Genomic DNA, 72089 nt, shown 5'->3' with positions numbered 1-72089 from the left:
TTTATGCATGACGATTTTAATACTCTGATTTCGCATTATGGTTTACGATGTTTAAACAAGTGTTTTTCTTAGGCAAACTGTATTTGTGATCTATTTTATTGTCAATATTTTGGATGAGCAGTTTATTGATGATCGAAATTTGAAAGTTTATTTTGTATCTAAAACATTTTTATTTTTCCGCAAATTTTAAATAGTTTAAAGGTACGGTACGTTTCACTAAACACCTACTATAACACGTACGATATCGTTTATTTCTTCAACTTTATACAATAATAAACCATAAATCATGTGAACACACTGAAAAATTTGAGAAAGAAACAAGAAATATAAAATTTGGTATATATCCGATCCATAATGTTATGAAATTTTTTACGGATGGTTAGGAACTTTAATCAGATTACATCGAAAATATTTAATTTTTTTTCATTACGTCATTTTTGCAAAAACATTGACTGCATTTCCCAAAATTTCTATATATATTTTTTCACTATAGAAAATGCTAATAACATACATCAATTTGTGCTTTTTAAAGCCTCGTTCATTACGTCATTTCTGCAAAAACATTGACTGCATTTCCCAAAATTTCTATATATATTTTTTCACTATAGAAAATGCTAATAATATACATCAATTTGTGCATTTTTAATAAATGTTCACATCAACAAAATGCATTTTTATTCAACAAAAAGAATAAAAAAATCAGCGAGAGTGCAGAAAACTCACCATATAGTGTTTAAAAAAAATCAACTAGCACATTAGAAAACTCAGCCACTGAACTACACATGTATGCTGATTTGGGACATCTAACATATGCTTGGGAAAAAAACGTAGAAGGAATCACTCTTTCCCACTGCATGATCCGCCAATAATTAAATCATGTATGATATCGCTTTCGAGAGATGTCCGAGTTAGTGAAGTAGGTAACACTTAACCAATAGCGAGGAGTTCAATTTTTCCCACCAACAATTTCATGGGAGAGCCTGTCGCATACGATTTATCAAGTGCAATTTAGCTTGCTAGGTTGGTTTGCAGACTTTTGCATTAGTCCAGATATTTTATCTAGCGTGCACCGAAGAAGAACGACCGCAGACATTGTCATTAAAAAAAGGGTATGATATCTTTAGGAAATGCGCATATTTGAATTACAAAATTTTGAGATAAGTTGATTTGGTCCATTCTCGAGTCAAAAATAATATTTTAAGTATAAAAAATAATATTTTCTCATTAGTCGAGTAAAATAGGAGATCTGCTTGACACAATTGATCCATTTCAATTTTTTTAAAAAAACAATCAATAATCAGTTTTATTTTTTAAAATGTTTATTGATGGTTTATATATAGCAACGGTATTTGTGGAAATTCATCATCTCGGACTTCACCTTGGCGACAAAAACTTGTGTGAGACGGTCTCACGGGTCGTATTTGTGAGCGTGCGTTGTGTGCTGCGGAAAAGAAATTTGCGAGCTGTGAGAAGTCATTTTTGTTGTAGTGGAGACGGATATCTTTTTTGGGTAATCAATGAAAAATTATTATTTTTTATGCTAACAATATTACTTTTTATTGTGAATATGGGTAGAGTTGACTCGTCTCACAAATTAAGATCCGTGAGACGGTCTCACATGAGACCCACTCTGGCAGTTATAAAACAAATTATAGTTTTATTGAAATGTTGGCTTCGTTTAGATATATTCTTATAACATTTTTATATAAAAAATTTATAAAATGTTTTAAAAATTATTTTAAAATTAAATAGTTATTTGAACAATTATTTTATAAAAACGTTTCTAAAGTTGAAAAAAATATTGTTAAAAGTAAGTAATAAGTGTTTAAACAACTATTCTATATGTTTTTTTTTCAAAAATTATTGTTAAAATTAATTAAGAAGCTGATCGGACAATTATTGTATAACAACTTTTTTATTCTCGTTTAACCCGTGTTTTCCTAACATAAAAAAAAAAAAAAAAAAAACTTCTTAATTGTTCTTTAAAAATTCTACTTAGAGAAAACTTTTTTTAAAATATTTTTGAAAAACATTATACAAATATCTTATCCAAACATATATTTAAGTTTTTTTTTTCATTTATAAACAATAAAAACGTTTTTAAAACAATTATCCAAACGGAGCCGTAATATTTGGCACCAATATATTTTTTCCAAACAAGCCAATTATGCGTCATTACATAATTCAGAAACAAGGCAAAAACTTGTGAGACGGTCTCACGGGTCGTATTTGTGAGACGATCTCTTATTTGGGTTATCCATGAAAAAGTATTACTTTTTATGCTAAGAGTATTACTTTTTATTGTGAATATGGGTAGGGTTGATCCGTCTCACAAATTAAGATTCGTGAGACGGTCTCACATAAGACTCACTCCAGAAAAAATATTTAAATGATGTATTTTTTATAACAATATGAAATATATTTTTTTGAAGGGAACGATATTTTTTTCGATACACAAAATATTTATTATATATTTGATTGTTAGTGTAGCATGATCACGCGCGTAGTGCAGGATTGGGTAAGAGTGTGGTAGCAAACTGATCTTCATCCCAACTTGCAAGTGGCAATAACCTTTTCAAAAAATTCTTTTTAGCATTAAATAGTTTAAACCTTCCACGCAAGTACCTTTCAAAATTTGTATATATCAAGATATTCGAAGCTACAATAATTTATTAAGCGATGTATTTATTAATCCACGGGATTCCTCTTGCAGGAGAACGTGAAAATTCATTTTAAAACAAAATCATTTTGCAAACATCACTTGTCAAGTAAATAAATACTTTGCTAATTTTTTTTACCTCAGACTCTCATTGCAATACACACACACACAGATATATATATACATATACATATATATACCAAATAAAAAAGTAGGTCACGAATTTTATTGAACATATTTATCTAAATAGCGTTACCATATTAATGTATAATAAAGTACAAAAGTAACGTTTCGGATAGGGATAAACTTTATAACAAACTTATCATGAAATATGTGAAATTTTCATCTGCATGGACGATTCCCTTGTTCATACTTATGTGGATCCATGTCAAAAGGTTGGCATCTATTTTTGGAATTTTGGAAATTTCTTCACATCTTACACGCAACAGTGAGCCAAAGTTTCTGTGGAGCGAAAGTAATATTTCTTCCTCTCCTTTATAATCTGCCAAAAAAATCTATCGACTCATGATCTTTAAACATTTTTTTTATCCTCAATGTTATATGGTCACAAAAAATTAACAGAAGCATGCTCTTGCGCTGTACGTAAGTGTCCAATTTTCTCAAAAGTTGGGCTTTTTTTTTTAAGCCGGAAAAGTTACATTTTTAGTCTTTAATTTGTTCACATTACTAGATATCCTTTTCTGTTAATTTTTAATGACGATATAATGATAGAGAACGTAAAAAAATGGAAATTATATGCATCTGTGCTAGATGTGTACAAAATGAAGCTATATATATATATAGTTATTTTTTTTTAATTACAAAGAAAATGAAAGGGAATTTGAAATCAAAAAGTTCTATCGAGTGTCATGTTGAAACATCGTATTCTCGCACCCAAGACGCAGCAGAAGCTTAAATTTTTTTGCTAGGACGTCGTGTGTTCAAAACCATTCATAGGGCGTTTAGAATTATACATTTGCGTTCTGTTAGACCTATTTTATTGTGGTGATGAGAATTAAAACCTGTAGGAATAACACCAACCAGAAGATAATGCAAAGCAGTAGCTCTTGACTCGCAAGTAGTACTTTAGTTAGTGTTCAACGGCTTAATATAACATTAGCAGAACTTAGTCTTACTGGATCAGTACTTAACGGCATTTCACTCAAATCGTCTCTATTTTAAAAAAGGCAGTCCCACTCTCCTTCCTTATTTAGCAATCATTCTAACTTCCATTTCTTCCATCCTATGGAATCAGCTCATAAACTCCTTTATAAGCTTCCAGTTTGATCTCCATCAAACTATAGTCGCCAAATTCCAACTCCTTGAAATTTGACTATCTCAACGGGAACACAGAATCTAATACTTTTGTGACCCTCAATGGTTCAGGGATACAGCTAGCCGTGGGTTCACATCTCCATGTGATTCAGAATAACATTTATTCTTATTCGGGTTTACCCTAATTAAACTCATTCTTATCATCAACTCTTTGATCAAGAATGTCAGAACTCATTTATGATTGCACCCATCAGATCATTGTAAGGGCATCTAGTAGCATTGCCTCGTGATCCTTAGGTATCATTGATAGTGCCTGCAAGAACCAGTCTATTATGATTAACGTACAGTACGGTCCCTTCATCTCATATATCTCGATCGAATCTGCAACTATTGGTTCATCGAGGGTTGCATATTAATTCGATAGCTATGTTATACATATAATAATGGCATCGCATGTACCATTGGAGAACTCCTTCTCCAATGTACATCTCATACTTTGGCCAGATATTCCACGCACTATTATTTCATCAGATCACATAGGATATCCACACCCGTAGGTGAGCGGTGAATCCCCGACTACAATGCACTGGCTCCTAAATGTGTTGCAATTGTATCCAACCTCGCCACCTGATGAGCCCTAGCATATAGAGCCTCAGTGTTGTCCCGGGTCTTAAGGACTAATGGTGTACAATCATAATCACAGACTTATCCTCTCGATGAATGATAACCACTTGGAAAGTCCGAGGAAGGGTAGTTCGGTATAATCATCATATGACTACCCATCTACATGTTTAGACATCTATATGCCCTAGCAAGAAACGCAGTACACAACATCACAGATGCTAGTCTCGAGCTCAAGAGACCTTTATCCATGTTTTAGGCGGCTGAATCGACTAGGAACAAATTTAGATTATATAATGTTTACAAATGAATTTCAACATCGAATTACGATTCAATTGTATTAAAGTATAATCAAGGACTTTCTCTATGCTGATTGCATGTGTATACAGATAGTATAATGCCATAATCGTTTTATAAAACCGTAAAATATTATTAAAATAAAGATTGTTTTACATTAGAGTCAATAAAGCCCGAGCCATAAGTTGGCTTGCCGGACACCTACTCTAACAATCTCGCACTTGCCCTATAGCCAACTACCCATAGATCTTAGACCCATTGCTTCGCGACGCTTCTCAAACAATGGTCGTGGCAGGGGCTTCGTTAGTGGATCAGCAACGTTATCTGCGGAGACGACTCTCTCTACCTAAATGTCTTTTCTTCCCACTATCTCTCGGATTACGTGGAACTTCCTCATTATATGTTTGGATCGCTTATGAGACCTCATTTCCTTTGCTTGCACAACGGCACCGGAGTTGTCACAGTAGACCGGGACTGGATCAAATGTTTGAGGAATGACACCCAACTCTTGGAAAATTCCTCATCCAAATTCCCTCTTTTGCTGTAGCCGATCCAGCTATGTATTCGGCCTCAGTGGTTGAATCCGCTGTGGTTTCTTGCTTGGAACTCTTACGAGAGGCAGAACCACCATTGAGCTTGAATACAAATCCAGAGGTTGATTTCGAATCATTCACATTTGATTGGAAGCTAGAATCAGTGTAGCCTTCCAATTTTGGTTCTCCACTCTCGTATACTTATAAGAACAAATTCTTAGTTCTTTTCAAGTACTTAAGAATGTCCTTTACTACTTTCCAATGCAGTAGACCGAGAAACGACTTATACCAGCTTGCAACACTCAATGCATATGCAATATCAGGTCGATTAGATATCATACTATACATAATACTACCTATGGCAGACACATATGATATGAGGCTCATGGTTTCTATCTCTTCATCAGTCTTAGGGCACATAGATTTTGATAGATTCACACCATGAGACATTGGGAGATATCCTCTCATGAACTCCTCCATAGAGAATCTCCTCAGTATGATATCGATATATGTGGATTGGGTGAGCCCTAGCATCCTCTTTGATCTATCCCTATAGATATCTGTATTCCTAATACATATGATGCTTCACCCATATCCTTCATGGATAACTTACCAGCTAACCACACTTTAGCTGTAATGACCCGATTTAATTATATGTTATTTGGCGATAATTAAGATTAATTATTTTAAATTGAGGAATTTAAAATAATTAAGCCAAATAATTAAATTGTGTGTTTATGCATATTTAAATGTTATAGCACACGAAAGTTGAAATAAAATAGACCGGGTCAAGTTCGAATCGAAAAGATAAAAGATAAACACACATATAATATGTATATATATATATGTATGTAATATGAAATAATAATAAGAATAACAATAATACTCATCTTCCTTGGAAACCGTGCGCGCCTTCACCATTTTCCCGTAGCTACTGTTCTTCACAATTTCACCAATTTCGTCCGCTTCGATCGATCATAGCTCCATCACCGGTCGCCGAAAAATTAAACTAAATATATGGTTGGAAAGCTCTCGACGTAAGCTTTCCGTTGATACCACTTTCGATAGGAAAAATCGAGATTTTCGAAAACCCGTCGTCGGCTTCGTCGCTTGAATCGTCGTCTTCCGCCGCTCAAAACTAAAAATTGATTGAGGGGTTTTGTTCCTTGTGGTGTAAGCTTTCTTTTGATACCACTTTTGTAAATTTTCGAGAACGACCCATCGGCTTCGTTTTTCTGTGTGATTCCGGTCATCTTCTCCGGCGAGTTGCGGCCTGTTGCCGGTGAGCTTCGGTTTAAGCTCGATTTTAGCCACTTTCATTGGAAGTACAAGTTGTACCGGTGCGAATTGTGTGAATTTAATTTAATTTCGACTCAAGTTGTAGGTTCCGGAATTGTACAAGTTGGTGGTATAATCTGGTGAACCTAGAATTTATCGCAGTCGCTTGAATATTAGTTTGGCGTTATTTAAAGCTAAAAAGAATAATTGCGACGATAAAATAGAAATGATTGGTTTTAGGCATTTTAGTTGCATATTGGAATTTTAAGAATTTAAAATGCCTAAATTGTTGAAATTTGATTTTAAGTGAATTTAAATGGTTTTGGAATTTTTATATGATAATAAGACCATTTAAATTAATATTCAGATGATTTGTCTGAGTTGGTATTTCCAGGAATTTCTTGAGAATTTAAGTTACTGGTAAATTAGTTGAGGTACGTAGAGATCAGTTATTTTTCACGATATCTGACAGAGGCATCTGATGATCCTGTGTATGATTTATTTGCTATTTGATGATTTATGTGATATTATATGCTGACTCGCATGTTATCAGTTGGTAATTGATGTGCAAAATAAAATAAAATATTTCTTTGGTTCACACACATTTTATTTTGGTTAGACACATCAATACCACTGAACATATCATATTGAGCCTATCTATTATTGAGATCCAGTTATATTTCGGTTGAGATCCGTTATATATATGATATGATATGGTGTCCTGGAGATGTTTGGCTACCTTGATTCGGTCCGGCTTAGGTAGTTGCTGGCTTCGAGGCTGGGCCATATCCCAGGCACGGTCCACTGAGTCATGGACCAGCTCGAGCATATATGTATGATTGTTGATATCGATCATTTGACTCCTGATATCCTGATATCTTGCACCTATTCAAGCATTGCATTCATGCATGGCATCATTGCATTTCTATGTCATATATCGTGGTTTTTGATGTCTCGTACTGGGGTTGCTGACCCCCGAGAAGGGGCTGTCGTGTCTTTTGTGTGTGGACATGACAGGTGGTACAGGTGGTTCGACCTCAGGCGCTCGAGAGGAAGCCTCAGTGTGGGGACCCGGGCTCTAACTCAATTCTTTTGGGATTTATTGGATCTTTGCTCGAAAATGTGGGTCAAAATTTTGCATATAACATTAATTCAAATGTATAATTAAAACATAATCTATCTCTATAATAATTAACCAACATAATGTACATACAAATCTGTTTAGTACAAACATTCACTAGTATTCAAATACCAACTACACACATAAGTAGTACAAGTCTAGTAGGAAAACACTAGAAATCTTCAACGCCCGAGATCTCCACGCTATCATCAATCTCTCATCTAGCTCGAGACCCAGATCCTGCCCCACCTGTTGCCATGCACACATACAGACACGACAACAGCCGGATAACTCCGGTGAGAACAAATCCCAGTATAAAACATGTATGCATGCAATGTAATAATCATGTACAAAAGCATAGCATATATCAAGTAACATGAATTAAAATCTAAACATGTAAAGGAATAAAAATCTGTATTCAAAATCAAATTCTTGACTCGATTCGTTTCTAATCTAGGGATCCCGGTGTAAATAAGACGGTCTGTCACCTACCCAACCACTCGTGGTGACGGTACGTCTTATTCCTAGACTTCGGTCAACTCTGTATCGAGGGTCTACACATAGAGAAAATCTACTACTATGCGTCGATACACCGAAACGTCTAGTTTTGGCCGATCTGCTAATATCTCCTATCTCAGGACTTGAATATAAATCAATAAACAAGACATTACATAATCAAATGTAATAACAATCTAGTATGTGATTTAGGGAAACTCGTATCAAATCTGAATCGAGTTGTGCAATCCCGTGACCACATGAATTATACCTTTCTTGTCGAATAGTCGGTGTCGTAGTCAAAGTCTCGAGTTCACAATAGCCAATACAAATCTGAAATGGCATAATCAATGTGCACTCTATCAATATACCTCTCAAGCAATTCAATATACAATGCTGAAATCGGTTTCAATACACTTCAACGGCGTGACGGCGTAATTCTTTGATACCGGTCAATTCACAACTCAACATATATCAATCATTCATATTCCTCAACTCATACTCAAGATCACACACTTATCAATTCTGAAATTCTGCATAATTCTCAAATAATACATGCTGGAAAAATCTTGAACATCTATACGGTATCCGAAATTCAATCCGATTGCATTTCTACGATACCCAATATACCAAGAACACATATTTCTAACAAAATCATAACTTCTCCAACATATGAATTTCGAAACATGCTGGAATTGAACAATACTTACATCCTTAGCTAGCTCTTGTTGCAAGGATCACAAATCCGGGCTCGAAATTAAAATCGGATCTCCAAATCTTGCGCAATATAATTTCTAAAGGATGAAAAACTTGAAGCTATTCCATGGAAGCTCTCGGTTCTGCTGATGAATATTTGAAGAATGAAGTGTCATTTCAAAGTATATATATAACATGCCAAGTGTCATCACGAAAAGCAAAGGTGGCATTTTCGCATGCAGCACCGCGGGTGCGCTCATGCCTCGGCAGCCCCATCATTTTCCAAAATCATCGACCGCGGGTGCGGTCCTAGTTGCACCGTGGGTGCGGTCTCAAAATGTCAAAAACATACCCCCTACTGGACATGCACCGAGGGTGCGGTATTTCCTAGCACCGCGGGTGCGGTGTGGTTTCGGCCATGCTTCAATCAAAATTTCATAATTCAAGAATTATTTGATACTCTCATCTTATGACATGCATTCTCATATTCTCCAAGTCGTAATTCAATAAAGATTGATAATCTCGAGCCTTACATTTCTTCCCCTCTTAGAGAAAAGTTCGTCCTCGAACTCGTTAACCAGTAATCATGCAAGTGTATACAAAAGCAGTATACATAAAACTGAAATAAGGACTCACATCATATGAATAACTCGGGATGTCTCTGTCTCATCTCAGACTCTATTTCCCACGTTGCTTCCTCGATGCCATGACGACTCCATTGAACCTTCACCAGCGGAATAGTTTTGGTCCTAAGCTGTTTCTCTTTCCGATCAATAATCTGTATCGGTCTTTCAACATAGCTCAGAGTCTGATCTAACTCGGCTTCGTCAGGCTGAATGACACGAGAAGCATTTGGCATATATCGGCGCAACATCGATACATGAAATACGTCATGTATCCCCGACAAAGAAGGAGGAAAAGCAAGTCTGTAAGCTCGATCGCCAATCTTCTCAAGAATCTCATACGGACCGACGTATCTAGGAGACAATTTTCCACGCTTGCCAAATCTGACAACGCCTCTGAAAGGTGAAATCTTCAAAAATACTGTCTCCCTGTTCAAATACCAACGGTCTGCGTCTGACATTGGCGTATTTCGCTTGCCTATCCTGTGCCGTCTTCATTCGCTTCAGGTGTAAAGTCGTACCCAAAGCCTGCTGTAAGCTGTGCCAAAAGCGAGAAGTAAATCGTGGATCACGATCTGATACGATCGACTTTGGCACACCGTGCAATCTGACGACCTCTCTGACATACAACTCTGCCATCTGATCGTGTCGATATGTCATTCTGTACGGGATAAAACAGGCAGATTTGGTCAGTCTGTCAATGATGACCCAAATCGAGTCACAGCCCCGCGAAGATCGAGGTAACTTCGTTACGAAATCCATGGAAATGTGATCCCATTTCCATTCAGGAATAGACAAACTCTGAAGTAAACCTCCGGGCTTCTTTCTTTCTGCCTTCACCTGCTGGCAATTCAAACATTTAGACACAAATTCTGCAATATCTGTCTTCATCTGTTTCCACCAGAATTGTGTCTTCAGATCATTGTACATCTTCCTGCCACCAGGATGAATGCTGAACCGACTACAGTGTGCCTCTAACATTATCTGTCGTCTAAAATTTGAAACATCTGGCACTACTAAGCGGTTATTCACATACAGAACAGAATCTCTAACCTGATACTCTGATATATGACCAGCTCTGACCATATCGATCGATTTCTGAACACTCGGATCAGTTCTCTGTGCTTCTTTGACTCTCAAAATCAGATCTGGCTCAATCTGAATCGCAGCAAGTCGCAACGGTCTACTCTCTGTATCAAATATCAATCCAGACAAACAACAATCCTCTACTAAATTCGATACACCTACTGTCGACAAGGAAAGAGCACATACCTTTCGACTCAAGGCGTCTGCCACTGCATTCGACTTCCCTGGATAGTACTTGATCTCGCAATCAAAATCTTTCAGCAGATCAAGCCATCGTCGCTGCCTCATGTTCAACTCTGACTGAGAAAAGAGGTACTTCAGGCTCTTATGATCGGAATAGATCTCAAATTTCTCGCCATACAGATAATGACGCCAGATCTTGAGTGCAAAGACAATCGCCGCCAATTCAAGATCATGAATCGGGTAACGGGTCTCGTGCGGCTTCAGCTGTCTAGAGGCGTACGCTATCACGTGCCCTCGCTGCATAAGAACACATCCTAACCCTCTGTTATATGCGTCACAATATACAACAAACTCACCTGTACCTGAAGGAATTGTCAAGACAGGCGCACTAGTCAGCCTCTTCTTCAACTCTACAAAACTGGCTTCACAATCTTCGGACCACACAAATGGCATGTTCTTCTGTGTCAACTGGGTGATTGGTTTCGCTATACTGGAGAAATATCTAATAAAACGACGATAATACCCTGCCAGACCCATGAAACTACGTATCTCAGGCACAGAAGTCGGTCTCGGCCAACTGATAACAGCCTCAACTTTATTCAGATCTACTGCAATACCATCTCCAGATATAATGTGACCCAAGAATACAACCTGTTTCAGCCAGAATTCGCACTTGGACCGTTTGGCATACAACTGCTCTTTCCTCAAAGTCTGCAATACAATCCTCAGATGATCTGCATGCTCAGTCAGACTCTTCGAATATACCAAAATATCATCAATAAACACAATTACAAACTCATCTAAATATCTCTGAAAGATGCGGTTCATCAAACTCATAAATACCGCTGGTGCATTCGTTAGACCGAAAGGCATAACAATAAACTCGTAGTGCCCATACCTGGTTCGGAATGCAGTCTTCGGAATATCAACGTCTCTAACTCTGAGCTGATGATACCCTGATCTCAAATCAATCTTCGAGTAAACCGAAGATCCTTGAAGCTGATCAAATAAGTCATCGATGCGAGGCAAAGGATACTTGTTCTTTACTGTTTCCTTGTTCAACTGTCTGTAATCAATACATAACCGCATCGAACCATCTTTCTTTCGAACAAATAGCACCGGAGCACCCCAAGGTGATACACTCGGTCTGATGTATCCCTTGGACAGAAGGTCTTCTAACTGTGCTTTCAACTCTTTCAGCTCTATTGGTGCCATCCTATACGGAGCTCTCGAAATAGGAAAAGAACCGGGCATAAGATCTATGCTGAAATCAACCTCTCGGGCTGGAAGTAACCCCGGTATCTCATCTGGAAAAACATCTGCAAACTCGCAAACCACTGGCAGATCTGCCAATGCTGGGCTCGACTTCAGTAGATCTACTGAATATACGAGAAAGCCCTCTGCTCCTCTCTGAAGCAATCTACTCATAGTCAGAGCAGATACTAAGGGAATCCGAGATCTGGAACCCTTTCTGTAGAATTTCCACTCATCTGTCATGTCGGGTCTGAATCTGACAATCTTGTGGAAACAATCTACAGTGGCCCTGTACTTGGTTAACATATCTATGCCAACTATACAGTCAAAATCAGCTAAACCAAGTACTACACAATCTAGTTCAATCTCATGCCCCTCAAACTGAAGCATACAGTGTCTAACAGTAGTCACAGATATCAAACCACTTCCCAACGGAGATGTGATAGACACTACAGTCGACAGAGACTCAACAGGCAATGAATATCTCAATGCAAAATGCTCAGATATGAATGTATGTGATGCACCTGTGTCAATCAACACATATGCAGGATAACCGCAAAGAAAACAGTTACCTGCTATCACGTCATCGGGCGCATCCTGAGCCTGATCCTCTGTCAAGGCAAAGACACGGGCCTGCTGTCTGGGAGGTTGGCTCACAGCCTGACTACCTCCTGGTCTCTGCTGGGTCTGTGCAGATGGTGGCTGGAAAGAGTGTATAGAGGATGCCTGTCTCTCAATCTGTGGCACTGGTGCTGATGACCCTGCACTCTGGAATCGTTGTGCACCTCTTTGGGGACAAACTCTGGCGAAGTGTCCCGGCTGCCTACAGATGTTGCAGCGTCCCATAACTCCTTGACACTGCTCCGTGGCATGTCGCCCTCCGCACGAACTACAATACGCGCCAATATAATCTGAACCCTGACCTCTCTGTCGAGATCCACTTGAGCTCGATGACCTACTCCCGGATTTCTTAAACTGCTTGCCCTTAGCCTTCAAAAATTCCTTCTTGCCACTACCACTAGATCCACCGTCAAATCGAGGAGGAGGTGGTGGAAACTGAACGGCGGTAGGCTGTGGCTGTCTCTGCCCCTGAACACTGTAAGAATCTCTTCGCTGCCTGATCAAGCCAGCCTCTGCTCCTTTCGCTCGGTTCAGTGCCTCTGAAAAAGTATTGGGTCTCCCGGTGTTCACCAAGGTGAAGACATCTGGGTTCACCCCGTTGATGAACTGATCGGCCACTGCCTCATCGTTCCCTGCCACATGCGGTGCAAATCGAAGCAATGCAGAAAATTTAGCAACATACTCCTCGATGTTCCACTGTCCCTGCCTCAGATTCACGAATTCAGCTCCTTTATCTTTTCGGTAGGAGACGGGGAAGAAGCGCTGATAGAACTCATCCTTGAAGACTTTCCACGTAATGTCAATGCCTCGGTGCTCCAAGGCTCTTTTCGCAGTCAACCACCAGCTCTTTGCAACCTCTTGCAGCTGATGCCCTATCAATTTCACACGTCGCTCATCAGTATATGCCAAAGACTCAAACGACATCTCGATATCATCAAGCCAGCTCTCGCACTCTACTGCACTCTCTGTGCCCTTCAGTGTAGGAGGATGGAAAGACTGAAATCTCTTCAGTAAAGTCTCCATCGGCATAGCGGTGACATCCATCTGTGCACCGGATGTGCTACCCTGCTCTGGTTGTGGTATACGTCTAGGCGGCATAAATCTGATTATCAAAGTGATTAGTACACAATCAATATCATCTGTCTCAGCCCTCCTCTGATCATATACCTCTGATCGAGAATCGGTTCTGATTCAGGCTTGACAAGTATATGCTGTAAATCAATTCAGATAATGCAACAATATACAATAGGGAAAGCAATAAATCATGCTAGCACATCAAAAGCAAGGAAGATGACTCGATCTACCCCGCTCGTTCTATTCTATCTCAGTCTACAGAACCTACAGCTCTGATACCACCTGTTGTGGGGACCCGGGCTCTGACTCAATTCTTTTGGGATTTATTGGATCTTTGCTCGAAAATGTGGGTCAAAATTTTGCATATAACATTAATTCAAATGTATAATTAAAACATAATCTATCTCTATAATAATTAACCAACATAATGTACATACAAATCTGTTTAGTACAAACATTCACTAGTATTCAAATACCAACTACACACATAAGTAGTACAAGTCTAGTAGGAAAACACTAGAAATCTTCAACGCCCGAGATCTCCACGCTATCATCAATCTCTCATCTAGCTCGAGACCCAGATCCTGCCCCACCTGTTGCCATGCACACATACAGACACGACAACAACCGGATAACTCCGGTGAGAACAAATCCCAGTATAAAACATGTATGCATGCAATGTAATAATCATGTACAAAAGCATAGCATATATCAAGTAACATGAATTAAAATCTAAACATGTAAAGGAATAAAAATCTGTATTCAACATCAAATTCTTGACTCGATTCGTTTCTAATCTAGGGATCCCGGTGTGAATAAGACAGTCTGTCACCTACCCAACCACTCGTGGTGACGGTACGTCTTATTCCTAGACTTCGGTCAACTCTGTATCGAGGGTCTACACATAGAGAAAATCTACTACTATGCGTCGATACACCGAAACGTCTAGTTTTGGCCGATCTGCCAATATCTCCTATCTCAGGACTTGAATATAAATCAATAAACAAGACATTACATAATCAAATGTAATAACAATCTAGTATGTGATTTAGGGAAACTCGTATCAAATCTGAATCGAGTTGTGCAATCCCGTGACCACATGAATTATACCTTTCTTGTCGAATAGTCGGTGTCGTAGTCGAAGTCTCGAGTTCACAATAGCCAATACAAATCTGAAATGGCATAATCAATGTGCACTCTATCAATATACCTCTCAAGCAATTCAATATACAATGCTTAAATCGGTTTCAATACACTTCAACGGCGTGACGGCGTAATTCTTTGATACCGGTCAATTCACAACTCAACATATATCAATCATTCATATTCCTCAACTCATACTCAAGATCACACACTTATCAATTCTGAAATTCTGCATAATTCTCAAATAATACATGCTGGAAAAATCTTGAACATCTATACGGTATCCGAAATTCAATCCGATTGCATTTCTACGATACCCAATATACCAAGAACACATATTTCTAATAAAATCATAACTTCTCCAACATATGAATTTCGAAACATGCTGGAATTGAACAATACTTACATCCTTAGCTAGCTCTTGTTGCAAGGATCACAAATCCGGGCTCGAAATTAAAATCGGATCTCCAAATCTTGCGCAATATAATTTCTAAAGGATGAAAAACTTGAAGCTATTCCATGGAAGCTCTCGGTTCTGCTGATGAATATTTGAAGAATGAAGTGTCATTTCAAAGTATATATATAACATGCCAAGTGTCATCACGAAAAGCAAAGGTGGCATTTTCGCATGCAGCACCGCGGGTGCGCTCATGCCTCGGCAGCCCCATCATTTTCCAAAATCATCGACCGCGGGTGCGGTCCTAGTTGCACCGCGGGTGCGGTCTCAAAATGTCAAAAACATACCCCCTACTGGACATGCACCGCGGGTGTGGTATCTCCTAGAACCACGGGTGCGGTGTGGTTTCGGCCATGCTTCAGTCAAAATTTCATAATTCAAGAATTATTTGATACTCTCATCTTATGACATGCATTCTCATATTCTCCAAGTCGTACTTCAATAAAGATTGATAATCTCGAGCCTTACACTCAGGAAGTACCAGAGCTCCTCGAGAGTAGGCTCAGTTGTATTTAGGTACTGCGTGGTGATGTCTCCCAGATACTATATGTATATATTTGGAGGATTGTATTATGATATTATCGAGCCTTGTCGGCTCTATGATATTTTGGGTTTGTATATGTCATGATTGTGTCTGGCTGGCACATGTTTATGTTGTTGTGTTTACTGAGGGCATATGTTGTGTATTTTGAGTATTTGATTTTCTGGTATGTCCTATTTATGCGAAGGTCATGCCGAAATTTTTATAAGCCCTAAACGCAAATTTTTAACTCACTTTTCCGCTGTTCACTGATTAATCAAGATTGCATGTTAATAAATCGTGATTAGGATAATGAGCCCTCACAGTTGGTATCATAGTGTAGACTGGGATACACCCGTACTAGAATTAGTACACTCGAGTTTAGGCACAAGAAATTTGTGCGCATGTGTTTGATTATTTGAAATTACTTGCTCTTGTTTGGCATGAATTATATGTTAGTATCTCAGAGATATGACATGTAGATTATACATTTGAGTTTTATTTCAGTGTTTTGGATTACATTGTGGTTATTGAATATTTTGGGAGTTTAACCTTAAATCTTGTAGAATGGCAACTAGAGGAAATAAAGGGAAAGGAAAAGAAGTGGCTCAGGAGTCTGGGGCACAGAATATCGGAGGAAATGACAAAGTTCCTCGAGGTAGGCGTGGGCGTCCTGCTGCAGAGATAGCCGCTAAAGCTGATGCAGAGGTAGAACAGTTAGTGCACCGAGTTGATGAAATGGAATTGGCTGTAGCTCGATTTTAGAATATGCATCCTGCGAAATTCTTTGGAAATGAAGGCAGTGATCGAGCAGAAGGATGGTTGAAACACATGTTCAACACAGTACATTATGATGCTGATAGAAGGTTAACTATGGCAGTCCTCCAACTACAGGAATCGTGCACAGCATTGGTGGGAGGCTTCTCCAAATGTACTGCAGCAAACAGGTAGTCAGATTTCTTGGGAGGTGTTTCGTACTAAATTTCTCCAAGAATATGCTCCACCATCCTACTATTCAGCTAGAGAATCGGAATTTCATCGACTCGTTCAGGACAATATGTCTGTTGAAGAATATGTTCGACAACTTTCTGCTCTTCTCACTTATGTACCACATGTGGCCGTGAGTGAAAAAGGGAAAATTTCAAAATTTTTGGAAGGACTGGACTACCAAATACATGCTATGGTTATGGCTGGGTCGCCTGCAACTTATGCCGAAGCTGTTGACAAGGCGATTGGAATTGAAGCTGGATTGAAAAGGGGTAGACAACCACAGGCTCCACAAATGCCTAGTGGTGGTTCATTTTTTTCAGCAGGTACACCATCTTTTCCATCCTAGCAGTCATACCAACAGCAAAATTATCTATACGGTGAGCAGTTTATTATCTACTCAGATCATAAGAGTTTGAAATATCTGTTTATGATCTTGATCTTGAATCCCGATATCCAGTTCATGATCTTGAACTAGCAGCCATTGTTTTTGCTTTAAAAATTTGGCGAAATTATCTATACGGTGAGCAGTTTATTATCTACTCAGATCATAAGAGTTTGAAATATCTGTTTACTCAATCAGAACTGAATATGAGGCAGAGACGATGGTTATATTTATTGAAAGATTTTGACTGTGAAATACAGTATCGGCCAGGAAAAATGAATCAAGTTGCAGATGCTTTAGCCGGAAGTATCAGGATGTTATGATAGCATCTATCCATGTCTGGCAGAATTATGATGATTTATGTACTTCTGGTTTGACTTTTCAGCCGAAAGGCAATCATTTTATTGTTTCTGCTTTACAATTTGAGCCAAAGATTATTTCGAAAATCAAGAAAGCTCAAAAGAATGATTCACAGGTTCAGAAATCGAAAGATCTGGTTTTATCTGGTAACCCAGATAAATACAATATCTCATCAGATGGTTGTTTACGAATGAATAACAGATTGGTGGTACCAAATGTCACAGGATTGAGAGAAGCATTGCTTCAAGAGGCACATTGTAGCCGTCATAGTGTCCATCCTGGTACTCATAGAATGTACCACATACTGAAGCCATATTTCTGGTGGGATGCGATGAAAAGAGATATTTCTGAATTTGTAGCGAAATGTTTGACATGCCAGCAAGTTAAAGCCGAGAGAATGAAACTTGAAGGTATTTTACAGAGTTTAGAAATACCACAATGGAATTGGGAACATATTGCAATGGATTTCGTGACTCACCTGCCCAGGTCAAACAGAGGTTGTGATGCTATCTGGCTGATAGTTGACAGATTGTCCAAATCAGCACTCTTTATTCCATACGATCTTACTTATGCTTATAATAAAATGACGCGATTATATGTGGATAATATTATTCGATTGCATGGAGTTCCAGTATCTATTGTATCTGACCGAGATCCTAGATTTGCTTCCAAGTTTTGGAGTAGTCTTCAAAATGCTTTGGGTACTAAGTTGGCAATGAGTACAGCTTATCATCCCCAAACAGATGGTCAGACAGAGAGGAATATACAGACTTTGGAAGATATGTTACGATCCGTGGTCATGGATTTTGGTGGAAACTGGCAAGAATCTTTACCATTGGTTGAAATCTCCTATAATAATATTTTTCAAACAACTATTGGGATGGCACCATTCGAAGCTTTGTATGGTAGAAGGTGTCGATCTCCCGTATGTTGGAATGAAGTTGGAGAAAAACCATTGGAACAACCTGAGTTCGTTGAGGAAATGAATGAAAAGATAAATTTGATTAGAAAAAGAATGAAAGCATCTCAGGATCGTCAAGCTAGCTACGTAAATAAATGACGTAGACCTTTAGAATTTCAGGTTGGCGATCAAGTTTTCTTGAAAGTGTCACCATATTGTGGAACGATGAGATTTGTGCGAAAAGGGAAGCTAGCTCCACTTTATATTGGACTGTATACTTTTGTTGAGAGGACCAGTTTATTAGCTTATAGATTGGACTTGCCGCAGAGTTTTTCTGCTATACATGATGTGTTTCATGTATTGATAGGACTCGTTTTTACGTGTTTTTAGTGTTGGTTTTAAGTCGCATTCATGCATCATATTAGTTTGTTTTAGTTTAATTTAGCAATTATTTAGCATTATTTAGCATATGTCTGATCTCGTGTTTGTGGTTGTTTTGTAGGAATTGGACCAAAAAGTGGGATTTTATATGTCAAAGCAGCGAAGAGGTCTCGCTCGGGCGGTCAAAAGTGACCGCCGCAGCGAGCATTTTAATTTGGTCGAGTAGTTATTGCGCGAGTGTCTCGCTCGGGCGGTCAAAAGTGACCGCCCCAGCGAGAATGTTGGTCTAGCCGAGGAGTTTTTGTGCGAACCTCTCGCTAGGGCGGTCAAAAGTGACCTGCCCCAGCGAGACCAGAGACATGGCCGAGGATTTTTATTTGAGAACCACTCGCCCCAGCGGTCAAAAGTGACCGCCCTAGCGAGCGACGAGATCCAAGAAGATTTGTTTCCAAGTTTTGTGGACTCTATCTTACACCATAGACCTAATACACGAGGGGGGCGCCGTTTTTCAGTCTGAGACCATAATTTTCATCACTTTTCTTGGGAGGAAGGCTAGGAGCAAGGGAGATTTCGAAGACCTCGAGATTTCCACGCGTCGTGGCTGTCATCCGTCGTCATCTTTAGTATTTTCATTATTCAGTTTTTAATTCTTAGATTGTTGTTGGTTTTATTATGAATTTTAGTAGCTAAACTCTAGATTTTTGGGATTTGAGGGGATCGTACCCCGTACTCGTTGTTTAAGCATTATTTATCGACGGTTTTATTCGTGATTTGTTTATGCTATTGTTTTTTGTTTAAATCGAAGCCTAGCTAACTTCCTTTGATTATTTCATGTTGTTAATGATTTCGATAGAATAATTAACAATAGGATCGAATAGTATAGACCACGGATTTACAATTTTAGTAGATATACGGAATTGGATACGTGTCGATAGCGATAATTCACCCGGATGAAAGCTAGTGGACTCCATAGAACGTAATGCAATCTTGAACTGTTAAATAATTGAGGATACTTGATTACTGCATGTTTATGATTAGTATTAATATAGTTCGACAGAGTATATTAATTAGTCTAGGGAATTCCGTCGAATGCACGAGTAAGAGTCGAGTGTAATTATTTAAACACGAGTGGTAGGTGAACTGAAAATTCCCAACAGATTCGTTTCTCATTTGATTTTTAATCCAAATTAATCATTGCTCTTTTGAACACATTTTCTTTGCATTTTAATTATTTGAATTGTTTAATCTACATTAGTTTAATCATCAACTCAATTTATTGTTGCTAAAGAGATTTTACCTGAAAATAAAAAGAGTGTGACGCAGTCCTCGTGGATCGATACTCGTATTCACTTACGTTTATTATAACTTGACTATCGTGCACTTGCGATATTTAAATCGAGCTTTCATTTATAAAATAAATTTCATGAGCATGAGTGGGTCGGCTATGCGTCTGCAAGAAATTTTCTGTGACAAATGTGGGGGTGAGCATGACGTGCAAGATTGCCAAGATGGCAATCCATTCTATGTGCCCGAGGGAGCACCGGTAAAACAAGTGGGATTCCAGAACCGTCCTAGAAATGACCCTTATTCGAATACATATAATCCGGGATGGAGGAATCACCCAAACTTTTCATGGGGAGGTCAAAACAACCAAAATCGCCAACAAAGAGGTCCACCATATGGGATGCACCAAGGATTCAAGCCAGAACCGCCTCGGGAGGAGAAATCCAATTTAGAGCAAATGATGACTAAATTTATTTCTGCCACCGAGACGAGATTTCAGAACCAAGATGCATCCATAAAGGGATTAGAGAATCAAATTGGACAATTGGCTAAGTTGATTGCTAATAGGGAGCAAGGAGCTTTGCCAAACAACACGGAAGTTAACCCAAGAGAACATGTGAAGGCTGTGGAATTGCGTAGTGGGGAAGCACTCGAGTCTAATGAGGAAAAGACCAAGCACGGTGAGGATGAGGTGGAAACTCGAGGAGGTAAGTCTTCTAACTCTACACCTACACCTATTGCACAAAATAAAATTGTTATCCCCCCACCTTTTCCTGCAGCAATGAAGAAAGCTAAATTAGATGCACAATTTGGTAAATTTCTTGAGATGTTTAAAAAATTGCATATTAACATTCATTTTGCTGATGCTTTATTGAATATGCCAAGTTATGCAAAATTCTTGAAAGATATCTTAGCAAATAAGCGGAGGCTAGAAGATCACATGACTGTGAATTTGACTGAAAATTGTTCCGCTTTAGTTCAAAACAAGATGCCTCCTAAGCAAAAAGATCCAGGGAGTTTCTCTATGCCTTGCATTATTGGTGACATTAATTTTCATAAAGCTCTATGTGATTTTGGCGCAAGTATTAATCTGATGCCTTTGTCTGTGTTCAGGAGACTAGGATTAGGTGAACCCAAGCCAACTAGGATGTCGTTGCAGCTGGCTGACAGATCTGTCAAATATCCACGTGGGATTATCGAAGATGTTTTGGTGAAAGTGGATAAGTTTATTTTTCCTACAGATTTTGTGATACTTGACATTGAGGAAGATGTAGAGATGCCTTTGATTCTAGGGAGACCGTTTTTGGCTACAGGGAAAGCACTGATTGATGTCGAAGAAGGGAAATTGAGACTGAGAGTTGGAGAAGAAGAAATTGTTTTTGATGTCTTTAATACTCTCAAACACACAATGCACAATGATAGTTGTTTTCGTATTGATGTCTTAGATTCTCTCATTTGTGATTTTGTGTAGGACGGATTGAAGGAACCATTAGAGGTCACTCTCACTACTGAAAAGCAGGAGGACGAGCTAGACGAGGAAGAGATGGAGATGGTAGCTCACTTGAATGCCATTCCACCTTGGAGAAAGCAAGTGAGGCTTAGACTAGAGGAATTGGGAGACAGAAAAGATTTAATGCCTCAAAAATCAAGCCTAGAGGAGCCACCTACTTTGGAGCTCAAACCACTACCTCCACATCTCAAGTACGTATATTTAGGAGAAGATAATAAATTGCCTGTTATTATTTCCTCTTCTTTGACAGATGATATGGAGAGTAAGCTCTTGAGAGTCCTTAAGGAGCACAAAGGAGCATTCACTTGGAAGGTTTCAGACATAAAAGGGATAAGTCCTTCGATCTGCATGCACAAAATTCTCATGGAAGATAAATACTCACCTCTAGCACAACCACAAAGGAGACTCAATCCAAAGATGCAAGAGGTAGTAAAAGCTGAAACAATCAAACTTCTGGATGCAGGTATTATCTATCCTATCTCTGATAGTGCGTGGGTAAGTCCTGTACAATGTGTGCCTAAAAAGGATGGGATCACTGTTATTACTAATGAAAAAAATGAGTTGATTCCCACTCGAACTATTACGGGTTGGCGTGTGTGCATAGATTATAGGAAGTTTAATGATGCAACCCGTAAAGATCACTTCCCTTTGCCATTTATCGATCAAATGATTGAACGATTAGCAGGTCATGAATTTTATTGCTTTTTAGATGGATATTCGGGATACAATCAAATCACAATTGCACCTGAAGACCAAGAGAAAACTACTTTCACTTGCCCTTATGGTACTTTTGCGTTTAGGCGTATGCCCTTTGGTTTGTGCAATGCACCTGCAACATTTCAAAGATGCATGACCGCTATCTTTCATGACATGAAATCTTTATGGATGACTTCTCTATTTTTGGCTCCTCATTTAATGAATGTTTAGAGAATTTGAACTTGGTGTTAGTTAGATGCGAGGAGAGCAATTTGGTGTTGAATTGGGAGAAGTGTCATTTTATGGTTCAAGAGGGGATTGTATTAGGACACAAGGTATCGGAGAATGGAATTGAGGTTGACAAAGCCAAGGTGGAAGTAATCAAAAACTTACCCCCACCTTCATCAATAAAAGGAGTTAGAAGTTTCCTAGGGCATGCTGGTTTTTATAGGCGTTTCATTAAAGATTTTTCCAAAATCGCTAAACCTTTATCCTCTCTGTTGATGAAAGATGCTGAATTTAATTTTGATTCTACTTGTCTGCATGCGTTCGAGATACTCAAGGAAAGCTTGGTGACAGCACCTGTTCTGACTGTCCCTGATTGGGAGTTACCGTTTGAGGTGATGTGCGATGCTAGTGATACAGCTGTTGGTGCGGTGCTGGGTCCAAGGAAGAACAAGGTATTTCATACCATCTACTATGCAAGTAAGACTCTAAATGATGCTCAATTGAATTACGCTACTACTGAAAAGGAGTTACTTGCTATAGTATTTGCATTCGACAAATTTCATTCATACCTTGTTCTGTCTAAAGTAACTGTGTATACAGACCATTCTGCCCTCAAATACTTGCTTGCTAAGAAAGATGCGAAACCTAGGTTAATTAGGTGGATTTTATTATTGCAAGAATTTGATCTCGAGATTCGAGATAAAAAGGGTGTGGAAAATGTAGTTGCTGATCATCTGTCTAGGCTTGAGCATGTTAGAATTAAGGGGGTTGATGATGATATAGATGACTGGTTTCCTGATGAACAATTGCTTGAGGTAAATGCGTGCCCTTGGTATCCCAATTTTGAAAATTTTCTTGTCACTGGCACACCTCCACATAATCTATTGTTTCACCAAAGAAAGAAATTCTTTTCAGACGTGAAATATTATTTTTGGGAGGAACCGTTTCTGTTTAAGATATGCGCAGATTCCATGATACGAAGATGTGTGGCAGAGGAGGAAACCAATCAAATTCTTAACCATTGTCATGACCGTGAGGTAGGTGGTCACTTTGGACCCATACGGACGGCATCTAAGGTACTTGAATGTGGCTTCTATTGGCCAACCCTTTTTAAGGATGCTCGTTTGTATGTTCTCAATTGTGATAGATGCCAACGCACAGGTAATATTTCCAACCGTCATGAGATGCCCTTAAATAATATTGTTGAGTGTGAGATATTTGATGTGTGGGGGATTGATTTTATGGGTCCTTTTCCTGCATCATTTACAAAGAAATTTATTTTGGTGGCCGTTGAGTATGTATCGAAATGGGTGGAGGCGGAAGCTTGTGCCACTAATGATGCACAAGTGGTGTTAAAATTTTTGAAGAAACATATTTTTAATCGATTTGGTGCACCACGTGCAATCATCAGTGATGGTGGCACCCATTTTTGCAACAAAATTTTTGATAAACTGTTGGGCAAATATGGTGTCACCCACAAGGTTTCCACTCCATACCATCCCCAAACTAGTGGACAAGTTGAAGTGTCCAATCAAGAGATTAAGAGGATTCTAGAGAAGACGGTCAATGTGAATAGGAAGGACTGGTCCATTCGGTTAGATGATGCTTTGTGGGCTTATCGTACTGCTTTTAAAACACCTATAGGCACTACACCATATAGGTTACTTTTTGGTAAAGCATGTAATCTACCAGTAGAATTAGAGCATAGAGCATATTGGGCAACCAAAGCACTAAACTTTGATTTTGCTCTTGCAGGTGAGAAACGATGTCTGCAGTTGAATCAGGTGGATGAGTTTCGAGGACACGCTTATGATCTGGCACTATCTTACAAGGAACGCACCAAACGAGCCCATGATAAACGCATCATAAGAAGGGAATTCAAAGTGGGTGAAGCGGTGTTGTTATACAATTCTCGCTTACGACTCTTTCCGGGCAAGCTCAAGTCAAGGTGGTCAGGACCTTTCACTATAGCCAAGGTGTTCCCATCAGGTGCAGTGGTGTTGCATGATGGCAAGGAAGGGACGTTCACTGTGAACGCTCAACGATTGAAGCACTATATCGGTGGCGCAGTTGAGCCACAAATTGGGGTCACTCGGCTCCATGACAGTCATTGAGGACATGGGTGAAAAGTCGAGCTCTAGACTATAAATTGAGAACTACTTCTACTCCCTATGTTGAGTTTATCTTTTTCCTTTATTCCTTAATCGCATCATTTGCATTTAGGTAATTGCATGACATGGGCGAGCCCTCGTCTTTTTTCAAAAACATAGCCACCGAAAACCACTCGCTAGGGCGGTCACTTTTGACCGCCCCAGCGAGCGAATTTTTTTAAATTTGGTTTTACTGGCGAGAACCACTCGCTAGGGCGGTCAAAACTGACCGCCCCAGCGAGCCCTCATATTTTTCAAACAGTCTGTCACCGAAAACCACTCGCTAGGGCGGACACTTTTGACCGCCCTAGCGAGTCGCGCAGATATAAAAACCTTTCCCCTTCTCCTTTCTTCCCCACTTCGATCCCTACCCCTTTCCTCTCAAATAATCGGCGCCCCCTCCATCTTTTGTGCTTAATCCTTCTTCTTTATTGATTTTTCAGGGCAAAGACTCCATCTTGGTCCATACTTTCCACAAAGAAGCACTTAGATTACAAGATTTTCTGCTCCGGTCATCTTCCACAAATTCCGGCGAGCTTCTCCGGCGACCTTCAACAATTTTCCGGCGGTTGACTACTTGGTGCACTCCACTCCCTACATGGCACCCAAAAGATCTAAGGTAACTCATGGTGCTTCTAGCTCTCGGTCCGCTCCGTCTATGTTTGTGAATGATAATGCTAGGGACAGATTTGAGCATGCTAGACTACATAGGAAACCAATCCCTGAGCGAGGCTTTAGCTCGTTTATTATCAATAATTTGCCGGAGTCCCGAATAGCAGGAAGAGGGTGGACGACCTTTGTCGCACAACCGAATGCAGCAGTGGTTCCGGTTGTGCGTGAATTTTATGCCAATGCTCCGGAAGGGAATGAGCACAAGGCATTTGTGAGGGGACATCTAGTCCCGTACGATTCCCAAACGATCAATGATATGTTGGGTTTATTGCCAGTGGATGATTCGGTCTTTCAGGCGTGGGTGCTTAACCCGGATTAGGATTTGATTCTTCACACACTATGTTATCCGGGCACCACGTGGAAACAACTGGGGACGTATACGGTTTTTCTTGAAAAATATTTGAAAGTGGACGCGGCATTGTGGTACGCGTTTTTGTCTAAGAGGTTGATGCCGGTCGGTCATACGTGTGACGTGCAACGTGAGCGGGCGGTTGTTCTGTATGCCATCTATACTGGGATGGCGATTGATGTGGGCAAGCTCATTTTCGGACAGCTCAACATGTGTATAAACAGCAGCAATTTGGCGTTTTACTTTCCGACGATCGTGACTGAGCTATGTGCCCGAGCGGGGGTGATATTTGCCGATGATGATGAGTGGCTACTGCCGATGAGAGCCATTGATGAGGCTCTTTATCGATCCAAGAGGGAGAAAAGACAGGCTGAGCTGCCCGAGGAGGTATTTTTCGATTATGGGAGAGCAGCTCAACCACCTCCGGCCTTAGGATATGCACCACCACCTCCGCAGCCACGCCGCCGTGCCATGCGAGATCGCATCAACGAGTTGGGCGCTTCGGCCACATATCAGACTGAGTACCAGGCCGTCAATCAAGCCCACGTGCAGAACATCGAGTACTTGGTGCAGGGGATCTCAACCCATTTGGGCATCGACACTTCCGGACGGCCACCAGCACCCGCATACCCGCCACCCTTCCAGTTTCAATATCATTATCCTATGCCCCCACCAGCTGACGAGGGAGTCCCACCGCCTGAGCATGACGAGGAGGATGATTTCTGACCAGGGGAGTTTACTGTTTCCCCTTTCTTTTTATTTATTCTATCATTGCATTTGCATTCATGAGTTTTTTTTGGTTTTTAGTGTTTGTTTCGTTTTGTGCACTGAGGGCAGTGCACAACTCTAGTATGAGGGGGGGTAGATTGTTTTGGTTGTTTAGTTAATTGGTTTAGTTTCGTTGCATTTCTTTTGTTTGGTGTCGTTTATGGTGAGAAAACATAGTTTATGAGCCAATGATGATTTGAATTGATAGTTTACAAAAGTATTGATTGGGTCACTTCGTGAATGGTACTCTTGATTGTTAAAGCATGAATTTTGGTAAAAAATTTGAACTTTTTGAGCACACATGTGTGGGGACTAGAATTTTGTAGGAATAATGGTGAAATTTGAAATTTTTGTGTGGTTAACTTGAAAGGCACCATTTATGAGTTGATTTAGCATGTAAACCCGTGAAAATAAGTCGCTAATTGGGACCTTGAATGAGAAAATTTGATTTGCCTTGAACTTTACATTTACCTCCTTTCCAATGCACTGAATTAAAAGGTCATACTCCTAACCAGCTGTAATCCAAAGTATTATATTCTTAGCCTAGGGAGTACATGTGTGAAAATTGTGCATTTAAAAAAAAAAAGAGAAAAAGAGAAGAAAGAAGGAGATGTAAGGTGAGGGGGAGCCGAAATAAAAAGAATGAAATTCTATTCCTAGGCCAAAAGTTGGAGATGTAAGGAGACGAGGAAAGTCAGACGAAAAGTCTTGACGATTGCACAATGAAAATGATCGGTGTACTCCCAATTTTTAGCCACTTGAGCTTATTTTCCTTCTTTTCGACACCCTTATCTGCACTTAGAAGTTGAATAAAGTTCAATTTATGGCTAGTGATAAATGGACACGGGGATTCATGCTAGTGAGACTGGTATTGAAGTGTTAATTGAGTGACTCGCATGATTTGATAATTGATTTATTTGAAGTACGAATGACTAGACCCATCATGACACACACACACGTTCAAATTAGTGTCGAGATTTATGTGTAGATAAGAATGAGTATTCGGTTGCGATTTGACTTGATTGGTAGTGGGAAAGTAAACTGAGGCATGAACATAAACATTGTTAACTCACCATTGACATTTACTCGTGTTAGTTATTTTTTGTTTGAGTAATTTTGTGGTTGTTGAGTTTGTTTAGTATCTCGTGCTTTAACCTATTTTACTCGAGGGCGAGCAAAAGGTTAGTATGAGGGAGTTGATAGGACTCGTTTTTTCGTGTTTTTAGTGTTGGTTTTGAGTCACATTCATGCATCATATTAGTTTGTTTTAGTTTAATTTAGCAATTATTTAGCATTATTTAGCATATGACTGATCTCGTGTATTTTGTGGTTGTTTTGTAGGAATTGGACCAAAAAGTGGGATTTTATATGTCAAAGCAGCGAAGAGGTCTCGCTAGGGCGGTCAAAAGTGACCGCCCCAGCGAGAATGTTGGTCTAGCCGAGGAGTTTTTGTGCGAAACTCTTGCTAGGGCGGTCAAAAGTGACTGCCCCAGCGAGACCAGAGACATGGCCGAGGATTTTTATTCGAGAACCACTCGCCCCAGCGGTCAAAAGTGACCGCCCTAGCGAGCGACGAGATCCAAGAAGATTTGTTTCGAAGTTTTGTGGACTCTATCTTACACCATAGACCTAATACACGAGGGGGGCGCCGTTTTTCAGTCTGAGACCATAATTTTCATCACTTTTCTTGGGAGGAAGGCTAGGAGCAAGGGAGATTTCGAAGACCTCGAGATTTCCACGCGTCGTGGCTGTCATCCGTCGTCATCTTTAGTATTTTCATTATTCAGTTTTTAATTCTTAGATTGTTGTTGGTTTTTATTATGAATTTTATTAGCTAAACTCTAGATTTGTTGGGATTTGAGGAGATCCTACCCCGTACTCGTTGTTTAAGCATTATTTATCGACAGTTTTATTCGTGATTTGTTTATGCTATTGTTTTTTGTTTAAATCGAAGCCTAGCTAACTTCCTTTGATTATTTCATGTTGTTAATGATTTCGATAGAATAATTAACAATAGGATCGAATAGTATAGACCACGGATTTACAATTTTAGTAGATATACGGAATTGGATACGTGTCGATAGCGATAATTCACCCGGATGAAAGCTAGTGGACTCCATAGAACGTAATGCAATCTTGAACTGTTAAATAATTGAGGATACTTGATTACTGCATGTTTATGATTAGTATTAATATAGCTCGACAGAGTATATTAATTAGTCTAGGGAATTCCGTCGAATGCACGAGTAAGAGTCGAGTGTAATTATTTAAACACGAGTGGTAGGTGAACTGAAAATTCCCAACAGATTCGTTTCTCATTTGATTTTTAATCCAAATTAATCATTGCTCTTTTGAACACATTTTCTTTGCATTTTAATTATTTGAATTGTTTAATCTACATTAGTTTAATCATCAACTCAATTTATCGTTGCTAAAGAGATTTTACCTGAAAATAAAAAGAGTGTGACGCAGTCCTCGTGGATCGATACTCGTATTCACTTACGTTTATTATAACTTGACTATCGTGCACTTGCGATATTTAAATCGAGCTTTCATTTATAAAATAAATTTTGGGACCATTAACTGTGCAAGTTTTGCTCGATCATGTATCTATGCTGCGGAAGTATGAGCCGGATCCATCTCATGTTCTGAGACCCGAGGATTTGGAGTTGGACAGTTCTCTTAGCTATGTTGAGTATCCTACACAGATTCTTAATCGAAAGGATAAGCAACTTCAAAATAAGACAATTCCACTGGTTATGGTACAATGGAGTAGACATGAGACTGAAGAGGCTACATGGGAATTGGAGGGTAAAATGCGGCAAGAATGGCCTCACTTGTTTGAAATTGTCACAAATTATTCCATGTATTCTGAATTCCCTATGTATTATCAGTGGTAGATTTTGACTATGTTGTATATAAGGTGTGTTGTGTGTTTTGATTTTGAGGACGAAATCTTTTGTTAGAGGGGGAGAAATGTAATGACCCGATTTAATTATATGTTATTTGGCGATAATTAAGATTAATTATTTTAAATTGAGGAATTTAAAATAATTAAGCCAAATAATTAAATTGTGTGTTTATGCATATTTAAATGTTATAGCACACGAAAGTTGAGATAAAATAGACCGGGTCAAGTTCGAATTTAAAAGATAAACACACATATAATATGTATATATATATATATATGTATGTAATATGAAATAATAATAAGAATAACAATAATACTCATCTTCCTTGGAAACCGTGCGCGCCTTCACCATTTTCCCGTAGCTTCTGTTCTTCACAATTTCACCAATTTCGTCCGCTTCGATGGATCATAGCTCCATCACCGGTCGCCGAAAAATTAAACTAAATATACGGTTGGAAACTCTCGACGTAAGCTTTCCGTTGATACCACTTTCGATAGGAAAAATCGAGATTTTCGAAAACCCGCCGTCGGCTTCGTCGCTTGAATCGTCGTTTTCCGCCGCTCAAAACTAAAAATTGATTGAGGGGTTTTGTCCTTGTGGTGTAAGCTTTCTTTTGATACCACTTTTGTAAATTTTCGAGAACGACCCATCGGCTTTGTTTTTCTGTGTGATTCCGGTCATCTTCTCCGGCGATTTGCCGCCTGTTGCCGGTGAACTTTGGTTTAGGCTCGATTTTAGCCACTGTTGTTGGAAGTACAAGTTGTACCGGTGCGAATCGTGTGAATTTAATTTAATTTCGACTCAAATATTGTATCATTATTAATTAATTATTGGGTTGTTGTTGTAGGTTCCGGAATTGTACAAGTTGGAGGTATAATCTGGTGAACCTAGAATTTATCGCAGTCGCTTGAATATTAGTTTGGCGTCATTTAAAGCTAAAAAGAATAATTGCGACGATAAAATAGAAATGATTGATTTTAGGCATTTTAGTTGCATATTGGAATTTTAAGAATTTTAAATGCCTAAATTGTTGAAATTGGATTTTAAGTGAATTTAAATGGTTTTGGAATTTTTATATGATAATAAGACCATTTAAATTAATATTCAGGTGATTTGTCTGAGTTGACATTTCCAGGAATTTCTTGAGAATTTAAGTTACTGGTAAATTAGTTGAGGTACGTAGAGATCAGTTATTTTTCACGATGTCTGACAGAGGCATCTGATGATCCTGTGTATGATTTATTTGCTATTTGATGATTTATGTGATATTATATGCTGACTCGCATGTTATCAGTTGGTAATTGATGTGCAAAATAAAATAAAATATTTCTTTGGTTCACACACATTTTATTTTGGTTAGACACATCAATACCACTGAACATATCATATTGAGCCTATCTATTATTGAGATCCAGTTATATTTCGGTTGAGATCCGTTATATATATGATATGATATGGTGTCCTGGAGATGTTTGGCTACCTTGATTCGGTCCGGCTTAGGTAGTTGCTGGCTTCGAGGCTGGGCCATATCCCAGGCACGGTCCGCTGAGTCGTGGACCAGCTCGAGCATATATGTATGATTGTTGATATCGATCATTTGACTCCTGATATCCTGATATCTTGCACCTATTCATGCATTGCATTCATGCATGGCATCATTGCATTTCTATGTCATATATCGTGGTTTCTTGATGTCTCGTACTGGGGTTGCTGACCCCCGAGAAGGGGCTGTCGTGTCTTTTGTGTGTGGACATGACAGGTGGTACAGGTGGTTCGACCTCAGGCGCTCGAGAGGAAGCCTCAGGAAGTACCAGAGCTCCTCGAGAGTAGGCTCAGTTGTATTTAGGTACTGCGTGGTGATGTCTCCCAGATACTATATGTATATATTTGGAGGATTGTATTATGATATTATCGAGCTTTGTCGGCTCTATGATATTTTGGGTTTGTATATGTCATGATTGTGTCTGGCTGGCACATGTTTATGTTGTTGTGTTTACTGAGGGCATATGTTGTGTATTTTGAGTATTTGATTTTCTGGTATGTCCTATTTATGCGAAGGTCATGCCGAAATTTTTATAAGCCCAAACGCAAATTTTTAACTCACTTTTTCGCTGTTCACTGTTTAATCAAGATTGCATGTTAATAAATCGTGATTAGGATAATGGGCCCTCACAGTTGGTATCATAGCATAGACTGGGATACGCTCGTACTAGAATTAGTACACTCGAGTTTAGGCACAAGAAATTTGTGCGCATGTGTTTGATTATTTGAAATTACTTGCTCTTCTTTGGCATGAATTATATGTTAGTATCTCATAGATATGACATGTAGATTATACATTTGAGTTTTATTTCATTTTTTTGGATTACATTGAGGTTATTGAATATTTTGGGAGTTTAACCTTAAATCTTGTAGAATGGCAACTAGAGGAAATAAAGGGAAAGGAAAAGAAGTGGCTCAGGAGTTTGGGGCACAGAATATCGGAGGAAATGACAGAGTTCCTCGAGGTAGGCGTGGGCATCCTGCTGCAGAGATAGCCGCTAAAGCTGATGCAGAGGTAGAACAGTTAGTGCACCGAGTTGATGAAATGGAATTGGCTGTAGCTCGATTTCAGAATATGCATCCTGCGAAATTCTTTGGAAATGAAGGCAGTGATCGAGCAGAAGGATGGTTCAAACACATGTTCAACATAGTACATTATGATGCTGATAGAAGGTTAACTATGGTAGTCCTCCAACTACGGGATCGTGCACAGCGTTGGTGGGAGGCTACTACAAATGTACTGCAGCAAACAGGTAGTCAGATTTCTTGGGAGGTGTTTCGTACTAAATTTCTCCAAGAATATGCTCCACCATCCTACTATTCAGCTAGAGAATCGGAATTTCATCGACTCGTTCAGGGCAATATGTCTGTTGAAGAATATGCTCGACAACTTTCTGCTCTTCTCACTTATGTACCACATGTGGCCGTGAGTGAAAAAGGGAAAATTTCAAAATTTTTGGAAGGACTGGACTACCAAATACATGCTATGGTTATGGCTGGGTCGCCTGCAACTTATGCCGAAGCTGTTGATGTAATGCCCGGAAATTTAATCCTGTTAATCCGTAATTGTTGATTTATAATTTGGTATGATTACGAAAGGATTAATCGGGACACGAAATACAAGTACGTGTGAAAAGTGTGTATATGTGTGAGAAGCTCCACGCACATGCGCGAACCAATGCGCGCACATGCGCGCAGCAGGCAGTAGGTTTCGCGCATATGCGCGGGTGAATGCGCGCATATGCGCGAAGAGGCCAGTAGCATGATTGCCGAGACAGCATGTTGGGCGCACATGCGCGGTCAGAGTCGCGCATATGCGCGACACCTCCAGAGCGTTTGGCGCACGTGCGCGAGAATAAGCGCGCATATGCGCGAGTGGCCGAGTTGTACATTGCGCAGACCAGTAGGTCTCGCGCATATGCGCCGAGGAAGTCGCGCATATGCGCGAGACGTGTTTGGCTAAGGACGTGCCATTTGCCTTCATGCATGTAGGTGGATGTATAAATATATATAGGATTATGCATATAATCCTTCAGAATCATCCGCAAGAAATCGAGAAAGGGGTTGGAGAAAAGTTATTGAAAATCCTTACGCCTTTTCTGAGAAATCCGCCCGTCTGATTTTGATTCCGACTTCGGTACCGAGTTCCTAGCAACGTAGGCTACAACTGGACGTAAGTTTTGCTACGTTTTGACATGCTTGGAAATTATGCTAGTGTCAGAATTAAATAGGATTCATATATGATGTTCTTGACATGTTAGACATCGTAAAATCGAAGTCAGATTAAGAAATAGACTGATTATGGAATTGTTATGAATTTCTGATTATAATCAGTTGATATCGGACAGATTTGGATTATGGATTGATTATAGATTGAATTGGATATAGGTTATGGATTGTAACTGTTATCTGGTAATATTGTATTGACGGGAATATTGAGATTGTACAGTTATGCCGTCAATTTTAAATTAAATCCAGATTGATCAGATTGTTATGGAATTGACTGGTATATTGATATGAGATTATTGATATTGTCAGTACCAGACAGATTGTGAGTGCAGGACTTTGACTGAGCAGGAAACCGAGACTGTAACGAAAGGTATAAGTCAATGTGGTATTGGGAGATGAACTTGAGTCGGTTTAGACTTGGGTTTCCCTAAATCACATACTTTACTTTATTGCATTGATATCTGCATTGATTGATTTATATACTTGTTCTCTTGACTTTAGACAGCAGGTATTAGAGGAGTCATCTTATGACAGAAGTGCCGTTAGTGGTGGGATCACCACGGGCACATTGCACGATGCCATAAGATGTGTATTGGCGGATGTGCCAAAGTCTGTCACTGGATGTTTGGCTATCGATGTGGATAGGATGGTGGCTTTTTCTATTACTGTTAATCAGTATTGTATCGATGTGGATAGATTAGTAGCTCTTCTATTACTGTTAATCGATGTCATATCGATGTGGATAGAATTAGAGTTGCTTCTATTACTGTTAATCGGTACTATATTGATGTGGATAGAATAATAGCTTCCTCTATTACTGGTAATCGATACTGTATCGATGTGAATAGAACTGGAGTCTTTTCTATTACTGTTGATCGATATCATATCGGCGTGGATAGAACTGGAGTCTATTCTATCACTGGTAGTCGATATACGCATGCCAACTTCTGGAATCGGGATCCCTAGACTAGGATTGAGTCTAGTCTGAATTATGATTGATGTCGACAGTTTGAATTGAGATTGTTTATGTTTTAGATTTTGATACATATTCATGTTACCTGATTACATGCTTTATATTGTTTATATGACTGCATGTTTCATTGATTTATACTGGGGATTATATTCTCACCGGTATATCCGGCTGTTGTCTTGTCTGTTTGTGTACTTGACAACAGGTGGGACAGGTCCAGGGTCGAGGAGATGAAGAGCTAGATCGTGATTAGAGTGGTGGCACCGGACTTGGACTAGATGTAGGGTTAAACACTTGACTTTAGTTTAAAATCTAGTTTGAATAAATGTTGAAATACAGGATTTGTATTTTATATACTGATATGTATATATGTTTTAATTTCACTACGTTCCGCACTTTAAAAAAAAAAAAATTTTAGACCCTGTTTTATAATTGATTAATTAGTCCCAAAGATGATTTAGAACTGGATTACCGTCCGGGTCCCCACAGTTGACAAGGCGATTGGAATTGAAGCTGGATTGAAAAGGCGTAGACAACCACAGGCTCCACAAATGCCTAGTGGTGGTTCATTTTTTTCAGCAGGTACACCATCTTTTCCATCCTAGCAGTCATACCAACAGCAAAAACAAAAACAATTCAGACCAAAAGGAAAACAGTTTAAAAAGAAATATCAGTCCAGTTCCTCTAGTTCGAGCAGTTCGCAAAGTGCAACAGATGGACAGTACCCCGTGATTTACTGTGATCGATGCGGAGGAAGACATCCTACTGCACAGTGTAGTGGAGTATTGGGTTCATGTCAATCTTGTGGTCAGTCAGGGCATTTTGCCAGAGTTTGTCCGAACCGTGCACAGGGACAGATGCAACCACAGCAGTTGCCTTATGCCAGAGCTAGTTTTCCAGGTGGCTCATCTCAGCGACCATTTTCTCCTGCACCATCCTACCAGCAGTCTAGTTACCCACAGGTCAGGGGTAATGTGCCACAGTCTTTCCAAGGTCCTCAACAAGCTCGAGTATATGCTTTGACCGAGGATCAGGCTTGAGAGGCTCCAGGTGGGGTGATCGAAGGTACTTGCATTATTTACGATCATATTGCACGAGTTTTATTTGATACTGGAGCATCTAATTCATTCATTGCATCCGATTATGTTGATGAATATGAACTCTGGACTACACCATTTCATGAAACTGTATCTGTGTCTACGCCAGCTGGTCGATTTATTCCATCTGGGCAAATTGTGTTAGACTGTGTGTTGCATTTCGATGATAGCATTATGATCACAAACTTGATTGTATTACCGATGCATGATTTTGATTGTATCATTGGTATGGACACACTGTCTAGTTATCGAGCCACTGTAGATTGTTTTCGTGGTGTAGTACGATTTAGGCCATACTATGGTAGCAAATGGAATTTTTATGGTCGAGGATCACAGGCTAAGATACCGTTAGTCTCAGCGATGGAAATGTTTAGATTATTATCTTTAGGCAATGAGGGATATATGGTTTATGCTGTGGATGCTACCAAGAAAGAACCGAAATTATCTGATATCCCAGTAGCGAAAGAATTTCCCGATGTCTTTCCTGAAGAAATACCAGGCTTTACACCGCAGAGAGAAATTGATTTTACCATCGACTTGATGCCGATTACTGCGCCGATATCTAGAGCGCCGTACAGAATGGCTCCTGCAGAACTAAAAGAATTGAAAGAGCAGTTACAGGATTTACTCGATAAAGGTTATATACGCCCTAGTATGTCACCCTGGGGAGCACCTGTACTGTTCGTAAAGAAGAAAGATGGTTCCATGAGAATGTGCATCGATTATAGGCAGCTCAATCGAGTTACTGTTTAAAATAAATACCCTCTTCCTAGAATTGATGACTTGTTTGATCAACTTCAAGGAAATTCTGTTTATTCCATCAACTTCGGGTTAGAGAAGACGATGTTCCTAAAACATCTTTTAGAACTAGATATAGGCATTATGAATTTCTAGTAATGCCATTTGGTTTAACAAATGCACCAGTAGTGTTTATGGATTTGATGAATAGAGTATTCAGAAATTTTCTGGATAAATTTGTGATTGTCTTTATTGATGATATACTGGTGTATTCGAGATCAAAACGGGAACATAAAGAGCATTTAAGATTGGTTCTTCAAACACTTCGAGATTCTCAATTGTATGCTAAGTTGTCAAAGTGTGAATTTTGGATGGAAAGCGTGATATTTTTGGGTCATGTGATATCAGCCCAAGGTATATCTGTAGATCCGAGTAAAGTTGAAGCAGTCCTGAATTGGGTTAGACCAAACAATATACCAGAGATTCGAAGTTTTATGGGATTGGCTGGTTATTACAGACGATTCATTGAAGGATTTTCGCAGATTGCCCGAGCTATTACCCAACAGACTAAGAAAGATGCAAGATTTATTTGGTGAGATGAATGTGAGAATAGTTTTATTACATTGAAAGAGAAACTGTAGTGACCCGTTCCAGAATCACCTACTAATCAAGAACTAAGCATGCGATTAACTTAATTAAGAACAATCAGAAATAAAGGCGGAAAACTGTCATCAAAAGATAGTTAAACAACCCAATCGAAAATCCAGGACAACTAAAATTGAAATATACGGTACAACCACATCGAATCAAAAAGATACCAAAGAACTAAACCAACCAGCTACTCAACGTCCTCCTCCTCCTCCTCCTGAGCTGTCCAACCTGAGGCCTGCCCCGCGGGAATGGGGTGTCCAAGATAAACAAAACCGAGGACGTGAGCGATAAGAACGCCCAGTACAAAAGCATGAGTATACAAACCTATATGAAATGCACATGCTATGATATGATACCAGGGTAGGTCAAGAAACAGGAGTAACAAAGGATCTCAATATGCTCAGTCTAGAGGCGCCAAGTGGATAGTGCCGCGCGGTACTCCTCTGGGTCACTGCATCCACTACAAGAACAGACGTGGACCAAAAATGTCCCGGATCACCGAAGCCCTCCCGACCCGTCGGCCACTGTGTACTCTCGGTGTCCATGCGTCCACAAGACAAGACAGGGCTGAGCGGCCCCACAAGATATAGCTTATCTCGAAAGAGATACAGCTCAACAATAAAGGCTATCTCGAAGGAGATACGGCTCAACATGAAATGCAACATGCATCATAAAGCGTGACATAATAGCATGCATCATATGACATATATCAATGCACCACATAATCATGCAACACATATAAGAATGTATACTCGACCAGGATATCTCGGATAGTACTTTCGTACCTCTATCACAGCAAGCCTAGCTTTACGCAACACCGCTAATCAGGTCTAGCACAAGCCTACGCAACAAAAGCATACTCAATGAACGAAACTACCATGCTCGACTAGCAAAACCAGTACTCTCTAGTACTACCAAAGGTTTAGGGTTTACCTTCGTCCGTCGACAGCCCTTTGATGTCGATTGCCTCGTAACTCGGGCGTCGCTACACTACCAATCCTGGCAGCTCTTGGCTATCGCTCGACCAACAATTAACCCTAGAAACCTTCCAAACCTCTCAACTATGAGACACAACTTCAAGAACTTGCCATCCAAAATGAGGAATTTCGAGCACTATTTATAGGCTATGTTCGGATCCACCGAACCCACTTCGGAACGTCCGAACTCCCACGTGTCCATCGGCTCTTGACACCTCATGATCGGATCCACCGAACTTACTTCGGATCGTCCGAACTCTTCGGTGCTACCGAACCATCTTCGGTCCGTCCGATCATGACCACGGTCAAAATTACACATTAAACCTTCTTAATCACCATTAATCCGTTAATTACCCAATTTGGAATTCGGGCTACTACATTCTCCCCCCCTTAAAAGATTTCGTCCTCGAAATCAGGCTTAGAGGATGAACAAAACGAAATAACAACATCGTTATTACATCTCAATTGTTGTTGAACACAACTGATCTTTCGATTACAACTGAAAACACAAACATATACAAAGCACAACTCAAAAGAGCTCTGGATGCTCTGAACGCATACGACCCTCTAACTCCCAAGTGGCTTCTTCAGTGCCTCTGCGCTGCCACTGAACTAAAACAAGAGGAATTATCTTATTCCGCAACACCTTGTCTTTGCGATCGAGAATCCGCACTGGTCGTTCCACGTAAGACAAATCCGAATCTAGTTGAACTTCAGAGGGATGCAAGATGTGAGACTCATCTGCTACGTATCGTCTCAACAAAGATACGTGGAACACATCATGAATACTTGATAGGTACGGCGGCAATGCAAGTCTGTAAGCCAAATCTCCCACGCTTTCCAATATTTCAAATGGACCAATAAATCTCGGAGACAGCTTACCCTTGAGACCAAATCTCAAAATCCTGCGAAAAGGTGAAACTCGGAGAAACACTTTCTCACCTGGCTGAAAATAAAGAGGTCGCCGCTTGGTGTTCGCATAACTAGCCTGTCGATCCTGAGCAGTCTTAATCCGCTTCTTGATTACTGCAACCTTATCAATAGCCTGCTGGACTAACTCCGGTCCCTCAACATGTCGTTCCCCAACTTCGTCCCAGAATAATGGAGTACGACAACGTCGCCCACACAACGCCTCAAATGGTGCCATACCAATACTACGATGATAGCTGTTGTTGTACGCGAACTCAATCAAAGGCAAATGATCCTGCCAAGCGGGTCCGAAATCCATAACACAAGCTTGCATCATATCCTCAAGTGTACGGATAGTCCTCTCTGTCTGACCGTCGGTCTCTGGATGATAAGCCGTACTCAAACTTAGTGAAGTGCCCAATGCTGACTGGAAACTACCCCAAAATCGTGTCCTCAAATCTTTATACATCTTATTGCTTCCCGGATGAACAATCAACTTGCTTCGATGGGCCTGAGATAAGATCTCTTCCCTCAAAGTATCATCCTCTGGTACTACAACCCGATTAGACAAACACAGAAGACCATTAGACTGATAATGGAAGTTACTATCTCCACCAGCCAACCGAGCTAATCTCTGAGTCTTGAAATCAGACATCTGAGCATCTCGAATCCGAGCGAACAAAGCTGGCTCAGGTAAAATGGTAGCAACACGAATGCTCTCCATACCTTTCCGATGTTTGAAATTAAATCCCAACGAACAACAATCCTGGATAGTACTAATCATAGCACTGGTCTGAAGTGCAGAGGCTCTCACCTTGCGACTAAGAGCATCGGCTGTGAGATTCGCAGAACCTGGATGGTACTTAATCTCGCAGTCATAATCTTTAAGTAGATCCATCCAACGACGTTGCCTCATGTTCAACTCAGCCTGAGTGAACAGATACTTCAGACTCTTATGATCAGTAAAGATTTCAAACTTAACCCCGTACAAATAATGACGCCAGATCTTCAGCACAAACACAATAGCTGCCAACTCTAGATCATGAATAGGGTACTTCTCCTCGTGAGACTTTAACTGTCTAGAAGCATAAGCGATCACATGACCATTCTGCGTCAACACACACCCTAAGCCTTGAAAAGAGGCATCGGTGTAAACACTGAAACCATCAGATCCTGACGGTAACGCCAAAACAGGTGCAGAAGTCAGAAGTCGACGAAGCTTTCTGAAACTATCTTCGCACTCAGATGACCACTCAAATGGAACATCCTTCCGAGTAAGTTGCGTCAATGGTCTAGCTATCTGAGAGAAATTCACGATGAAGCGACGATAATACCCTGCCAGACCTAGAAAACTACGGATCTCGGCCACCGTCGTCGGACGTGACCAATTTAGCACTGCTTCAATCTTGCTAGGATCCACAGAAACTCCTTCCTTGGAAATCACATGACCAAGGAATACTACCCGATCAATCCAAAACTCGCACTTACTCAGCTTAGCATACAATTGCTTCTCGCGAAGAATCTGCAACACAATCCTCAAGTGCTGGGCATGCTCCTCCACACTGTGAGAATAAATCAAGATATCGTCGATGAACACCACAACAAACTGATCTAGAAAATCCCGAAAGACTCGGTTCATCAGATCCATGAACACTGCTGGCGCATTTGTCAATCCGAATGGCATAACTAGAAACTCGTAATGCCCATATCGAGTACGAAATGCAGTCTTGGAAATATCATCATCTCTGACTCTCATCTGATGATAACCCGATCGCAAGTCAATCTTGGAGTAAACAGAGGTACCCTGAAGCTGATCGAACAAGTCATCTATACGAGGTAATGGATACTTTTTTTTGATCGTCACACGATTCAGCTGGCGATAATCAATACACAATCGCATCGATCCATCCTTTTTTCTTGACAAACAAGACTGGAGCTCCCCAAGGTGAAACACTCGGGCGAATATAACCTTTATCAAGAAGATCCTGCAATTGCTGCTTCAATTCTCTCATCTCTGACGGAGCAAGACGATAGGGGGCACGAGAAATCGGTGCAGTCCCTGGCATTAACTCAATGCCAAATTCCACCTCTCTAACCGGAGGAAAACCAGGAATCTCATCTGGGAAAACATCAGGAAACTCACAAACCACTGGAATATCATCTATACCAACACTACCTGTGGATGAATCAATCGCATAGATGAGGTAGCCTTCCCCGCCCGCCTCTAAAGCACGACAGGCCTTCAGAGCAGATACCACTGGCATCGGAGGTCGCGCTCCCTCACCATAGAAAAACCAACTAGAGCTCTCAGTCGTACGAAACTGAACAAGCTTCTGGTAACAATCCACGGTAGCTCGGTAGGTAGTCAAAAGGTCTATACCTAGAATACAATCAAAATCTTCCATCTCTATGATCATAAGATTCGCAATCAATTCGTTACCCTCAAAATCTAAGGGACAACCCATCACTAGATGCTTAGCTAACACCGAATGACCCATCGGGGTAGAAACGGAAAGAATGACGTCTAGAGAAACATACGGTAACTTATGACGCTTACGATCGTCCTGTTCACCCCAACGACCTACACTTCCCTGACTACTCTCGTCACCAAAGTGGTCAGCCATCGCTACAAGATAGAATGGGGAAAATGGTAAAATGGTCAACGAAAATCCCAAAACAGAAATCTATATCCCAAAATCGTAAGCATGCTCTGATACCATAAATGTAGTGACCCGTTCCAGAATCACCTACTAATCAAGAACTAAGCATGCGATTAACTTAATTAAGAACAATCAGAAATAAAGGCGGAAAACTGTCATCAAAAGATAGTTAAACAACCCAATCGAAAATCCAGGACAACTAAAATTGAAATATACGGTACAACCACATCGAATCAAAAAGATACCAAAGAACTAAACCAACCAGCTACTCAACGTCCTCCTCCTCCTCCTCCTGAGCTGTCCAACCTGAGGCCTGCCCCGCGGGAATGGGGTGTCCAAGATAAACAAAACCGAGGACGTGAGCGATAAGAACGCCCAGTACAAAAGCATGAGTATACAAACCTATATGAAATGCACATGCTATGATATGATACCAGGGTAGGTCAAGAAACAAGAGTAACAAAGGATCTCAATATGCTCAGTCTAGAGGCGCCAAGTGGATAGTGCCGCGCGGTACTCCTCTGGGTCACTGCATCCACTACAAGAACAGACGTGGACCAAAAATGTCCCGGATCACCGAAGCCCTCCCGACCCGTCGGCCACTGTGTACTCTCGGTGTCCATGCGTCCACAAGACAAGACAGGGCTGAGCGGCCCCACAAGATATAGCTTATCTCGAAAGAGATACAGCTCAACAATAAAGGCTATCTCGAAGGAGATACGGCTCAACATGAAATGCAACATGCATCATAAAGCGTGACATAATAGCATGCATCATATGACATATATCAATGCACCACATAATCATGCAACACATATAAGAATGTATACTCGACCAGGATATCTCGGATAGTACTTTCGTACCTCTATCACAGCAAGCCTAGCCTTACGCAACACCGCTAATCAGGTCTAGCACAAGCCTACGCAACAAAAGCATACTCAATGAACGAAACTACCATGCTCGACTAGCAAAACCAGTACTCTCTAGTACTACCAAAGGTTTAGGGTTTACCTTCGTCCGTCGACAGCCCTTTGATGTCGATTGCCTCGTAACTCGGGCGTCGCTACACTACCAATCCTGGCAGCTCTTGGCTATCGCTCGACCAACAATTAACCCTAGAAACCTTCCAAACCTCTCAACTATGAGACACAACTTCAAGAACTTGCCATCCAAAATGAGGAATTTCGAGCACTATTTATAGGCTATGTTCGGATCCACCGAACCCACTTCGGAACGTCCGAACTCCCACGTGTCCATCGGCTCTTGACACCTCATGATCGGATCCACCGAACTTACTTCGGATCGTCCGAACTCTTCGGTGCTACCGAACCATCTTCGGTCCGTCCGATCATGACCACGGTCAAAATTACACATTAAACCTTCTTAATCACCATTAATCCGTTAATTACCCAATTTGGAATTCGGGCTACTACAGAAACTGACAACAGCACCAGTGTTGGCATTTCCATCTGGATCAGGTGGATTTGTGGTTTGTACTGATGCATCATCGAGAGGTTTGGGATGTGTTTTAATGCAACATGGAAAAGTTATTGCATATTCTTCAAGGCAATTGAAAACACATGAATCCCGATATCCAATTCATGATCTTGAACTAGCAGCCATTGTTTTTGCTTTAAAAATTTGGTGACATTATCTATACGGTGAGCATTTTATTATCTACTCAGATCATAAGAGTTTGAAATATCTGTTTACTCAATCGGAACTGAATATGAGGCAGAGACGATGGTTAGATTTATTGAAAGATTTTGACTGTGAAATACAGTATCGGCCAGGAAAAATGAATCAAGTTGCAGATGCATTAAGCCGGAAGTATCAGGGCGCCTTTTATTGTAACGACCCATTACAGGCCCAGTGGACCGCCCATACGGCCCACTGCCCCGATCGACCCAAGGCTATCCCGATCTTGGGGTCCTTCTATGGGGCCTTGTCCCTCACGGGCTTTCCATAGGCGTCGTACGGGTTACTCATAGGATCTCCCCCTCCCTACCAAGGGGTTTCTTTCGCCTCCCCAAGACTCGATCCCATGACCTATAGGATAAGTACATAGATATTAAGAGTCTTGGTACCAGATATGTTGCCAAGTACCTTATATCCAGGGAGGTCTTGGGTTCCATTTTGGGAAGGCACAAAACTATAGCCTGGACTATAGAAGTTCTATGAGTAACCCGTACGACGCCTATGGAAAGCCCGTGAGGGACAAGGCCCCATAGTGGGACCCCAAGATCGGGATAGCCTTGGGTCGATCGGGGCAGTGGGCCGTATGGGCGGTCCACTGGGCCTGTAATGGGTCGTTACAATAATTATGATAGCATCTATCCATGTCTGGCAGAATTATGATGATTTATGTACTTCTGGTTTGACTTTTCAGCCGAAAGGTAATCATTTTATTGTTTCTGCTTTACAATTTGAGCCACAGATTATTTCGAAGATCAAGAAAGCTCAGAAGAATGATTCACAGGTTCAGAAATCGAAAGATCTGGTTTTATCTGGTAACCCAGATAAATACAATATCTCATCAGATGGTTGTTTACGAATGAATAACAGATTGGTGGTACCAAATGTCACAGGATTGAGAGAAGCATTGCTTCAAGAGGCACATTGTAGCCGTCATAGTGTCCATCCTGGTACTCATAGAATGTACCACATACTGAAGCCATATTTCTGGTGGGATGCGATGAAAAGAGATATTTCTGAATTTGTAGCGAAATGTTTGACATGCCAGCAGGTTAAAGCCGAGAGAATGAAACCTGGAGGTATGTTACAGAGTTTAGAAATACCACAATAGAATTGGGAACATATTGCAATGGATTTCGTGACTCACCTGCCCAGGTCAAACAGAGGTTGTGATGCTATCTGGGTGATAGTTGACAGATTGTCCAAATCAGCACACTTTATTTCATACGATCGTACTTATGCTTATAATAAAATGACGCGATTATATGTGGATAATATTATTCGATTGCATGGAGTTCCAGTATCTATTGTATCTGACCGAGATCCTAGATTTGCTTCCAAGTTTTGGAGTAGTCTTCAAAATGCTTTGGGTACTAAGTTGGCAATGAGTACAGCTTATCATCCCCAAACAGATGGTCAGACAGAGAGGACTATACAGACTTTGGAAGATATGTTACGATCCGTGGTCATGGATTTTGGTGGAAACTGGCAAGAATCTTTACCATTGGTTGAATTCTCCTACAATAATATTTTTCAAAAAACTATTGGGATGGCACCATTCGAAGCTTTGTATGGTAGAAGGTGTCGATCTCCCGTATGTTGGAATGAAGTTGGAGAAAAACCATTGGCACAACCTGAGTTCGTTGAAGAAATGAATGAAAAGATAAATTTTATTAGAAATATAATGAAAGCATCTCAGGATCGTCAAGCTAGCTACACAAATAAAAGACTTAGACCTTTAGAATTTCAGGTTGGCGATCAAGTTTTCTTGAAAGTGTCACCATTACGTGGAACGATGAGATTTTGGCGAAAAGGGAAGCTATCTCCACGTTATATTGGACCGTATACTATTGTTGAGAGGATCGGTTTATTAGCTTATAGATTGGACTTGCCGCAGAGTTTGTCTGCTATATATGATGTGTTTCATGTATCTATGCTGCGGAAGTATGAGCCGGATCCATCTCATGTTCTGAGACCCGAGGATGTGGAGTTGGACAGTTCTCTTAGCTATGTTGAGTATCCTATACAGATTCTTAATCGAAAGGATAAGCAACTTCGAAATAAGACTGTGGGGACCCGGACGCTAATCAAGTTCTTAATCATCTTTGGGACTAATTAATCAATTATAATACAGGGTCTAAATTTTTTTTTTTCAAATGCGGAACGTAGTGAAATCAAACTCATATACATATCAGTATAAAATACAATACGAGTCATGTACTGCATGCATTCAACTAAACTAAGGTTTAACAACTAATGTCAAGTGTTCCAACCCTATTATACATCATAATCCAAGTCCGGAGCCTCCACTCTAATCACGATCTTTCCTCATCTCCTGGACCCTGATCCTGTCCCACCTGTTGTCATGTACACATACAGACAAGACAACAGCCGGATAACTTCGGTGAGAATAAATCCCAGTATAAATCAACGAAACATGCAATCATATAAACCAATATAAAGCATGTAATCAGGTAACAGTAATATGTATCAAAATCTGAAACATAATCAATCATAAAACTGTCTAACATATACGTGATTCCACGTCTCAGGCTAGACTCAATCCTAGTCTAGGGATCCCGGTTTCCAAATGTGGTGTTCCTATATCGAATTCCGTAATAGAAGGAACTCTGTTCCTATTACTCGATATAACCAAATATGATGTTCCTATATCGAATTCTGTAATAGAAGAATTCCAATCCTATTTACTCGATATACCAAACATCTGGTGTCTTGACCTAACCGTCATGGACTGTAGCTCTATCGCTAATATCTCATCTTGAGACATCGTGCAATGCGCCCGTGGCGATACCACCACTATCAAGCACTTCTGTCACAAGATTACTCGTCTAACACCCGTCATCTATCATTCAAGAGAACAAGTATATCAATCAACTCAATGCAAATATCAATGCAATAAAGTAAAGTATGTGATTTAGGGAAACTCAAGTCTAATCCGACTCAAGTCGATCTCCCAATACCACATTGACTTATACCTTTCTTTCGTCGGTTTCTGGCTCAGTCGAAGTCCTGAATTCACAGTCTGTCTGGCAATGACAATATCAATAATCTCATGTAAATATACCTTTCAAATCAATAACAATCTGATCAATCTTGATTTAATTCAAAATCAACGACATAACGGTACAATTTCAATATTCCCGTCAATACCAAAATCCTCAAATAACAGTTACAATCCATAACCCATATCCAATACAATCCGTAATCCAATCACAATTCAAATCTGTCTGGTATAAATCAATATACCCTAAAAATTCATAACAATTCCATAATTAGTCTGTTTCTTAATCTGACTTCGATTCTATGATGTCTAATATGTCAAGAACAACATATACGAGTTCCATTCAATTCTGACAATATCATAATTCTAAAACATGTCAAAACGTAGTAAAACTTACGTCCAGTAGTAGCCTACGTCGATAGGAACTCAATACCGAAGTCGGATTCAAAATCTAACGGACGGATTTTTCGCAAAAGGCATAAGGATTTTTAGCAAATTCCCTCAGACCTTTTCTCGATTTCTTGTGTTAAATTCTGAAGGAACGAATGGCTATCATACATAAATATACCATGCATGAATTCGACGAGGTGGCACAATTTCCGCAAAACACCTATCACCGCGGGTGCGGTAGCTTCAAGACCGCGGGTGCGCTCATGCTTCGGCAGCACTTTCATTTTCTGAAATTCGACGACCGCGGGTGCGGTTTTGTTTGCACCGCGGGTGCGGTCGTGTTTCTCACCGCGGTGAAAGGGGATCGGTTACGGTGACCGGAAGCGCAACGGAAGTTTAAAAATCAAATTTTTCATCAAGTAATTTCGGCCACCTCACATCTTGTGTAGCAAATACAATAAAACACAAAAATTACATTCATAGTGTGTTTAGAAATGTACCTATCAATCTTAAAAGATTGATGATGGCTCCAACTTAGTTGATATACAACTAAGCTCTTCAATGGCAAGACAATCTTCAAGCTTCCTTTGAGCCCACCTTGCTCAAATATTAAGCCCACCACCAACTAGCTAGAACCACTATAATTTTGCACTAGAAAAATTAGAGCATTTTTCAAAAAGAAGTATTTTTCATTCCTCAACCCTTGAAGAAGAAAATTAAGAGAAAACTTGGAGAGAATTGTTGAGAGGAATTCGGCCATTTCATCCTTGAATGGGGGGAAGGGAGACTAGCCTTGGTAGTGTAAAAAGTTGTTGTTAGAATGTGTGACACATGTCTTGAATATTGAGAAAGTTGTCTCCCAACTCTTCACCTCCCATGCATGCAAGTCTTATTTGATTTTTAACAATTAAAAATCCATGGACTTATTTTTAATTATCTCAAACATATTTGAGACTAATTAAACATTACTTGAATTTACTCAAGTCCACTAGTTAAATAATTTATTTAAATTGAGCTCTACAAGACTGAATTTAATTTAATTAATTCAACACTTGAATTAATTTAATTATTTGGACTCTACTAGGTCCACTAGTGTTTAATTAATTCAACACTTGAATTAATTTAATTTAGTCCATAATAATGTTTATTAAAATCACAATTTTCAAATACATTATTCACTTGGCCAACTTTTAATTTAGGAACACTTCCATAAATTAAAATTTACATTTCTCTCATAGAAGTCATACTTCTATTTTTTCTTTACACTTATAAACTCATTTATAAGTCGTTCAACACATTGAACTAGTTTCTCCTTTATAGAAGTCATACTTCTAATTTTTTCTTACGCTTATAAACTCCTTTATAAACCGTTCAACACATTGAACTATTTTTACTTCTCAACGGGATCTAGAAAGCCAGTACTTGTGTGGCCCTCAATGGTTCATTGATACAACTAGCCGTGGGTTCACATCTCCATGTGATTCGGACTAAACATGTCCTTATATGAGCATACCCCAATTGCTCCATTCTTACTTATCAACCCCTTGATAACAAGAACGTCAGAACTCAAGTCTGATAGTACCCAACCAACCATGTTAAACGCCTAGCAGCATCGCTTACATGATTCCCTAGGTATCAAATGATAGTGCCTGCAAGAACCATTCAATTATGGTTAGCGTACAGTACGGTCCCTTCAACTCATATATCCCGACCGATTCGACAACCATTGGTTTATCGAGAGTTGTCAATGAATCGATACTATGTATCATGTCGTAGTTGCATCGATGGTGTAATCTATGAAACCCCTTTCATAATTACCACCATACTCTGGCCAGAGATTTCAACCTACATACACATGATAACACATAGGATATCCATACCCGAAGGTAAGCGGTGAATCCCCGACTACAATGCATCGACTCCTATGTGTTTCGACAGAACACCCAACCTTGCCACCTGATGACCCCATGAGAGTCGGTAAACAAGTCAAAGTGTAAGTCTAGCACATAGAGTCTCAATGTTGTTCCGGGTCATAAGGACTAATGGTGTACAACCATAAACCAGGACTTTTCCACTCGATAAGTGAGAACCACTTGGAAAGTCCTTTAATGGAGGGTTGTTCAGTGCACTCTACCAGGAGCACCTATCTGCATGCTCGGACATCACAATGTCCCCTACCAATGAAACATGGTACTCACATCGCAGACACTAGTCTCTAACTCGAGCGGCCTATATCCTTCTTAGTGGCGGCTGAATCGACTAGGAACCGTTTAGAATATACAGTATTACAAATATGAGTTTCATGATACTCATCATATGAGCATCTCATATTCTTTCTACTATTTGTATATTCAAGGGCTTTATCTATGCAACTAGCATGGGTATACAGATAAAGATGTGCCAAAATAATAATTTCAAATATTACTAAAATAAAGATTGCTTATACATAGAGTTTCATTGTGAACACTCGGCCAACACTTGGCTCGACGGGCACCTACTCTAACAATCTCCCACTTGCACTAGAGCCATCTAACCATATGCTTCAAACCCATTGATTCGCGATGCATCTCGAATAATGGTCCAGGTAAAGGCTTAGCTAGTGGATCAACAACATTATCTGCGGAGCCGACTATGTCAAAAGACACTTCTCTACTTTCCACAATCTCTCCAAGGATGTGGTACTTTCTCAATACATGTTTGGACTTCTGATGAGACCTTGGCTCCTTTGCTTGAGCTAAAGCTCCGTGTTGTCACACAACACCGGGACAGGAGCAACTCCATTAGGAATGACGTCCAACTCTTAGACGAAATTCCTTATCCAAACAGCCTCCCTTGCTGCATCTGATGCAGCAATGTATTCGGCCTCTGTGCTGGAATCCGCAGTATTGTCTTGCTTGGAACTCTTCCAAGAGACAGCAGCACCATTGAGCATGAATACAAACCCAGAGGTTGACTTCGAGTCATCGATATCGCTTTGGAAGCTAGAGTCGGTATAGCCTTCCAATTTAAGTTCTCCACCCCATAGACCAAGAACAATTTATTGGTCCTTCTCAACTACTTGAGGATGTCTTTCACAGCTTTCCAGTGTGGAAGACCAGGATTCGATTGATATCTACTCACTACACTTAGTGCGAAAGCCACGTCAGGACGTGTAGATATCATCCCATACATGATGCTACCAATCGCAGATGCATAAGGAATGTTTTGTCATCGCCGCTATCTCTGCATCAGTCTTGAAAGACAGACTTGGATAGAGACACGCCATGACACATTGGTAGATGTCCTCTCTTGGACTTATCCATCGAGAACCGCTTCACGATGGTATCAATGTATGTGGACTGGGTGAGACCAAGCAATCTTTTCGATCTATCTCTATAGATCTGTATCCCAATACAAAAGATGGTCACCCAAGTCCTGCATCGAGAACTTACTTGCTAACCATATTTTAGTTGATTGCAGCATTCCTACATCATTCCCAATGAGTAGAATGTCATCAACATAAAGCACCAGGAATGTCACAGCACTCCCACTAACCTTCTTATACACACAGGGTTCCTCAGGATTCTTAGTAAAACCAAACTCTTTGATTGTACTATCGAATCTGAGGTTCCAACTCCTAGATGCCTGCTTTAGAGCATAAATAGATCTTTGAAGTTTGCATACCATATGCTCACTTCCGATAGATGTAAACACTCCAGGTTTGAGACATGTAAATCACTTTCTTAAAATCCCCATTAAGAAAGATTGTCTTGACATCCATCTGCCATATCTCATAGTCATACCATGCAGCTATGGCTGGCAATATCCTTATAAACTTGAACATTGCAACTGGTCAAAAGGTTTCCTCAAAGTCAACTCCTTGTATTTGAGTATATCCTTTTGCCATCAATCGCGCCTTGAAGGTCAATACCTTCCCATCCGCCCCAAGTCCCTATGGGAACCGTTCCCTCAGGTGGATCTATAAGATCCCACACTTGGTTCGAATGCATGGAATTCATCTCAGATTCCATAGCTTCAAGCCATTTGGATGAATCGGCATCAGATAACGCTTCCTTGAAGTTCCATGGATCACATCCATGGTTAGGCTCATCATGGCCCACTTCAAGAAGCTGACCATACCTCATAGGTGGTCTCGAGACTTTCTCGGATCTTTTAGGAGCTTGTATCTCCTCTCTTGGCTCTTCGGGTGTGGGTTCTATAATTGTGGGTGTCTCTCGAACCTCTTCGAGTTCTATCATCTCCCTTTTTTCTATCCAATAGAAATTCCTTTTCCAAAAAGGTTGCATTCCTAGAAACAAACACTTTTGTTTCTTGGGGATGATAGAAATAATATCCAACTTAATTCCTTGGATATTCCACAAAGTAACATAAAATGGATCGACTATCCAATTTATCTCCCACTACCTGCTTCACATAAGCAGGGCTCCCATATTCTAAGATAAGAATATTTAGGAGGCTTACCTATCCATATCTCATATGGTGTATGCCTTTGAATGGACATTTAGTGGAATATCTTTTAATTTTAAGTTATAGAGATTGTTTTCAAGTTCTTAAGTACCAATTAAACATTCATTCTTGTAAATGTTGCAAACACCTTTGCTAAATAAACAAGAATATCCATCTTTATCACAATAGAAATGGAAATAATGTTTTTCACTAAAAAGGTACAAACAAAACATCTCTTAAAAATTAACTTAAAATCATTGTTCAACAATAAGTAAACATTTCTTAAGGTCTTGGCAGCAACTCTTGCTCCATTACCCATCCTCAAGAAGGTCACACCTTCTCTAAGCTTCCTACTTCTTCCCATCACCTGCAACACATTACAGAGATGTGATCAACATTTGGTATCCAATACCCAAGAAGTAGAGTTAACTGAAATGTTTACTTCAATGTAGAACATACCATTTCCAGAACATTTCTAGGCAAGATATTCTTTACAATTACGCCTCCAATGTCCAGGCTTCTTGCAGTGATGACAAACATCACTAGTCTTGTCAGCCTTAACTGGTGTGGCTGCCACAACGGGATTCGGAGATTGCCTCATCAAGGGCACGTTCTTCTTGGGACGTTGGAAAGAACTCTTCTATCCCTTCCCATGTGGATCAATCTTCGTACCAGATGAAGAACCCACATAAAGAACCAACTCCTCTTTCTTGATGGTTGATTCAAACGTAACAAGCATATTCACCAACTCCTCAAGGGTCGGTTCAATCTTGTTCATGTTGAAGTTCACCACAAAAGGATCAAATGAGCTAGGCAGCGATTAGAGCAACACGTCGGTGGTCAACTCCGAAGGCAAGAGCTTGTCCACGAGCCCGATCATCTTTAAGCCATGCTCATGGACCGAGGCCCCATCTCGCATGCGCAAAGTGATCAGCTCCTTGACCGTAGCATGCCTTAGAGGTCGTGTTTGCTCACCAAAGAGCTCTTTGAGATGCAAATGAATATCAGCAGCACTCTTTGCACCCTCAAAACGCCTCTGCAGCTCATCATTCATAGAAGTCAGCATATAACACCTGGCTATCAAGTCATGGTCACACCATTCCTTGTAAGTCTGCAATTCCTCAGGAGTGCAGTCAGTCGGAGCCTCAACAGGGGCGACTCAGTCAGTGTATATGCTACCCTTTCCGAATTCAAGACGATTTTCAGGTTTCTTAGCCAAGTGAGGTAATTAGGTCCGGTTAATATGTGTTTGTCGAGTATTGCAGATATCGGATTGCGAATCGATGACATTGTCAATTTGTACTGAAAAGTAAAAACAGATAAATGTTGATGACTATTTTAAAATATTTAGTAAGATATGAAGTTTGGACTTTTACTTCATAAATATTTGCTCCCACTGTTTTGACATCTTTCACTACCCTCTAGTGAAAACGGGAAACTCCTTTCCTTAGTAGGTACGTAAGGTCCAATTAGCGAATTATGATTCCGAATAATATCAGCCAATCACAATTCCTAAAAGGTAGTTTCCCAATTGCATCACAATGCAAACCTTAACGTCAACTTTTGTCTCACGTTTGATTAGGACCCATTATAGATGTCGTTCATCTTTACGTGTCAAGCCTTACCCATCGATGTTGAACCTTAATGGACGGTCGCCATGAGTTCCCTCAATTATCTGAGCCGAAGTCATGGGAGTTCCACGTAGTTCACATCACCATGTCAATGGATGTCACAGCTTTCCGGCACCCAAGGCCCCCCCAATAATATGAGCCGAGCCCCGAGTACGGGTAGCGTTCATCATGCACCCATTGTCGATGGAAGACAAGGAAATTATAAACAATTTTATAATTCCCCTTTTCGGGCTTGATATTAATTTTGAATCTTATTCAAAATGAGGGTTTTTAGTTTTGAAAGGTCTCATCATTAATTTTATTTTAAAAGCTCGCCATGTTTGATCGTATGTTTGCCGGATTCATGCAACTTTGTTATTATCATAATAATAACGCACATACTCATTATTTATAACATATCATGCATATATTATAAACAGTAAACAAAACAAGGATGATCAATCGCCCCAATACTAACGGACCGTGTGAGCTAAACACGGGCCTAGGTCCAATCCTAGGGTAAATGCACGGGATGCAATGCAACTATTACATTAGCTTCCAATATTTACATGTCTTCGATCTTCATAATCATCATGGCCACCATCTTCCAATCTTGATCATCCACTATACTAATATTTACAAATAAATATCCATGGCACATAGGGATACATCTCATGGGGTGGGAACGGGCCATAAACCAAGCCCACTTTATAAATTGATAATTATTACAATCATTCAACACAAAATATCCTAGCATACACCTAGCAAATTGGGCTTGGGCTTTTGATCATCCTTCATGCATAATATCACATATCATACACCATCAATTAATTATCACAATAATTAATTGATCCAATATTATATATCTTGATCCAATCACTAACCGCCACGATTATAAACTAAATTAACAAAGTATACAAACACCTTTGTCTACTTTCAAATTAATTTATTTATAACCGAATTTCTTGTAAATCACCATTTACTATAAATATTTAAAGTCCAACTTAAAATATTTATTTCATGAGAAAATATTTGCAACTTTTGTAATTTTAAACTTAAGGGCCCAAAAACTCATTTTTCACCAAAAACATTTTTGGCCCATTTAAAATTCACAAACATGTTAGCCATCTAATGGCCCAACAACTCAAGGCCCATGACACTTTGATATTCCAAAACACTTTTGGAAACCCTAGTCGTCATTGCCGTCGCCGGATTCCGGCAACCAAAAAAAAATTTTTTATTTATTTATTTTTTTTATTTAAAAGTAGGGTTTTCGGGCAGCCCTTCGGGCTGCCCTTGCTGCCTGTTTCGGGCAGCCCCTCGGGCAGCCCGAGGCGCCCGAAATGGGCAGCACCTTGCAGCCCAAAAAGTGCTACAAGTCCGGCCTTTTATTTGTTGCAAAATTTCGTCTCAAGCGGTTAGAAATTAATCTCAACATAATATCTTGTAGTTGCTACACAAAAACGTAACCTTAGCTCTGATACCACTTGAAAGGGGATCGGTTACGGTGACCGGAAGCGCAACGGAAGTTTAAAAATCAAAATTTTCATCAAGTAATTTCGGCCACCTCACATCTTGTGTAGCAAATATAATAAAACACAAAAATGACATTCATAGTGTGTTTAGAAATGTACTATCAATCTTAAAAGATTGATGATGGCTCCAACTTAGTTGATATACAACTAAGCTCTTCAATGACAAGACAATCTTCAAGCTTCCTTTGAGCCCACCTTGCTCAAATATTAAGCCCACCACCAACTAGCTAGAACCACTATAATTTTGCACTAGAAAAATTAGAGCATTTTTCAAAAAGAAGTATTTTTCATTCCTCAACCCTTGAAGAAGAAAATTGAGAGAAAACTTGGAGAGAATTGTTGAGAGGAATTCGGCCATTTCATCCTTGAATGGGGGGAAGGGAGACTAGCCTTGGTAGTGTAAAAAGTTGTTGTTGGCATGTGTGACACATGTCTTGAATATTGAGAAAGTTGTCTCCCAACTCTTCACCTCCCATGCATGCAAGTCTTATTTGATTTTTAACAATTAAAAATCCATGGACTTATTTTTAATTATCTCAAACATATTTGAGACTAATTAAACATTACTTGAATTTACTCAAGTCCACTAGTTAAATAATTTATTTAAATTGAGCTCTACAAGACTCAATTTAATTTAATTAATTCAACACTTGAATTAATTTAATTATTTGGACTCTACTAGGTCCACTAGTGTTTAATTAATTCAACACTTGAATTAATTTAATTTAGTCCATAATAATATTTATGAAAATCACAATTTTCAAATACATTATTCACTTGGCCAACTTTTAATTTAGGAACACTTCCATAAATTAAAATTTACATTTCTCTCATAGAAGTCATACTTCTATTTTTTTTTACACTTGTAAACTCATTTATAAGTCGTTCAACACATTGAACTAGTTTCTCCTTTATAAAAGTCATACTTCTAATTTTTTCTTACGCTTATAAACTCCTTTATAAACCGTTCAACACATTGAACTATTTTTACTTCTCAACGGGATCTAGAAAGCCAGTACTTGTGTGGCCCTCAATGGTTCATTGATACAACTAGCCGTGGGTTCACATCTCCATGTGATTCGGACTAAACATGTCCTTATATGAGCATACCCCAATTGCTCCATTCTTACTTATCAACCCCTTGATAACAAGAACGTCAGAACTCAAGTCTGATAGTACCCAACCAACCATGTTAAACGCCTAGCAGCATCGCTTACATGATTTCCTAGGTATCAAATGATAGTGCCTGCAAGAACCATTCAATTATGGTTAGCGTACAGTACGGTCCCTTCAACTCATATATCCCGACCGATTCGACAACCATTGGTTTATCGAGAGTTGTCAATGAATCGATACTATGTGTCATGTCGTAGTTGCATCGATGGTGTAATCTATGAAACCCCTTTCATAATCACCACCATACTCTGGCGAGAGATTTCAACCTACATACACATGATAACACATAGGATATCCATACCCGAAGGTAAGCGGTGAATCCCCGACTACAATGCATCGACTCCTATGTGTTTCGACAGAACACCCAACCTTGCCACCTGATGACCCCATGAGAGTCGGTAAACAAGTCAAAGTGTAAGTCTAGCACATAGAGTCTCAATATTGTCCCGGGTCATAAGGACTAATGGTGTACAACCATAAACCAGGACTTTTCCACTCGATAAGTGAGAACCACTTGGAAAGTCCTTTAATGGAGGGTTGTTCAGTGCACTCTACCAGGAGCACCTATCTGCATGCTCGGACATCACAATGTCCCCTACCAATGAAACATGGTACTCACATCGCAGACACTAGTCTCTAACTCGAGCGGCCTATATCCTTCTTAGTGGCGGCTGAATCGACTAGGAACCGTTTAGAATATACAGTATTACAAATATGAGTTTCATGATACTCATCATATGAGCATCTCATATTCTTTCTACTATTTGTATATTCAAGGGCTTTATCTATGCAACTAGCATGGGTATACAGATAAAGATGTGCCAAAATAATAATTTCAAATATTACTAAAATAAAGATTGCTTATACATAGAGTTTCATTGTGAACACTCGGCCAACATTTGGCTCGACGGGCACCTACTCTAACACGCGAGTGCGGTCTCAGTTTTTCAAAAATTGCTACCCTACTGGACATCGACCGCGGGTGCGGTCTAACCATAAGCGCGGGTGCGGTGTTGCTTCGGCAACACATTCTGAAATTCAAATTAAATGACCGCAGATTATCTTAAATCATGTCTCAGTTGGCCCTTTTTGTAATCACGTTAAATTATAATCAATAATCCTTGCTTAACAGTGATTAATTCTCGAGCATTACATTTCTCCCCCCCTAAGATACGATTTCGTCCTCGAAATCACAGGCATTTCATTCGTATCATTAAGGAGTATATATATATTAAAGTCGAAGAAAATTTACATCAGTGAAATAATGCTGGGAATTCCTGTCTCATATCTGATTCAGTCTCCCAAGTGGCTTCTTCCACGCCATGACGAGTCCATTGAATTTTCACCAGCGGAATCGTCTTCGTTCTGAGCTGTTTTTCTTTACGATCGATAATCTGGATCGGTTTCTCGACATAACTCAATGTCTCGTCCAGCTCGGTCTCGTCTGGATGAATCACATGAGAATTATCAGGAAGATATTTCCTCAGCATCGATACATGAAAGACATCATGTATTCCAGATAATGAAGGCGGCAATGCTAGTCGATAGGCACGATCTCCTATCTTTTGAAGAATCTCATAAGGACCAACATATCTCGGGGTCTAGGAGACAGTTTCCCTTTCTTGCCAAATCTAACAACACCTCTGAAAGGAGAAATCTTCAGGAACACTCGGTCTCCTGCCTCAAATACCAACGGTCTACGTCGAAGGTTGGCATATTTGGCTTGTCTATCCTGGGCTGCCTTCATTTTCTTCTGAATAAGTTTCACTTTCTCGGTCATATCTCTGATCATATCAGGTCCAGTCTCAGGAACTTCAGAGATATCATCCCAATAAAAAGGAGATCTGCATTTCTTTCCGTACAACGCTTCGAATGGAACCATCTCAATACTCGTTTAATAGCTGTTGTTGTACGAAAATTCGCAAAGAGGCAATGCATCTTGCCAGTTAGTGCTAAAATCAAGCACTACAGCTCTCAGCATATCCTTCAATGTCTGAATCGTCCGTTCTGACTGTCCATCAGTCTGAGGATGATATGAGGTACTCAGATGTAACTTCATACCTAGAGCTTGCTGCAAACTCTGCCAGAAGTGCGAAGTAAACCGAGGATCACGGTCTGACACAATCGACTTCGGCACTCCATGCAGTCTAATCACTTCCTTGACATAGATATCGGCCATCTGATCATATCTATACGTCATTTTGTATGAATAAAACATGCGGATTTGGTCAATCGATCAATCACGACCCAAATCGCATCACAACCTCTGGAGGATCTCGGTAACTGCGTCACAAAATCCATGGAAATGTGATCCCACTTCCATTCAGGAATGGACAAACTCTGTAACAATCCTCCTGGCTTCTTTCTTTCGGCTTTCACCTGTTGGCAATTCAGAGACTTGGCTACAAATTCAGTCACATCAGATTTCATTTGTTTCCACCAATACTGTGTCTTTAAATCGTTATACATTTTCCTGCCACCAGGATGAATGCTAAAACGACTGTTGTGCGCTTCTGACAGTATTCGCTGTCTCAAATCTGAAACATTTGGCACAACCAGACGATTATTCACATACAAAATGCCATTTCTCACCTGATATTCCGATTGATGTCTAGCTCTAACCATAGCAATCGACTTCTGTATATTCTGATCAGTTTTCTGAGCTGCTTTAATTTTCAAAATCAGCTCTGGTTCAGCTTCTATAGTATATAATCTTATAGATCTCCGATCTGTCTCAAATACTAATCCAGACAAACAGCAGTCTTGTATCAAATTCGAGACACCTATCGTCGATAAGGATAGTGCACATACCTTTCGACTCAGCGCATCTGCTGCTGCATTGGACTTCCCCGGATAGTATTTGATTTCACAATCAAAGTCTTTCAGTAAATCCAGCCATCTCCGCTGTCTCATTTTCAGCTCTGATTGCGAAAACAGTTATTTCAAGCTTTTATTATCAGAATAAATCTCGAATTTCTCACCGTACAGATAATGCCGCCATATATTCAATGCAAAGACTATGGCTGCCAATTCAAGATCATGAATTGGGTAACGAGATTCATGGGGTTTCAGCTGTCTCGAGGCATAAGCAATCACATGCCCTCGCTGCATCAATACACAACCCAATCCTCGGTGAGATGCATCACAATAAACGACGAAATCACCAGTACCTGAAGGAATCGTTAACACAGACGCACTGGTCAATCTCTTTTTCAATTCCAAAAAACTGGATTCACAGTCTTTTGACCAAACAAACGGAGCGTTCTTCTGAGTCAACTGCGTAATCGGTTTGGCAATACTCGAAAAATCTTTAATGAATCGACGATAATATCCTGCCAAACCCATAAAACTGCGAATCTCTGGCACAGATGTAGGTCTCGGCCAACTAATCACGGCTTCAACCTTACTGGGATCAACTGATATACCGTCTCCCGATATAATGTGACCCAAAAACACAACATGTTTAAGCCAAAACTTGCATTTCGACAATTTAGCATACAGTTTCTCTGCCCTCAAAATTCTCAACACAGTCCTCAAATGATTAGCATGCTCAATCATATTCTTTGAATAAATCAATATATCATCAATGAATATGATAACAAAATCATCTAAATATTTCTGAAAGACGCGGTTCATCAATCCCATAAATACCGTCGGTGCATTCGTCAAACCAAATGGCATGACAATAAATTCATAGTGTCCATACCTGGTTCTGAATGCTGTCTTAGAGATATCAGAGTCCCTGACTCTCAGTTGATGGTATCCAGATCTCAGATCGATCTTGGAATATACAGATGAACCCTGCAACTGATCAAACAAATCATCAATACGAGACAATGGATATTTATTCTTTACCGTTGCCTTGTTCAACTGCCGGTAGTCGATACAAAGTCTCATCGACCCGTCCTTCTTTCTTACGAACAGTACTGAAGTACCCCAAGGAGATACACTCGGTCTAATATATCCCTTGGCCAGCAAATCCTCCAGCTGTTCTTTCAATTCTTTCAACTCGATCGGTGCCATCCTATATGGAGCTCTAGAAATCGGAACTGTTCCTGGCATTAACTCGATGCTAAAGTCTATCTCTCGAATCGGAGGCAATCCAAGAATCTAATCTGGAAATACATCAGCAAATTCGCACACGATTGGCAAATCCGCCAATGATGGGCTCGATTTCAGTAAATCAACTGAATATACCAGGAATCCATCCGCTCCCTTCTGCAATAATCGAGTCATATTCATTGCAGATATCAAATGAATTCTAGCACGAGAACCCTTACCATAAAATTTCCACTCCTCAGCCATTTCAGGTCTGAATCGAACTATCTTATGGAAGCAATCGACTGTAGCTCGGTACTTGGTCAACATATCGATACCGACAATACAATCAAAATCGGATAAACCAAGCACAATACAGTCTAATTCAATCGTATGTCCATCGTACTGCAGTATACACGATTTAACAGATTTCACTGATATCAAACATGTTCCTAACGGAGACGTGACAGACACTACTGCAGACAATGACTCAATAGGCAAAGAATGCATCAACGCAAATCGCTCAAATATAAATGTATGAGATGCACCAGTATCAATCAGTACATATGCAGGATAACCAGAAATAAAACAGTTACCTGCCACAACATCATCAGGTGCTTCTTGTGCCTGCTGCTCGGTCAAAGCAAAAACTCTGGCCTGCTGTCTCGTAGGCTGACTCACTGTCTGGCCCCCTCCTGGCCTCTGCTGTGACTGAGTAGGCGGTGCTGGCTGAAAAGTATGCACGGAAGATGGTCGTCTACCTGCCTGAGCCACTGAACCCGATGACTCAGCTGCCTGCGATCCCTGGGCACTCCTCTGGCGACACACTCGGGCAAAGTGTCCTTGCTGTCTACAAATACGACAGCTGCCAACCACTCCTCGGCACTGATCTGTGGAATGCCTCCCTCCACAAGTACCACAGTACGGTCCTGCATAACTCTGGCCCTGACCGGTCTGTCTAGAGCCACTCGAACTGGACGAGCTAGTTCCTGATTTCTTGAATTGCTTCCCTCTAGCCCTCAAGAAATCCTTCTTTTGACTACTGCTACTGCCACCTTCAAATCGAGGAGGTGGTTGTTGTTTTCCCGATACTGGAAGCACAAACGAAGCCTCTCTCTGTCTCATCAGACCTGCTTCGGCTCCCTTGGCTCTATTCAAGGCATCGGTGAAATTGTTTGGCCTCCCGGTATTCACCAAGGTAAAGATTTCAGGATTCATGCCATTTATGAACTGATCCGCAACGGCCTCGTCATGTTCAGCTACGTGGGGAACAAATCGGAGCAGTGTAGAGAACTTAGCCACATAGTCCTCAATGTTTAACTGGCCTTGTCTCAAGTTCGCAAACTCGGCTCCCTTGTCTTTCCTATAAGATACTGGAAAGAACCGTAGATAAAATTCAGACTTAAACACATTCCAGGTAATGGCTGTACCTCGTTGTTCCAATGCCCGTTTCGTCGTGATCCACCAGTGTTTAGCAACGTCATGCAGTTGGTGTCCTATCAGTTTCACCCTCTTTTCCTCCGTATTTTCCAAAGATTCGAGCATCGCTTCAATATCGTCCAACCAACTTTCACATTCCACGGAATTCTCCGTACCTTTCAAAGTCGGTGGGCGGAAAGATTGAAATCTTTTCAATAATTTCTCCATTGGTGTAGGAGTCACATCCATGGGAGGATTTGATGTACTCCCCTGTTTTGGTATTCTTCTCGGAGGCATATCTGAAATCAAAAGGATTAGCAACCCCAAACAAAAATTCTATTTCAGTCCTCCTCCGATCATCTTACTGCTGATCCAGAATCGGCTCTGATTCGTTCTTAATAATACATGTTTTCAAATCAAGTCAGATCAACAAACCAACATGCATTATGAAGCAGTAAATCATGCTAGCAATCAAAAGCAGGAAAGAAAACACATTCTACCCCGCTCACTAGCTCCTATCTCAATCTCAAGGATCTATAGCTCTGATACCAACTGTTGTGGGGACCCGGACGCTAATCAAGTTCTTAATCATCTTTGGGACTAATTAATCAATTATAATACAGGGTCTATTTTTTTTTAAAAATGCGGAACGTAGTGAAATCAAACTCATATACATATCAGTATAAAATACAATACGAGTCCTGTACTACATGCATTCAACTAAACTAAGGTTTAACAACTAATGTCAAGTGTTCCAACCCTATTATACATCATAATCCAAGTCCGGAGCCTCCACTCTAATCACGATCTTTCCTCATCTCCTGGACCCTGATCCTGTCCCACCTGTTGTCATGTACACATACAGACAAGACAACAACCGGATAACTCCGGTGAGAATAAATCCCAGTATAAATCAATGAAACATGCAATCATGTAAACCAATATAAAGCATGTAATCAGGTAACAGTAATATGTATCAAATTCTGAAACATAATCAATCATAAAACTGTCTAACATATACGTGATTCCACGTCTCAGACTAGACTCAATCCTATTCTAGGGATCCAGGTTTCCAAATGTGGTGTTCCTATATCGAATTCAGTAATAGAAGGAACTCTGTTCCTATTACTCGATATAACCAAATATGGTGTTCCTATATCGAATTCCATAATAGAAGAATTCCAATCCTATTTACTCGATATAACCAAACATCTGGTGTCTTGACCTAACCGTCATGGACTGTAGCTCTATCGCTAATATCTCATCTTGAGACATCGTGCAATGCGCCCGTGGCGATACCAAAATCCTCAAATCACAGTTACAATCCATAACCCATATCCAATACAATCCGTAATCCAATCACAATTCAAATCTGTCTGGTATAAATCAATATACCCTAAAAATTCATAACAATTCCATAATTAGTCCGTTTCTTAATCTAACTTCGATTCTATGATGTCTAATATGTCAAGAACAACATATATGAGCTCCATTCAATTCTGACAATATCATAATTCTAAAACATATCAAAACGTAGTAAAACTTACGTCCAGTTGTAGCCTACGTCGATAGGAACTCAATACCGAAGTCGGATTCAAAATCTAACGGACGGATTTCTCGCAAAGGCGTAAGGATTTTTAGCAAATTCCCTCAGACCTTTTCTCGATTTCTTGTGTTAAATTCTGAAGGAACGAATGGCTATCATACATATATATACCATGCATGAATTCGACGAGGTGGCACAATTTTCGCAAAACACCTATCACCGCGGGTGCGGTAGCTTCAAGACCGCGGGTGCGCTCATGCTTCGGCAGCACTTCCATTTTCTGAAATTCGACGACGCGGGTGCGGTCTTGTTTGCACCGTGGGTGCGGTCCTGCACCGCGGGTGCGGTCGTGTTTCTCACCGCGGGTGCGGTCTCAGTTTTTCAAAAATTTCTACCCTACTGGACATCGACTGCGGGTGCGGTCTAACCATGAGCGCGGGTGCGGTGTTGCTTCGGCAACACATTCTGAAATTCAAATTAAATGACCGCAAATTATCTTAAATCATGTCTCAGTTGGCCCCTTCGTAATCACGTTAAATTATAATCAATAATCCTTGATTAACAGTGATTAATTCTCGGGCATTACAAAGACAATTCCACTGGTTATGGTACAATGGAGTAGACATGGGACTGAAGAGGCTACATGGGAATTGGAGGCTAAAATGCGGCAAGAATGGCCTCACTTGTTTGAAATTGTCATAAATTATTCCATGTACTCTGACTTCCCTATGTATTATCAATGGTAGATTTTGACTATGTTGTATATAAGGTGTGTTGTGTGTTTTGATTTCGAGGACGAAATCTTTTGTTAGAGGGGGAGAAATGTAATGACCCGATTTAATTATATGTTATTTGGCGATAATTAAGATTAATTATTTTAAATTGAGGAATTTAAAATAATTAAGCCAAATAATTAAATTGTGTGTTTATGCATATTTAAATGTTATAGCACACGAAAGTTGAAATAAAATAGACCGGGTCAAGTTCGAATCGAATAGATAAAAGATAAACACACATATAATATGTATATATATATATATGTATGTAATATGAAATAATAATAAGAATAACAATAATACTCATCTTCCTTGGAAACCGTGGGCGCCTTCACCATTTTCCCGTAGCTTCTGTTCTTCACAATTTCACCAATTTCGTCCGCTTCGAATGATCATAGCTCCATCACCGGTCGCCGAAAAATTAAACTAAATATACGGTTGGAAAGCTCTCGACGTAAGCTTTCCGTTGATACCACTTTCGATAGGAAAAATCGAGATTTTCGAAAACCCGTCGTTGGCTTCGTCGCTTGAATCGCCGTCTTCCGCCGCTCAAAACTAAAAATTGATTGAGGGGTTTTGTTCCTTGTGGTGTAAGCTTTCATTTGATACAACTTTTGTAAATTTTCGAGAACGACCCATCGGCTTCGTTTTTCTGTATGATTCCGGTCATCTTCTCCGGCGAGTTGCCGCCTGTTGCCGGTGAGCTTCGGTTTAGGCTCGATTTTAGCCACTGTTATTGGAAGTACAAGTTGTACCGGTGCGAATCGTGTGAATTTAATTTAATTTAGACTCAAATATTGTATCATTATTAATTAATTATTGGGTTGTTGTTGTAGGTTCCGGAATTTTACAAGTTGGAGGTATAATCAGGTGATCCTAGAATTTATCGCAGTCGCTTGAATATTAGTTTGGCGTCATTTAAAGCTAAAAAGAATAATTGCGACGATAAAATAGAAATGATTGATTTTAGGCATTTTAGTTGCATATTGGAATTTTAAGAATTTAAAATGCCTAAATTGTTGAAATTTGATTTTAAGTGAATGTAAATGGTTTTGGAAATTTTATATGATAATAAGACCATTTAAATTAATATTCAGGTGATTTGTCTGAGTTGGCATTTCCAGGAATTTCTTGAGGATTTAAGTTACTGGTAAATTAGTTGAGGTACGTAGAGATCAGTTATTTTTCACGATGTCTGACACAGGCATCTGATGATCCTGTGTATGATTTATTTGCTATTTTATGATTTATGTGATATTATATGCTGACTCGCATATTATCAGTTGGTAATTGATGTGCAAAATAAAATAAAATATTTCTTTGGTTCACACACATTTTATTTTGGTTAGACACATCAATACCACTGAACAGATCATATTGAGCCTATCTATTATTGAGATCCAGTTATATTTCAGTTGAGATCCGTTATATATATGATATGATATGGTGTCCTGGAGATGTTTGGCTACCTTGATTCGGTCCGGCTTAGGTAGTTGCTGGCTTCGAGGCTGGGCCATATCCCAAGCACGGTCCGCTGAGTCGTGGACCAGCTCGAGCATATATGTATGATTGTTGATATCAATCATTTGACTCCTGATATCCTGATATCTTGCACCTATTTATGCATTGCATTCATGCATGGCATCATTGCATTTCTATGTCATATATCGTGGTTTCTTGATGTCTCGTATTGGGGTTTCTGACCCCCGAGAGGGGGCTGTCGTGTCTTTTGTGTGTGGACATGACAGGTGGTACAGGTGGTTCGACCTCAGGCGCTCGAGAGGAAGCCTCAGGAAGTACCAGAGCTCCTCGAGAGTAGGCTCAGCTGTATTTAGGTACTGCGTGGTGATGTCTCCCAGATACTATATGTATATATTTGGAGGATTGTATTATGATATTATCGAGGCTTGTCGGCTCTATGATATTTTGGGTTTGTATATGTCATGATTGTGTCTGGCTGGCACATGTTTATGTTGTTGTGTTTACTGAGGGCATATGTTGTGTATTTTGAGTATTTGATTTACTGGTATGTCATATTTATACGAAGGTCATGCCGAAATTTTTATAGGCCCAAACGCAAATTTTTAACTCACTTTTCCGTTGTTCACTGATTAATCAAGATTGCATGTTAATAAATCGTGATTAGGATAACGAGCCCTCACATTAGCTGACTGCAACATCTCTATATCATTTCTAATGAGTAGTATGTTATCAACATAAAGTATTAAGAATGACACTGCACTCCCACTAACATTCTTGTATACACAAGGTTCCTCAGGATTTTTGGCAAAATCAAACTATTTGATAGTGTTGTCAAATCTGAGGTTCCAGCTCCTCGATGACTTCTTGAGTCCATAAATGGATCTCTGAAGTTTGCATACCTTATGCTCACTTTCTACTGATGTGAATCTTTCAGGTTGAGACATGTAAATCTCTTCCTGAATATCCCCATTAAGAAACGGTGTCTTCACATCCATTTGCCATTTTCATAGTCATACTATGCTACTATGGCTAGCAGTATCCTAATGGACTAGAAAATTGTGATTGAGAAAATGTTTCCTCATAGTCAACACCTTGTCTTTCAGTATATCTTTTTGCTACCAATCTAGCTTTGAATGTCACTACCTTCCCATCCGCTCCAAGTTTACTTTTATAAATCCATTTGCATCCTATGAGAATTATTCCTATAGGTGAATCTACTAAGGACCATACTTGTTTCGAATACATGGAGTCCATTCGGACTGCATGTCTTCAAGCCATTTAGATGAATCGGTATCAGAGAATGGTTCCTTGAATTTTCTTGGATCACATTTAGGAATGAGCTCACCTTGACCCACTTCAAGAAGCAGGCTCAACCTATTAGGCGGCCTCGAGATTCTTTCGGATCTTCTAAGAACTTGTGTTTCTTTGATTGGTTGTTGGGGTGTGGATTCTACTACTTACGTAGTAGGTGGTTCTCGAATCTCATCGAGTTCTATCATCATGTCTTTTCTATCTAATAGAAACTCCTTCTCTTGGAAGGTGACATTCCTTGAAACAAACCCTTTTGTTTCACTAGGATAAATAGAAGTAGTATCCAACAGAGTTATTTTGATATACCACAAAGTAGCACAAATTGGCTATACTATCCAATTTGTCTCCCACTGCCTGCTTCACGTAAGTAAGACATCCTCATATTTTTAGAAAAGAATATTTAGGCGGCTTTCCCATCTATATCTCATATGGAGTTTTATCCACTTCTTTTGTATGGACTTGATTCAACAACCTTGCCGTTGTTTCAAGCGCATATCCCCAAAGGGATGGCGGCAACTCAGTGAATCCCATAATAGATCTAACCATGTCCATCTCGTCCGATTACAATGTTCTGACACACCATACAAATGGGGTGTGGCAGGCGGAGTCCACTGTGAGAGAATTTCATTCTCTTTAAGGTAGTCTTGAAACTCATTACTCAAGTATTCTCCACCTCGATCTAATCGTAGTTTTTTAATACTCTTTCCTAACTGTTTCTTTACTTATGGTCTGAATTCTTTGAACTTTTCAAAGGCTTTAGACTTTTATTTCATCAAATAAACATACTCAAACCTCGAACGGTCATCGGTAAAGGTGATGAAGTAGGGATGGTCATATCTCATGCTAACACTTAGCGGGCCAGACACATCTATTTGGATCAAATCTTACAGATTATGTGCACGTTGCACTTTTCCCTAGGAAAGGGGTATTGGTCATTTTTCCTTTCAGATAGGACTCGCATGTCTCTCACAGAGTTTATGTAACGCCCCAGATTCGACGTCTGTCCTCAATATATCAAGACGAGTCTTTTCAGTGTGTTTATGTCCTCACTCACACGCACTCTGGGAAACTTCCCAGTGGGTCACCCATCCCAAAATTGCCCCAAGTCAAGTACACTTAACTTTGGAGTTCTTATGTGATGAGCTACCGAAAAGAAGACGCGCCTTCTTGATTTGAGTATTACATATCAAATCTTTTAAGCCCTCTTCAACTGTACAGTCCATTACAATGAACAGTCTCGGAATCCCTCTCATTCCGGTGTGGGATCGGTTCATTCATGTTCCCTCCATCTAGAAGCCTGCCAAGAGCCGCTCATTGTCCGTGCAACCTCTTGGCACCGGAGATCACCCCCGCCCTCTTCGACCCCGAGCCTCACATTCCCACCAGCTTCTGCTTGGTTCGTCCACGAACAACACCGTACTAAGAGAGGTCGGCTCTGATACCAGTTGTAGAGGCCCGAAATTCGTATATGAAAATTTACGGAAAAAATTGAAATTTTCTCTTTAAATAATTAAAATGCCTCTTTAAATAAATAAACTGGTGAAAGATTCAATGTTTAAAATATTCGAAATGGCAGCGAAATTAATTATTGTTTGCAAAATAGCAATTTAAAATAATCCAACAAAATATAAAATGTTTGAGCATAAAAAAAATGGTAAATGCTGAAAATGAGGTCCTCGGGTTCCACTACTGCCGACCCAAGATGGCTCACTGGTCCCCGCCCTCGATCCCGACCTCATCAGTACCTAAAACAATCAAGTCTAGTGAGTCTAAAGACTCAGCATGCATATATCGTAAATAACGAGTAATAATAATAAAATTTCATGCAACGTAAAAATATCATGAGACTGGCATAACGTGCAAATATCATGTCATGATTAATTATAATACGTGTATAACTGAACTGAAAATCATAAATGAAATGTTTGCTCAATCGAGCTCTGTCATAAAATATCATGTCATAAATTTTCTTGTTGAGATTATGTTCTACGCAAGTTGCCCCTGAACTGAACTGAACTGGATCGCCTGATCAGACTAAAGCACATTATACTGGGCGGTAGAGATCATCACAGACCTTGGCCTGGATATCCGTACTAATAAATGAATCGAACTGAACCGGTAAGTGAACACCGGGTGAAGTAATAATCCCATGATAATGAAGTGGCCACAAGCAATATCGCATAAATCACAAAAATTATTATTTTATATTTTTGCACGTAATATAATATAAAAACATAATTAAATATCATGTATTATTTTACCAAATGGATTGGATCGTTCACAGGCTCGCTGAGACCTAATTCTAACATGAAAAATATGCAAATGATTTTAACTTGACCAACACCTCGTAATTGAATCAAAAAACGAGCCAATTACGCCCAATGACTTATTATTTAACCATGGCTTCTTTCCCACCCGAACCAACATCGAACCATCGTTTAGACATGATTAAAATACACCTAAAATGATGAAATAATGCTCCTAAAATTACATTACTTGAACGTTTTGGTGAATGGAGGCCAAAAACATAAAACAATCTTCCGAGAGTCATTTTGGCACCTTGCACCGTAAATTCTCGTACGACCTCTAAACTTAACCTGAATTGCGAACGGCCAAAAACATGACCTTACTAACTCGATGAGGCACTGTCCAGTCCAATGCCATAGGCTAAAAGCCAACCAAGTACTCAAACGATCCTCTGAACCGAAGCACCACTTGCTGTCCAAAAAATACAACAGCAGCGCTTTCGTTTCCTTGCGTCGTTTTTGAGAGTATTGGCCATTGGGGCTCAAACCACCGATCAGAGCCTCTTACCATTATTATAAGGAATGGTTTGAAGCATGGCTAAGGGCACTAAGGCCAGCCACAATTTGAACCACACCAGAAATGCGCCGCACATCCCACCCGAGACCAAATCTGCGCGTGGGGTGTTGCAACTGTTCTTGCTGTCATGGACCCTTACAGTGGTCATTTGATTGAGCATGGCATGATCTAGAAATCAAGAGGTAGGGTGTGAACCAGGGCTAATGGCCAGAGGCCAAACAAGGTCCACCCCAAACCACCAAAACCGAGAGTAGACATGCAGAAATAAAAATGGGGATCGAAGCGGCTGTGCTTGTTTTATTTGAAAACAGATGCAACCATGGACCAAGCCTTGAAAGGACGACTTGGTCTCATCTGAAACATAATAAGGAGGTGTTATAACCATGGCTATAGCCCCTAGGGCAGCCAAGATCAGAAACATCACCCTTTGACAGCAACCAAGAAAGAATCAAACATATGAGACACTAGAGAAGATTTGCTGTCATTTCTGAATTTCCATGTACCACACCGCCCTCCCTCCTCCTCAGCAGCAGAATCAGAATAAGAGATCTTTTCACGGCCCGCCTAGAAACAGAGCTCAGCAGCAGCAGTGGGGACGCCCGGCCCCGAAGACTTTTGAGCATCCAGTCTATCCCAAGTGCACACGCCGCCATTGTAGAGCGTGTATGTATGGCTCAGGGAAGTGTTACAAGTGTGGTAGTCCAGACCACTTTCTGCCGCAATGCCCTCAGAAGAATCTGCCTACCCAAGGCAGAGTGTTTGCTCTCCATGCTACGGAGACGAACCCGGAGACCATGCTTATGACAGGTACCTTAAAGCTTTAAGTTAATATTCGAAATTCAATGTTTTGGGTTAAGATTTTGAACTTAGAATCGATGATAGGATTGCATGCTCTAATCAGTATTATTTTCAGGAATTTAGTTTAGAAGAACTCTGGCCTTTGAATGTCTATAGGTTAGTTCCTGTGATTATTGGGTTCAGCTTGATGTTCCAACCTTTCAGGGAGAATTTTTATACCTGGTTCCGCTACGAAAGCCTTGATAGATTCAGGGGCTACTCACTAATTTATTTCGGAGGTCTTTGCTAATTTCCTCAATGTCAAGACCGTTGGGCTAGATGTAGCCTATTAAGTAGTATTGCCTTCTGGTGAGGAGATGACAGCTACCAATGTGATCTGAGACATAGATCTTGAGCTCCATGGCAACCTCGTTTATGCGGATCTGATCGTGTTGCCGATGCCAGAGTTTGACATCATACTGGGGATTGAGTGGATATTACAGAACAAAGTGTTGATAGACTTCCAGCGGAGATCTGTTCTAGTCCGACCGCCTGGGATGGACCAGTTCTTATTCGAGCTAGACATGTACTTTCCTTTACCGCGCATCATATCTTGTGTTCAGGCTAGGAAGATCATGCATAGAGGGTGTCGGGCGTTTTTAGCCACTTTCGTGTCTGTTCTCGAACCATACAGTCGGTCATCCTCAGATGTTCCGATTGTTAGAGATTTTCTAGACGCTTTTCCGGAAGACGTCTCTGGTATGCCACCCAAGGACTGGAGTTTTCTATTGAGCTTATGCCAAGTACGGCTCCAATCTCAAAAGCACCGTACCGACTAGCACTGACAGAGATGGAAGAACTTAAGAAGTAGATTCAGAAACTTCTTGACAAGGAGTTCATTCGCCCAAGTTTTTCACCATGGGACGCGCCAGTTTTGTTTGTGAAGAAGAAGGATGGTTCTATGAGGCTCTGGATTGATTACCGGGAGTTGAACAGGGTTACAGTGAAGAATAAATACCCACTTCCGAGGATTGAAGATTTATTTGACCAGTTGCAGGGAGCCTCAGTATTCTCCAAGATTGATCTGCATTCCAGTTATCACCAGTTGAGGGTGAAAGATGCCGATGTTTCCAAGACAGCTTTTAGGACTCGTTATGGCCACTTCGAGTTCCTTGTGATGCCGTTCGGTCTGAAAATGCGCCAGCGATCTTCATGGATCTCATGAATCGCGTATTTCAGCCGTATCTTGATCAGTTTGTGATAGTATTCATAGAAGACATTCTTGTCTACTCAAAGAATCAGGAGGATCACAGCAGACATCTGACCACAGTGTTGCAGACCTTGCAAAAGTACAAGTTATTCGCAAAGTTCAGTAAGTGCGAATTCTGGTTAGAGAATGTGGCGTTCTTGGGCCACATCGTTTCTAGCAGTGGCATTGAGGTAGATCCAGCGAAAGTTGCAACAGTCAGAGATTGGTTTGTGCCGCAGAATGCATCAGAAATCCGTAGTTTCCTTGGCCTAGTAGGATATTATCGGAAGTTTATTCAGGGATTATCCTCCATCGCAGTTCCACTCACATCATTGATAAAGAAAAATGTTAAAATTGGGTGGAGCGATGAGTGCCAGAAGAGCTTCGATACTTTGAAGCAAGCTCTTATCTCAGCACCAGTTTTGGCCATGCCGTCAGGGCTCGGAGATTTTGTTCTGTATACCGATGCTTCGAAGCTCGGTTTAGGCGCAGTATTGTTGCAGCATGGAAAGGTGATAGCATATGCTTCTCGTCAGTTGAAAATTCATGAGAAGAATTACCCTACCCATGATCTGGAGTTGGCAGCCATAGTTTTTGCCTTGAAGATTTGGAGGCATTATTTGTACGGAGAGAAGTGCCAGATCTTCACCGACCATAAGAGCCTCAAGTATTTCTTTACGCAGAAGGAGCTGAATATGCGTCAAAGGTGTTGGTTGGAGCTTGTGAAGGATTATGACTGTGACATTAGCTACCACCCAGGTAAAGCTAATGTAGTTGCAGATGCTTTGAGCAGAAAGGTCGCAGTAATGGCTCATTTGACGATTCAGATATCTCTTCAGCTTGAGATGCAGAGGTTTGATCTAGAGTCATATCCTCAAGATAGAGTTTCTCGTCTATCTACTTTGACGATACAGTCTTCCCTTATTGACCGTATTTGCAGTGGTCAGCCATCATATGAGCAGTTGGCAAAGTGAAAGCAGAGGAATGAGGCCAAGGGCAGTGTCTTGTATTCAGTTAGTGACGGCATTGTGAGATACCGAGACAGGATGTGGGTTCCCAGCAGGGGTTCTATTCGAGCAGATATCTTATCAGAGGCCCATATGTCGGCGTACTCTATTCATCCAGGGAGTACGAAGATGTACAGAGATATGCAATTATTGTATTGGTGACCCGCAATGAAGAAGGATATCAGGCGTTTTCTATCCGAGTGTCTGACTTGTCGGTTAGTGAAGGCGGAGCATCAGAGACGGCAGGTTTGCTCAAGCCTCTTCCTATTCCCGAGTGGAAGTGGGAGAATGTTACCATGGACTTTGTGACCGATTTGCCGAAGTCAGTCAAAGGATCAAATGCTATCTGGGTGATTGTTGTCCGTCTTACCAAATCAGCGCACTTCTTGCCCATTAAGACGACTTTCACCATGATTCAGTATGCAGAGTTGTATATCCGGGAGATAGTCCGACTTCATGGTATCCCAGTTTCTATCGTATCTGACAGAGACCCTAG

At 40.2% G+C, this 72089-nt stretch overlaps 1 protein-coding gene and 2 long non-coding RNA genes across 5 annotated transcripts; all 3 read left to right on the top strand.

The window, feature by feature from the left end:
• The first annotated feature begins 29835 nt into the window (after window positions 1-29835).
• Window positions 29836-31534, top strand: LOC140833079 (uncharacterized). 2 transcript variants are annotated; one of them, XR_012118283.1, is made up of 3 exons: window positions 29836-30286; window positions 30366-30389; window positions 30627-31534. It is a non-coding gene; the product is annotated as an uncharacterized lncRNA (long non-coding RNA). The 2 variants fall into 2 exon arrangements; XR_012118282.1 differs by having other exon boundaries at window positions 30366-31534.
• Window positions 31535-31934: 400 nt separating this feature from the next.
• On the top strand, window positions 31935-36109 carry LOC140831428 (uncharacterized). The gene is made up of 3 exons (XM_073195182.1): window positions 31935-32591; window positions 35072-35228; window positions 35310-36109. The coding sequence occupies exons 1-3, from the start codon at window positions 31935-31937 to the stop codon at window positions 36107-36109; spliced, it is 1614 nt and encodes a 537-aa protein (XP_073051283.1).
• A 27495-nt stretch (window positions 36110-63604) lies between these two features.
• On the top strand, window positions 63605-65107 carry LOC140833080 (uncharacterized). Of its 2 annotated transcripts, XR_012118285.1 has the most exons (5): window positions 63605-63701; window positions 63781-63804; window positions 64042-64108; window positions 64693-64779; window positions 65091-65107. It is a non-coding gene; the product is annotated as an uncharacterized lncRNA (long non-coding RNA). The 2 variants fall into 2 exon arrangements; XR_012118284.1 differs by lacking the exon at window positions 65091-65107 and having other exon boundaries at window positions 64693-65010.
• Window positions 65108-72089: the final 6982 nt, after the last annotated feature.

Source organism: Primulina eburnea, chromosome 5 (genome assembly GCF_022965805.1).
Source record: "Primulina eburnea isolate SZY01 chromosome 5, ASM2296580v1, whole genome shotgun sequence".
Lineage (NCBI taxonomy): Eukaryota > Viridiplantae > Streptophyta > Magnoliopsida > Lamiales > Gesneriaceae > Primulina > Primulina eburnea.
Note: the sequence above shows the minus strand (reverse complement) of the source record. Positions and strands in the feature narration are given on the sequence as shown.

Bases quoted from the DNA above. Each gene is read 5' to 3' on its own strand.
- LOC140831428 (XM_073195182.1), top strand. From the start codon at position 31,935: ATGGCAACTAGAGGAAATAAAGGGAAAGGAAAAGAAGTGGCTCAGGAG. The intron at 32,592-35,071 runs GTAATGCCCGGA...TCTTGTGGTCAG, and splicing joins CTTATGCCGAAGCTGTTGAT to TCAGGGCATTTTGCCAGAGT. The intron at 35,229-35,309 runs GTAATGTGCCAC...GAGAGGCTCCAG, and splicing joins TAGTTACCCACAGGTCAGGG to GTGGGGTGATCGAAGGTACT.